This window comes from Hesperophylax consimilis, chromosome 15, assembly GCF_061612785.1.
Source record: "Hesperophylax consimilis isolate HC1 chromosome 15, BYU_Hcon_1.0, whole genome shotgun sequence".
Taxonomy (NCBI): Eukaryota; Metazoa; Arthropoda; class Insecta; order Trichoptera; family Limnephilidae; genus Hesperophylax; species Hesperophylax consimilis.
Window position 1 is genome coordinate 4,695,604 of NC_142850.1, and position 72,089 is coordinate 4,767,692.

The following is a 72,089-nucleotide window of genomic DNA, read 5'->3' on the forward strand; positions in this document are numbered from 1 at the left end:
GCTAACAGGACGCGGGTAGTCCCGAAGATTCGGAAATAGGGATTTATAAGTCCCGAAGGATGGCTCCTTGCGTGACACATTTGTTGTTTCGCTGGTAGTATCAGGGTGGGGGATCTTTTAATAACAGTTAGTTACCTCAGCTCAAAATGAATTTTTAAACCTCCAAAGACGTTCTTATTACCTGCGCGGAGATAAACGATGATTTAGTGAGGGTAAGTTCTGACCGAAACACCTTCAAACTAAATATTAATGTGCTCGCAAATATTGACTCGAACGCTTTTCAAGGTTGAAATGAAAAAAAGGTTATTTTTACATGTATTTTTTAAAATAACTAATTTTCGGGTTTATTTAAATTTACCAAAACATTTTTCAAATTTTAAATAATATATTCGTGTTTAATAAAAGTACCTAATCCGTACCTACAAGACTTCTTGGCGGATGCAAATTTTTACTCTTAAACCACATAGGAGTCTTGCATACTGCTCGGAGCCAGTGAAAACACAAGGTAATCGCGAGGGGGTGAATAAAGGGTAAAATCACTTCACAAACGTTAAACGGTGTTTTTGTTGCACATTGTAGAAAGACTATTCAATTTATATTTTGAATTCTGACTAATAAAAATGTTTTTAACTGGCTGCGAGAGAACTGTCAACATTGCATTTTGGCAGACTGGTGCATGCGCCCGATGCGCCATGCGCATGTGTTTCCCCGGAAAATAACAGTTTTGTTTTGTGATGCGTTATTCAAATCATGTTTTTTTCCTTCATTGTCATTCTATTGACGAATTCATCATTAAATAAAATATTTTTTTATGTAATTCAATATATTTACTTTTAGTTTTCATCCGTTTAAATCCATTATTAATGTCATTGTGTGAATTTAGTTTAACGTTATCGGAAAAAGCAACGTTATTTCGAAAATATTATAATAATTAAAAAATTTCATGAAAGTGGGTTTTTTCAGTTCCAAGAAATCAACGATTTTATTTTTTGTCTTTGAATTAAAAATGTCAGTTTTTTTTGGTTATGCTCTGGGAATACTATTACTAACCTAATTTTTAATCATTTTTAATGATTTTTAATTGTACGAATGAGACATAGAGTGAAGACACAATTTTATAAAGTATTTAAAAAAATAATAATATTAATTTAATTTTTAATTATCTGAAAATTTTCAAAAGCTGATTAGCCTTATTTTCAATTGTTTTCATGTTAGTAATTAAAATACTGCAATTTTTAAATATTATAGTATATTTAAAACATACAAATTAAAAAATATATCTAATTTTTTAAATTGTATTTGTTTTTACAACATCTTCAAAATAAAGAAATATAAAAAAAACATTTAAAAGCATTGGAAAAATTACTAAATTCGATGACAAATAATTATTATTTCAAGTTTATACAAGAGATAAACAACCCTCTTTGGCCTGATAAGCAATGTATACATGAACATTTTATGTCAATTTCAAAGGCAATTCATAACATTATGTTTTTGTAAATATTTAACTTACACCTTTGACAAAAAACACATTAAAAATGATCCAATTACGATAAATTATTGTTATTTATTCACTTGCACTCATAACGCCGATATAACAGTAGTTCTTTATGGTCGCTAAGCAGGTAAATCTTTGATAAAATTTAAACGTGCTAATTTGGCCGCTTAATCCTTGCTAACTGCAAACGAACAGTTCTAGTAGTAACATCTGTCAAATTTGTTATTTAACTCAATTATTTACTCTGTAGCATTTAATAAGATAAAGACAAGTAATAAAATGTATTGCACAGTATGTAGTGTACTGTACATTCATATAAAATAAATGATAACACGTAAATCAAGTCATTTTTTTTACTTTAATAAGACAGACAGTTACTATTATTTGCTTACAATCAGTTGAGAGTTACGATCATTTTCTTTACCATCATTTTACCTACTATCAAATAAAATTACCATGAACAGCCTCTTATTAAAATTATAAAAATGGAAGAAGACTTAATAATGGATGGCAATGCTCGTAAGGGCAGGGGATACATCAAATCACTCCACAAGTGGGCTGGGGGTATTCCAACGAGTCACAATCTTTATATAGTCACAAAGAATGTTACTAGTATTTGTCTGTTAAAAACTATATACGTCTTTCTATTCATCGCTCACGCTGCGGTGAAAGACTTTTTTGGGATGAGAGTTGTAAAGGGTAATGCAATAGAAGGAGAAAACGGTAAAATACTCTTCGAAAATGACCAAATAGGAGAAAGGTGGAAAAGATATCTCCAAATGCTGTACAATGGAAAGGGAAATTGTGACAATAAAACATTGATAGAAAGAGAAAATGAGGTAGACGCAGATGATTTGGGAGATCCAATCACTAGAGAAGAGTTTGACCTCGCACTGAAAAATCTCAAAAACGGGAAAGCACCCGGAATTGATGACGTTCCGGCTGAACTAATTAAGCCAGCAGGAAAATGAACCACAGATGCCCTGTTTAAAATGATACAAACCATGTATAAGACTGGAGAGATACCAGAGGATTTTGAGAAATGCCTACTTGTCGCATTACCAAAGAAGGTAGGCACGACGAAATGTGAACAACACAGAACTCTTAGCCTAATATCCCATGCCTCAAAAATATTGACTAATATCATTCTAAAAAGAATCGAACCAAAAGTAGAGAACATCCTTTCCGAAGACCAGTATGGCTTTAGAAGAGGTGTAGGAATCAGAGAAGCAATATTTTCGCTACAAATACTACTAGAAAAAAGAATAAAAAGAAACCAAAACACATTCATCGCACTCATAGACCTGGAGAAGGCTTTTGACAAAGTAGAACGGAAAAAACTTCGAGATTCTGAAGAGAATTGATATAAAATATAGAGAAAGACGAATAATCCAGGCGCTATACAAGAATGAGGCCGCTATAATTAGATGTGACAATGAAACAAAAGAAGCCATTATAAGACAAGGAGTGAGACAGGGATGCTCTCTGTCATCTGTTCTTTTTAATTCTTATATACAGAGTGCGATTGAGAGAGAGAATGAGTCACAGAAAAGGTGTAAAGAAAAACGGGCAAAAGGTGGATATAATAAGGTTTGCTGACAATATTGCTTTGGTTGCTGAAAGCGAAGAAGAAATGCAAGAGGCCTTAACAACCATGCAAAGCATTCTTCAAAACAACTACAATATGAAGATAAATAAAGACAAAACAAAGCTGCTGACTGTAGGCCGAACGCAACATCAGATGAGAGTAGAGATGGCAGGAGTTCCACTAAAGAACACCAAGGAGTTTGTCTACCTCAGGAGCAAAATAACATGGGACGGTCGGTCTAAGAGCGAGTTTGACAGCCGTATACATCAGGCTAGGCTTGTATTCAATAAAAAGTCAAAAATAATAGAATCGAATAATATAGACCTAAAACTGAGAATACTCCTCATCAAGACCTATGTATGGAGTATCTTGATGTACGGCTGTGAAACATCGTGCCTATCCGAAAGAGATAAACAGAGACTAGAGGCTTTTGAGATGTGGTCCTATAGAAGACTGTGAGGAATTTCCTTTAGAGACCATATTACAAATGAGGAGGTTCTCCAAAGAATCGAAGGAGGAAGGCACCTGCTAAGGACCTTGTCCGAAAGGCGTGCAAGATGGATCGGCCATGTTATACGACAAGAAGGCCTTTTGCATGTCATAATGGAGGGTATGACCGAGGGGACCAACTCTAGGGGACGCCCACGCCGAGAGTACCTGGAGGACCTGCATGGTGGACGTGCGCTGCTCATCATATGCAGAAGTCAAAAGAGCCGCACAAGACAGGGAAGAATGGAAGAGGAGATTAGATGAAATTGCTGCAAACCAATCCCAGGATTGAAACCAGAGAGAGATTCATCGTATTCACAGATATCAACTAGGTAGCTTCGTTTGTACAGTATAATATAAGCTGACCTAATGACGTAGACAATTCCAACATTCGACAAAAAATATTTCAACATTCCCATCGGCGGCATTTATTTTTACTGGGAATATATATTCAATTTATATGGATATTTGGTTATCTGGTGAGGAAGCACAAAATGAAAGATTTTGTGAAGGTCACAAATTTTTATTTGAGTTAGGTTGCCGTATATGAGATGACTTGAGGACCGATGATGTAAACTCCGGATGCAGGCGATGAAATACTGGTCAAGCGCGGGTCAGTGAGTCGACGCCGCTGCTGGTGACCGGACTCATTGTCGTATCAGGTACTGGTGAAGAGCGTGGGTCTTCCGGGTGCTCCAGTACTGACAGAGAAGGCGAAGGTGCGATGGACTTAGTCGGCGGTTGTGCGGGAGGTGCATAGACCGGCGATGATGCCGCGGGGTCTAGGTGCGTGGATGTAGCGCTGGTCAGATGTGCTGGAACCATGTGATCTGGTGTAGCGCTGGTCAGGAACGATGCCCGGGGCCAGGGCGTTGTGATTATATCGATGGAGTCCATGAATGAACCGTGTGGAGCCGGTATACTGTCCTGCGCACAGCGGGGTTGTCACTCGTGAAGTATTATAAATTGTTGAACGACTGATGACTGACTGACTGCTTGCTGCGTCGGGCCTATTTATATAGCCCGGCCGATGGCATCAGTAGCTGCGCGAGATCGCTGGTAAACTACGGGTCATTCGCTTCAGTGAGATTCGTCTGGTAGTTTTGATGGCACTGGAGTTATGCCTAGGCAATAGGCTAGAACGTTTTAGCGAATGCGCGTAATGTGCTAGACCAACTCACAACGTATTGTGATAGGTAGCCCTAGACGTTGGTAGCCCGTAGACAGGTAGATACGTATTGTTTACCTTTAGCGAGACATCCTAGATAAATCTCGTCGATCGCTACAGATATTTCAAGCGAATAATTATTGCTTATTATATTTTTTTATCCTTTGTGCTATGCATACAAAACCTTGTCTTATAAACATTATTAAAAAAAAGTAGTAAAATAAATTCATATTTACAGGGTGTCTGAGGGTAAAGCGATTTAAAGATGTTTTAAATTTTATTTACTATATATTTGTATTAAAAAAGTCACCAAAAATTTAATTAACATTTTTACTCCAAATACCAAACACCCTGTATTCTATTCATATCTAATAATGTATTCTATTTTTGTAAGTAATTCTCTTCTTCTTCGGTGGAACATTGAACCCGAGGGTAGAAAACTTTCCCAGCGCTCACAAAGAAAATCTTCAAGTATTCAAATAAAATAATAATATCCCTTATCACGAAGCTCCTCTCAGAAGTATAGGCGTGCAAACAAAAGCTCTCCTTTCAACATGAAACAGTAGTAGATGGCTTTCTAAGTGGGTTTTTGATATTTTCTTAATTAATACCTAGCTCGCCAAGTTCCCAGCAGGACTGAGTCTAATTTCTCGAACATTCGACCCCTGAACTCCCTGTGCGCTCCCAGCCCCGGATGTTTAATAATCTCTTCCCGGGGTGTACAAAACCAGAGCTTAACATGGAAACATTGTGGGGACGTCCTTGAAACAATTACCAAAGCCATTAACTCTCGGAGCTTTTTATTTATATAAGTTTGAAGGGGAAATTATGCGAATCGGAAAGGAAGAAATCAAGCGTTTGTGATTTATATTATAACTAGCTGACGTATACCCGGAGTTGCTCGACTTTTCTATTCTTTCTATAACAGACAGATGTGGATATCGACTTTATTAAAGTATATAGAGACTAGCTGACGTGTACCCGGCGTTACTCAACTTTTCTATTCTTTCTATAACAGACAGATGTGGATATCGACTTTATTAAAGTATATAGAGACTAGCTGACGTGTACCCGGCGTTACTCAACTTTTCTATTCTTTCTATAACAGACAGATGTGGATATCGACTTTATTTTAGTATATAGAGACTAGCTGACGTGTACCCGGCGTTACTCAACTTTTCTATTCTTTCTATAACAGACAGATGTGGATATCGACTTTGAAAAACCACAAATATTGCCATTTTAGAGAAAAAATTGAAAGCAGAAACTTGGTGTACGATACTACAATCTAACGATGTCGAACAATGCTCAAATATGTTTGAAAAACAAATTATGGATCATATTGAAACCTCCACAACAGAGGTCTCATTATACACGAATTCAAAATTCAGACGTATAAAACCTTGGATCACTTGTGGCCTTATAAAATCTATCAGAGAAAAAGAAAGGCTATATAAAAATACAATTAAAAATCCACACGATGAAAATGCTAAGATAGTTCTCAAAAAATATAGAAATAAATTAACAGCTTTAATTAAAAAAAGTAAAGACGACTACTTAAAAAAAATAATCACTACTTCAGAAAACAATCTAAAAGTTATTTGGAAAACGGTAAATTATGCAATTGAAAATAAGAAAAAAAGTAATTCTATAAAATATTTAAAACATGAAAATAATATCATAGATGTATCCAAAGACCCAAAACTAACAGCAAACATTTTTAATTCTTACTTCTCTAAAGTAGGAAACAATCTCGCTGATAAAATCACTAAATCTGTACACACACCAAAAACTATAACAACTAATACCCAAAAACAAAATACACTATCCACTTTTAAAAAAACTACCGAAACTGAAATACAACTTGTAATAGAAAGCATGAAAGACGGATCCTCTCCAGGTTTTGACCACATTTCTGTGAAAATTCTTAAAGAAATGAAAATGTATCTACTGAAACCACTAAACCACCTTATCAATCTCAGTCTGACTAAAGGCATATTCCCAACAAATTATAAAAAATCTATAATATCCCCTATCTTTAAAACCGGCGACCCGCAAAATGTTTCAAATTATCGACCGATATCACTAATATCGAATATAGCAAAAATATTTGAAAAGATTGTGAAAAAAAGGGTTGTTGATTTTCTAGAAAACAATAAAATATTACATTCCAATCAATTCGGATTCTTAAAAACAAAAAGCACACAAGATGCAATAGCAAATGTAACATCATTTATATACTCTGCACTTGATGAAGGAAATAAATGCGCAGGAATATTCATAGACCTAAGAAAAGCATTCGATAGTATCTCACACGCAAAGCTTATCAAAAAACTGAAATTAAATAACATCAATGATAAAGCCGTCCAATGGATAGAAAGTTATTTGAACAATCGTCCACAATTTGTTAAAATAAATAACCAAACTAGCGACCAAGAAACATCAAATTTTGGTATCCCACAGGGCACCGTGCTTGGACCAATATTGTTCATTTTGTATGTAAACGACATATTTATTCAACCATTGCATGGCCAAATTATCTCTTACGCTGATGATACAGTCCTTATAATAAAAGAAAAAACTTGGGAAAAAATTAATCTAAAAGCTACAGAAGACATAAATAATCTAAAAATATGGTTTGACAATAACCTCTTGTCGTTAAATAGTGATAAAACATATGTCATTCCTTTCGAAATTAACACTAACATTGTACCTCCAAATCTTCAAATATTCTTACATAATCATTCTCTCGCACAACACGATACTAATCACTGCCAACAAAAATGTTCACTTCTGAAAATAGCGGATAAAATTACATATCTTGGAATAATCATAGATAAAAACCTAAAATGGAAAGATCACATCGACCATACAATAAAAAGAGTTAGGAAGTTAATTCATATATTCTTACGGATACGAAACTTTTTATCAACGAAAAACCTATACTCAATATACTACGCATTAGTACAGTCTATTCTTCAGTATGCCATTATCAGTTGGGGAGCAGCTTACAAAACTAATTTGACCCCCCATAGAAATTGTTCAAAAACTAATAATAAAAATTATACTAAAAAAACCTCCAGACTTCCCAACTGACAGCATATTCGAAGAATTCAAAGTTCCAACATTTAAAAACTTATTTATAAAAAATTCAATTATACAAATTATAAAAGAAAAAGATAAATACGCATTCATAACTGAAAATCGTACAAGACTTAAACATGTATTTGTGTGCCCCAAATTAAACACTTCTTTTGCACAACACCATTATACTCACCAAGGAAAATTCTTTTTCAATAACCTACCAATAGAAATCAGAAGCATTAGGAACAAAATTCAATTGTTGAACTCCATCAAAAAGTATTTTAGAGAATGTCACACTAAAAATCTTACTTGTTTTTCTTCTTACTGAATACATATATGTTTACATATTTTAGTTAACGGGTCTGATTGCCATGTGTCTATATTACCTACACATACATATATATTGAAATACATGATTATAGTAAATAGTAATTGTAATTATATAAAATGTATTAACTGTATCAACTGCATTGTATTAACTGTACACGTGACTTTATTTGTACATAATATGTGAAATGTTAACTCTTCTTCCATCCACAAGCTAAGGCTTTTAATGGAAGACCAGTAAAATTATAATAATAATCTGTTTACTGCCATTAAAAAAAATAAAAAAAAATAAAAAATATATATATAGAGACTAGCTGACGTGTACCCGGCGTTACTCAACTTTTCTATTCTTTCTATAACAGACAGATGTGGATATCGACTTTATTTTAGTATATAGAGACTAGCTGACGTGTACCCGGCGTTACTCAATTTTTCTATTCTTTCTATAACAGACAGATGTGGATATCGACTTTATTAAAGTATAATAGAAACTAGCTGTAAAATCCAATAAGTAGTTTAGAAAACTAAGCGCTCAAACAGACAGACGCCTATAGCTACATCATTTTAGTATAATAGAGAACTTATTTTAAAATAGTAGCTTATTATAACAATAAACGTTGTAATCTTAATATCATTATTTTAATATTATTGGAGTATATTTTTTAATGTGAATACCGTGTAAGAGTCCCAACTGCTTCCAACCGTCTGTAGCCAGTGAGACTATGGCATCCTTAATTGGAGTATGCTGTGAGGCTGAAGGTAGTGGGAAGGAAAATAAGATGGTAAAGAGCAAGGTGTGGGAGTACCTGGCAAAGTACCTGAGTAAGTGGCCTATTTTGTGAGGCTGAAGGTCGTGAGGTGGGGAATGATATTGAGAAGAAGAAGGTAGAAAGGTACCTGGCTATTAAGAGCTGGTAACTAAACACGGCTAAAGCTATTTCAAACAAATTTTCTAATCTGAATAGTGGTCTTACAACAGAGCGATGCTGTAAATATCTTCCTCTCCGGAAGTAGCCGCACAATGTATAGTATACAGGGAGTCAGGGGGTAAAGTTCAAAAACATCGGGAGGTGATTCTATATCATAGTTAAAGTCGTATTTATCGTACCCAGTAAAAGTACCGGGTATTTTCATGCGATACTTTTTACTTGTGACAGATCTCCAAAATACTCACAAGTATTTAATACTGGCATTAAATATTTTTAACCCTCCGTCAGGCGCACCTATGGGCGAACCGAAATCGGGCGCACCCGGCCTGAGAGGCCACCCATATAATTTTAGCCCCCATCTTCCACTATATTAATTCAAATACAAAATACTTGTCGGGTAGTCTTTACTAGGATCTATGGAATGGAATTAAACCAAATATAACACACAATAACCAGTTTATTAAACATTACCAACCATAAACTAAAATAATCAAACTAAACAATTTTTCGAAAACACTGTTCGAAATAATTGGTCAAACCGAGCTCCATAAAAGTAATAAAAGTTTTAAAGTAATAAAAATTTAAAGGTAAGGTAGGTGGTAGTCTCTATTGACTACAGCCGTAGCCAGATACGGACGATGAGGTTCCCATATCAGCAGCCGAAAAACAAGTTTGGCACAGCGCGTTTTCGTGGACTAAACAGATCAGTTGATGACAGCCTAAACATTCGTAAACCGTCATCCTCCTAAATCCTGATTCTAACACGCTTATTCCACACTTTCGCCTTGTAAGAGGTGTTGTAGGGGATGTGGGGTTTTTTTTCTCGTGAGGAAAAAACCTTTTCAAGCGAATTTTCAACTGAATCGGCATTCCACTTGTATTCAGACTTCGCCGAGCTAGTTTTCCGATGTCGCTCTCATCTCCTAAATCTTCAACCAAAGCTGGATCTTCAGAAGCATCATCATCGAGAAGAAACTTTACCATATTATCAACATCATTGCGTTGAGAGAGATCATATTTTCTAGCCATTTCGGCAGAAACATATGTATATAAAATGCCTACAACTGAAATAATAATTCAATCGGGCGCACTCTGCCTGAAAGGCCAGGGTCCAATACAGCACTTATTTCTCAAGATACTGATAAACTTCATACAGAGCAGGCATAATTGAGTATAATGAACAACTGCAAATAAAAATATCCTGAAAAAAATAACCTTCAAAATTGTGATGCAATCGGGCGCAGGCGGCCTGTGAAGCCAGGGAAGGTGTAAGTGAGCTGCGTAAAGACCGACGACTGACTGAAGACGGGCGCCGTGTGAGGTTCCTAAAGTTAGGCGAGTAAAATGAGGGAAAGGGCGGGGGGCCGCCTTTGAGAATTGAAGAGGGAAAAAATGTCTTTTGATGGCCTCTGAGGCCGGCTGCGCCCGACGGAGGGTTAATAGGTACTTTTACCAGGTATTTTTGATGGATATTTTTGACGGGTACCTATTCCTGATGGGTATTTTTGATGGGAAAAATGTGGGGAATTTTTCGAAAGGGAATTCCGTAGTTACCCCCACCTCCCCCATGGATTGTGAATAAATATTGTGGGGAATCACATATGAATTGTTGTTTGCGGGGAAAATTTTTTCACATAAATTTTCTAACAACCTTCCCCCCATAGATTTGAAATATTTTGTAGGGAATTGAAATTCCCTAACAACCCCTCCCCCCATGGATTTCAAATAATTAATGGGAGAATCAAGCTTACGTAGAAAATTTGTGAGAAATATGTGGGTAGAATTTATGTGAGTGCAGTTTAGATATTACTTATTCTGAATCAATCCTCAGGTCGGTATTAAATACTTTTGAGTATTTTGTCACCGGTATTTTTACCAGGTATTTCTTTTTACCTGTACTCATTGTACCCAGTACCGATAAATAACTTTTTTGAAATACCTAGTTTTCAGGTACAAAAGTTGGGTTGTTTGTACGGAGATAATAGTACTCTTCAATAGAGGTGAGGCGTATTTATCGTACCCAGTAAAAGTACCGGGTATTTCCATGCGATACTTTGTACTTGTGACAGATCTCTAAAATACCTGGTTCCAAAATACTCATGAGTATTTTATACCTAAATATTTTTAATAGGTACTTTTACCAGGTATTTTTGGTAGGTATTTTTGACAAGTATTTTAAATAGGTATTTTTGATGGGTATTTTTAGTAGTTATTTTTGATGGGTATTTTCAATAGGAATTTTTGATAGGTATTTTCGATGGGTATTTTTGATGGGTATTTTGAGTAGGTATTTTTGATGGGTATTTTTAGTAGGTATTTTTGATAGGTATTTTTGATGAGTATTTTTGTTGTGTATTTTTAGTAGTTATTTTCTGCATCAAATACCAAGTCACAAATACGGGTAGTATTTGTGACTGGTATTTGATCTGATATTTAGTGACGGGAAAAATGTGGGGAATTCTTTCGAAATGGAATTCCGTAGCTACCCCCCCCCATGGATTTTGAATGGATTGCAAATATTTCGTGGGTAGTATTCATTATAAATTTTTTTTTGTGGGATAAATTCTGTAACAACCCCCCCCCCCCCCCATGGGGAATCAAGCTCCCGTAGAATATTTGTGGGCTAACTACTTACTTTTAAATAGTAATTATGTTTGTTTTTTGTCTAGTGAGGCAGATCGCTTCACCCAAGCCACTCGCAAAAGTAGGCGAGCAACTCAAGGGACGACCTGTACCTCTTCAAAAATACGAACGCTTATAGAAGCATAGCCAAGCGTCACCAAGGCTTAATATTTTCCTTACTCATTAGTTTAAGGCACACCGTTTGCACTGCGACCAGAGTATTTATATTTCGCCACGCTTCGCTTTGCGTGTCAACTGAGTATAGCGGTGGCGCCATCTTTGTTTAAGAATCAAAAGGAGCGCTGGAAACTGATTAAATCATTTAACGTTTTTTATGTAAATCATTAGTTATAAAGATCAGCTTATACGTGTCGAAATACGACAAAATAAGGTACTATATAAAGAATAAATTTAAAGATTGGAAAATACAGATTGATAACCAAGGATTGGAAATTAAAGATTTATAAATAAATAATGAAAATTAACGATCAGACTTGAATAAAAATTTAAAGATAAGACTAAAAAAAAATTATTGCAAAGTAGAGACATAAAAATAATAATTGAATATTAAATTGAATGTAAAAATTAAAACAGTTCTCTTTCAACTTCTCTGAAACCATCGCATTCATATTGCAATCCCTAATCGTTGAAACGTTCACGCACACAATGTGTCCCAGTTTTCGACAGGGGTCGGGGACAGGGGGTTGAATCCTATTATTGGGGAGGTCCCTTGGACAGTTACGTCACTTTAAATTTAAATTTGTATGTCAATACTAAAGAGCAAATGCTTCGACGCTATTGGATGCCCAGTATAATACATGAAGTTAACCCGAGTTGGGCTCATGATTAAGAAAATAAGAAAATAAGAAAGAGAAAGAGAAAGAGAAAGAGAAAGAGAAAGAGAAAGAGAAAGAGAAAGAGAAAGAGAAAGAGAAAGAGAAAGAGAAAGAGAAAGAGAAAGAGAAAGAGAAAGAGAAAGAGAAAGAGAAAGAGAAAGAGAAAGAGAAAGAGAAAGAGAAAGAGAAAGAGAAAGAAAAGATCAAGAAAAAGAATAAATAATAAAAATTTACATACGCCATCATATTTAACCCATGTTTTGTGAAAGGAGTTGCAATGAGGGGAAGTCGACTACAAATTTTGTTTTTACTTGATCGACAATTTAAATCGTGTATTATTAGAGTTAGTATCAGATAATAGGAATATAATTTGTTCAAAAGCCAAGAAAAAGAAACAGATAATAAAAATTTACAAACGCCATAATGTTTAACAAATATATTTTGATATGATAAATATTTTGTGCAACGCGGGGAATTTGAAAACTTATTTAGTATTTACTTGATAGAACATTTAAATCGTGTATTATTAGAGTTAGTATCAGATAATAGAATATGCTTTATTCAAAGCCATCAGCATTCATATTATTTTTGCAATTAAAAGTGTTTTTGTATTCTCTTTCAACTGAGAAATAAATGCTCATTCTCTTTGTCGACAAACTAAGCCCTGAAAACTTTTCTGAATCCCGAATTAAATCGGTTATTACGTCTGCTTTTATGAATGTTAGGGTCAAAACTTTGGCCTTGTTTTTACATTCCGGATAGGATTATAAATGTTGAACTTGTTAATTCGTGTAAGTCTAAAGCAATGACTGCTGCATGATATTTCAACGGAAAAACGTTTAGCTTATTTTAAAAAATGTCAAACAAATCATATTTTATGGCAAAGGAAGAATGGGGATTGTGGGGCAAAAGTAATGGCATAATGTGAATGTACCATATTTTTTTCAAAGAGAGCCAAAAGTCATTGTGCTTTGACATTTTATGTACATGTAGTAGACAGATTGAGAGTTAGTTGAAAACAAACAATCGAGTGATTCTCACCTGAAGAAAGCGGAATTATCGTTACTGTTTATTTGACCAATTTCCGGTTCATTGTTTTAACGCAGCGTGAATTTTGTCTTCGTTTTCCTTGTCATCCTACACCATATGCGCAAACATGGAAGCGTTTGACTGAGCGTCTCGTGTAAACCTTAAAAAATTAATTAATCTTATGACATTATTCTTACCTCACAATCCCCATTCTTATATATGTGCATTTCTATATACTTAATCATGACCATGAAAAAATCTAGCTTTAAGCACAATATAAAATATCATCGAAACTATTTTTTCTAACTTCTTTAGTAAATAGGATTATTATTTATAAAGATGTAAGTTTTCTAATATTAAAAGCAACTTTTTTACCCACCTAATACTTTAGAATTTTAACTGGTTAAGTATAATAAGTATAAGTTTAATATTAATCCTTGAAAACATGATAAAGGAAACAGCTAAAATCAGAAGAAGAGATTTAAGATAGCTAGTTAAAGACAAGGTTATGTCAAAACCGGTATCAAAGTAAACAAAATTTAAGTAACAAACGTACAAAAATGTTGACTTACTTTACATTGTTATCCATATGGTAATTTACACTCTATATCGGTGAAAATTTTTTCAGTTCTAAAATTCAGGCTGAAAAAAAAAACGCATTTTTTTTCTATTGCCTTGCAATCAATCATCAATTATCATTTATCCGCTGAAAAAAATGTGGTATTTAAAAAAAATTCTAAATTTAATATTCTTCAAATACCAACTATTTGAACTAAGTATGTTTTTTAAACTAATAGCTGAGTGGTTAGAAGCATTGTCACAGTAAGACTAAGATCTTAGGTTCGATTCCCAGTTTAGACCAAAAACCTTCTTATTTTTCTATAGTTTGTTCTTTATCATTTTTCTCCTCGATGATATTTTTAAACGTTAATATTTCTTCTGAAGCTCAATAGCTCATAATCCAAATGATAATTTAATTAAATATACATATCTTCTAGAATTATGTGGCTATTTGTGCAATATCTACGGCTTTATGGCTCTATTAGGGAGAGGCCGAATTGGACCGAGCTTACAGCGGCTTCAAAAGATTTGACCGAATGTCGCATTTATTGGAAACAACTCGACAAGTCCATCGCATACTAATGCACCCCAAACTGCATTGGTGCAATTTGTTTATCAAATCGAATCACCACATTTTATGTAGTGAGCAGTGGCTGCTCGTGACTTTTTGGTGTACTAGAATGCTAATATTACGAAAATGGTATAATTGATGTTGTTGTAGCTGAAAACGATGTTTAATTTTTTTTTTCGAAAATTCAAATTTTTTTGTGAAGATTTTAGGGAAATTTCAGATTGGCCGCGCGCCGTACAGTTTCCTGAAAATCTTCATACAAAAATATTTGAACTCTAGTACACCCAAAAGTTACGAGCCGCCACTGGTAGTGAGTCGTGATTTTGTACCAAACGTTGTTCGATTGAAACCACTTTTGTATGCTGAATTCGTTGTCCAAAGGATTTGGTTTCAATCTCATCCCGGTTTTACACGGTCATCTTCTCTACTTTTTTTTCATTAATATCAACTTACATGGTGTAAGTAGGTACCCTCAAATCAAATTTAAATTTAAAAACCCTCAAAGAAATTCGGACAATATATCAAATATTTAGGTGTAACTATAGACTGCCAACTCAAATGGACTTACCATATAGAAAAGACGGTCAATAAACTGAGATACCTAAGTTACATATTCAAACGAATGAGCAACATTGTCAATGTAAGAACCATGAAACTTGTTTATGACGCGTTAGTGCTTTCATCTATTTCCTATGGAATAATTGCCTGGGGAGGAACTTACAATAACCACGTAAAACCCTTAGAAATCGCTCAGAAGTCCATCATTAAAATAATGTACCAAAGGACCAAGACATATCCCACCAACCAGTTATTTCAAGAAACAGAAATCATGGAACTAAGACGGATCTATTGTATTCAATGTCTCAAATTTATATTTACACGTCCTATCAATTTCACCAAAAAAACAAATCGCTCGAGCCAGAGACATACCACGTTCACAGTCCCTCACTGCAAAACTAGGCTGGGCCAAAGGCACATCAACTATATTGCCCCAAAATTGTTCAATTCTTTACCCAATTCCATCAACATGTGTCAAAACCTGAACTTATATAAGAAAAATGTTAAAAGTTGGATGAGAAATAATTTCGAAGCGAGTAACTTTTTTCTATAATTTAAGCTATCTGTTTCTTAATAACTAAAATACCACATGTCTTTCTGTAAATTAAAGATTAATTTCTGTAAGTCAAAGAAATATACATGCATCTATGTTTTATGTGTGAGGGTGTGTGTGTGTGTGTGAGGGTGTGTGTGTGTGTGTGAGGGTGAGGGTGTGTGTGTGTGTGTGTGTGTGTATGTGTTTCTGTAAAAAAATCACATTGATCTCTATAGATACTTTTTACAAGTTAAAAAAAATATATATTTTAAACACCACTGTTTTATCCTTACACTATAATACCCACGCTCAGGCTTCGCCTTTGTGGGATTTTTTTGTTACTCTTTTATTTTATATTACTATGTATTTACCTGAATTGTATATGTATCAAAAATTTTGTTAGTAAAAAAAAAAAAAACGATACACGAATTAACGTAGTTCAATTCAAATTCTCGATGAACGTTTTTTGTAACCATTTTAATGAAAATAATCATCGACCTGAAACTCGACAGATAGATTCGTTGTCGATGACAATGAATTCTTTCAACTATTGGTGGCAATCACGTAGACACAAGCGGACATGAACGCATTTCTCAGTAATCGGATGACATTACATCAGTTAATATACGAAATAAATGTCGGTACTACCCGATCGGAATTTGACGAGGTTGGTAAAGTTGTTGACTCCAGTTCCTTTAAAGGAAGGTTCAATGGTCAGTCAAACCCATTATTAAATTTATTTTTAGTACTTGAATTTCACTTTTGTTTTCGCGAATCGAAAGTAGAAAATAACCCACTTTTCGATAGAACTGAAACTCGACAGATTGACTCGTTGTCGATGATAATACATTGGTGGTAATTACGCACACACATGTGGAAAAACAGACATTTTTCTGAAATTCTTACAAATTAAAGCACTTTTAGAAATACTCGTAAATATCGATCTTACCAACTGAAGATTTGGCCAGGTTCTTGGCACTTTTGATTTCGATCTAAGGGTAAGAATGTTCAAACCTTAGTCAAGCCAAAAAATATGTATTTAATATTTATAAAATATATTTTTGTCTTATAGTAAAAAAAATTGAAGTCTGATGAATTCAACTGAAGTTTTTTCATTTTTTACAGTAAGCTAACGATTTTATTCGTTAAATAGAGATTCCTGTTTATTTATTTATTTCTATTTCTATTCTTACATTACAGTGTCTACCAAATATTTACATTTGTATATAATACATAAATTTAGAACTGTTGTTAATATGGTGTTTGTTTTATGCTGGGTGTGAGGTAGGTTTGAGTAGGTGACACTGTGGTGGGTAATGTTATATGTTTCGTGAACACCTCACTGGGACAACCTGTGCTGAGGTGTTTACGTGGTTATGATTAAATGGTACATGTATTTATGTGTATTGGTTAAATTTTCTTATATAAGTGTAAGTTGAGATTTTAAATTATTATTTTTTTTAAATGGTTATTGTACATTGTTATTTAAAGAAAAAAGGGAAAAAATATGTATACGCACATATATATATACACCCATGTATACATACATATATATATATCCATGCATACACACATATAAGTAAACACATGCATACATACATACATACACATTCATCAATGATTAGTTTGTTTGGTTTGGTGTTATAATGTTTTGTATAAAATGGATATCTTGTTTTTTGATCCAGGCTGTGATCAGTTTTTTGTGAATGTTTGTGTATGTATTTCCCATTAGTAGTAGTTTCAGAGTGGTGGGCATACAATTAAAAAGTTTTGTAGCGTAATACTGGAAGTGTCTTTGTCCATGTGTGGTGTATGTTATCGGTATGTTCAGGGTATTGTTTGTTGTCGACCTTGTTTTTATTGTTGTTTGAGGTGGCATTGGAATGTGTAGTTTCTGTTGGAGGAAATTTAGTAGTGCAGATTTGGCATAAAGTTGTCTTATTGACATGACGTCTAATGTTTTGAAAATTTCGCTTGAATTTGTGTAGAATGGTACTTGTAAGATGATTTTAATTATTGCCTTTCGAATTTTTTGTATTGGGTCGATTGCAGTGTTTGTAGCGCTTCCCCAAGCCAGTATGCCATAGTGCGAAATATATAGATCTAAGTATTGAATGTGGGAAAATGTTTTTGATTGACTTTATTAGGTGCATGACTCTTTTTAGTTTATTAGTAATGAAAGTTATGTGGTCAGTCCAGCGTAAGTGTGAATCAATAATGACCCCTAGGTATTTTGTTTGGTTTACCCTTTCTATACGCTCGCACTGGCAATTGGGTGAAGTTTGTTCACAGTCATGTAGAAACAGGTCTATGTTAGGTGGAGGTTGACCTCTTTGTGTAATACTATGTGTGATGTATTTTGTTTTTATTGTATTAACGGTAAGAGTATTCCAGTTTAGCCATAAAAGAGATAAATTCATAATTTTTTTTCCACGATGGTTTTCAAATCTTTCCTGCGTATTTTAATATTATTTCATACTTAATGCAAATGTTACTTTCCGCAATTCCAGTCTCTCACACTCAGCTGAGGTAGGTACCATCATTTATCTGTTAATATTGTGCTTTGAGGTAAAGCTGTAAATTTATTTTTCTTATCTAATTGGAGCACATTGCAAAGCGCTAATTATTTACGATTCCCATTGCCAACGAAGGCAGCCATCTTACCCTTTAAACAAAAACAATTAACAGAAAGTCAAAAATTTCAGATTCGCCATTGTTGCCGGAGGCGGGAACCGCCGGCATTATCCGTATTTCCGGAAAAGCGGGATTTAAAAAAAAGCGCTTCGGAAATTCCATTTAAACTAGTGCCTACAGACCGACAATTTCGGAGAAAAGGTGCCTTGGAGGAATTTAAAACAAAAGTACCCAACTTGGCAGATTTGGAAATAATGTTTTAATTTGCATTTTTATACTGAATTGCCGGGACAATAAGGCTCGTTTGTTGCGCGTGGGGTTGTTCCGAATTACAACTTAGCGAAACTACAATAATTTATTCGAAATTATTATTTAAAACGCAAAAGATTTTCAGGCAAAAGGTGGAACTATGGCACCCTCATTTGTAAATGGTTGGGAATCTGAAGAAACTGATTTCGAGAATGGTTGCGAAGTAGGTTTAACTGAATACTGATTACTAATCTAACTGAACATTGAAACAGTAACTAAATATAACATGAACCAGTTAGAACTCCTTGCAAACTTGATAACGAATCGTTATCCCTCAACATGTGTACGAGGTGTAAATGGTTTTTGAAAGTTATAAAGATTTTTCGTAATTTATCTCTGGCACCGGTGCGCAATCGAGAGACACTTTAAACTCGTTAACGTTTCTTGGGGAAAGAACATTTTGACAAATTGTTTTTATATCTGCTCAACAGCTCAACAACCTTTCGACTTTTGTTTCCTATCTCCTTCCACACTTTCCTCGCCTTCCAAATACCATTCCCACTAAGACAAATCAGGATGCGAGATGTGAGGTGTGTCATCAAGATTTGAAAATCAGGATGACAAATGTGAAATCAATGATGACTGCAACACAACGATATACGTTGAATAGACTGAACAATCATCATAGCTTTTCAAATAATTCAATCATATGGAAAAAATTATGCACAGTATATATATAAATTTCCACAACTGATAAACAATCATTAATGTATGGTCAATGGTTATTTATCAGTTGTCTATAATTAAAAGCACGTTTATTAGTAAGAGAATGTTTTTACAAAGTGTACAAATGTATTATACCTTTACTAAACCAGAATCGTTTTTCGTAAAAAGTAATGCTGGCGAACTATTGTTACCTTTATTTTCCCCGAGAGAAAAGTTAACTGACAGTTATAACTGGAAATGCCTTTAGCCCCAGAGTAAGTAGCAAGCGGCAAGTACTGGCACTAACTGGTGTACGGTGTACGTAGAATCGTTGTACTGATAATCGCGGGTTAACTCCTCATTGAAAGCCCGGATGAAATGGTTTTATGCCTTTTATACTCTTACAATGGGTTAATGTTATACAGAAGTGACCCAACCCTGGTTTTATAGAGATGTTAATCTGTTTTATATTATATTATATTAGAATACGTAGAATGAAGTCGTTAACAGTAATGGTGTCGGAAAGATACTAGGAGGGCTCGTAAAAAGTTGCTACGCACCGTACAAAACTTTTGTTAGTTGATAATATCTTATATTCATTTCTCCGCCGAGAAGAGGATTGAACACAATATAGAACTCTGAATAATTCACGGACGCTTTGCTTTTTAAAATAGCAAAACGATAAATTTTATCTTGTAAACTTTAAATAACGGGTTTTCCAATAAGAGGTGTTATTTTGATATTCAATCGTAAAGGATCAATGGTTTCGTTGCTTCTGTATACTTCTCACTATCTCTCGATAGTGCAATCCATTCACCGTAACTGTTGCTCCAGCCTCATTTTCGAAAAAGTATGGTCCAATGACTCCGCCGGACCATAAATCGCACCAAACAGTCACACGTTGGATGAGGATATAGGGGCTTTTCAACAAAAACTCTTGTGTTTTCCGAGCCCCAGATGCGACAATTTTGCTTGTTGACGAAGCCACCGAGGTGGAAATGGGCCTTATCACTCAAGATGATTTGCATTTGATTCACTCAAGTGAATTTTGATAATTTTAATGCATTGTTGAAGCATATATCATTCATTTTTTATTAATGATGTAGTTTCTACTTATCAAATGTCAAAAAATAACAGCTTCAAAAGTAACATCTACCAAAATAGCGGACTATTCAAAATAACACCTCTTATTGGAAAACCCTGTATTATCATTTAATAAGCAGGCAACATTTGCTGAGGCGCTTCTGATTTTGCAACAACTTTAACAGTTATTGAGTTGTTTTAAATTTAAAATAAGTTAGTCCTTTCTTTTCCCCAAATAAGAATCCCATCAAACTTAATATCGGTTTATATTATTAGGATAGATGACATGTTGTGGAAGTTTATTCCATATATTGTAATATTTCCGCCTTTTCTCTATTTTCTTTTACTTTGTTTAAAACAATATAAAATTTTCTTCTCTCTTGGCTATGACCGATATTTAATTTTTTTTTCTAAGGCTTTGCATATGTGTTCGCAGGGTTGGAAAATTCCTCCCCTACAACACATAAGCCTCCATGAAAATTGGACCCTTTTCTTTGATATCTACAGAAAGCTACTTAAAGCTCTCTTGTACTATATATCTTTATAGACATATGTACTTAACTAATTAATACGTTATTTACGAACTTGAACGCAAATATTTCCGTATTTATATTTTAATTAAATTCCATCAAACGTTGTGTAATTTTTTTGATTTATGATATAGGATTTTAATTACCTTCATTTTTGTGGTAACCCCGTTGGTTCTGATCGAGGTGTCGAGTTTCACAATTTAATTGGTCTTTCCATTGCAAACCTAGACTTAAATGAATTCCCTGAATGAGCTAACTTTCCTATTGTAATTATTCTGATTCCCTGCACCCTAACAAAGTCGTAGTTAAACGCTGATAAAAGATATTATACATGTTTATTTGGACAAGTAATTAAATATAACTCAAATGGTTAATTGTTAGTAAATTTGATTTTGGTAAACTCTTGTGTCTGTTTGGCGCCACTCCTTTATGATTCTGCTGCTATAAGGTACATGTAAAGATTGATTTAGTAGGTTAATGTAATTAGTTAATTGCATATTTGACGAACTCGGAATAGCCCATTTGCTGGCATAATTTGGCTCCAAATCCTCCTGCAAGTAAACGAGATGATCGTGAGTCAACAAGAAATTCGCACAATCCTTTGACACGGCTCTTTGATTGATACCTAAGTTATCGCGTCCCAAAAAGCCTTCCACGTCATCATGTACTGCCTTCAAGTTTCCCCTCGAGTCCCGATACCCCCAAATTCCGACCCCTCCTTGGACTACAATTTACTTAGGGCGAACCGGTTTCGTCCTATATACAATCATATACTCACGGTTGGTGTGGACTTACGGGTCGTGAATCCTCATTCCACGTTTAAAAGAAGATGCGAGAGTGGTCCAGAAGACCTAAAATTCAAGCTGTATGCAGGTCCGTATCCTCCAGTAAACAGTACATACGAATAAATATATGTATACATACAGTTTGGGAAAGGTTTATAACTCGCAATACGAGGCTATCTACCTCGCATTATAAGCTCGGATCTCGCACGAAGAGTTCTGCGAAACTCTAGGATTGGTAACCGAATATATACGTAAGAATAAGGTTATACTAATAAATACTAGTAAAATAAGATATTATTTGATAGTTTGTTTTGGAGAGCTATCGAACTCCAGGCTTTTTGTTTGGTTTTGACGTTTTTATTTAAGAGAATCGCCATCTCTATTTGATTTGGTTAATGGTCTTGTTATAGGAGCGACCACTGCCTCCTATTGATGAACTGTATTTGTTTTAAATTTTACCTCCAGGGTTCAACATTAATTTTTGTTCATCCTATCCCGTGATTTTCCAATTGTTTCAAGTAGTTGATTGCCACATTAGAGAGTACTCGACTCTCAAATGTCTCAGGCAACTGATGGGGTTCTGTATGAGCACCCAATCAATAATATTCAAATGTTTCGTATAATTATTCGATATAAATCTTACTAACCCGTGATTTTTCAATTGTCGATTGTGATTGATAGGTATTTGAGAGCACGCCTCTTCCAGCTGTTTCGGGTAATTAATAAAATCCTATGTGACTAACTAATTATGGCCAAGGTCGTTTCCAAACTATGCGGTTGACCCAATTCTCCAGTGATCCCTTGTTTTATCAACAAATTGGACAATGTAAACATCTCATCTGACCCACTAACCCAGATGTGAGATTGTTTATTTTAAAAATTATCTCGCGCTCTCCTTGTGATTCAGTTTTGCTACCGTTTATTGTGCATAGTTAATTTAAATATTTTTTAATTCCTTTATTGAAGTTAAACTATTTTTCATTTTCCGAATTTAGTAAATTTACTAGGTTAAATGAAGAATAAATATAAATATATAAGTACACATATCTCGATTGTCAAAATATGTTAAAAAAAGAGTACATATATTAATAAATAAATATAAAGTATATGATTCTACATAGTCTGGAATATTAATAAATACATATTTTCTTTTTCAATAATATAGATATGTCCTCGGGTAGGTATTAAAAATCGCTACCATTTCGATGCTTCGATTAATAGATAAAATACATATATATAATTACATTACTCATATATATATTCTTTATATACAATATATTATTTTATATTTATATATATATACACAAATACTCAATATACATATTTTAATGTGTAATTCTTTGTTTTGTTGTTTTAATAATTTAAATGATATACCATTGATCAGCTGTGCCTCCTCACTCCTTGGGCCTGAAAATCATTTATAAAAGGAAAACTCACCCTCTACAAGATTTTTCCGGTTGGGTGCCACACAACAAATCTTGCCGAAGAAAATCCTACCTAATATACTGAATTTTCCAACTAATTTCAAAATAAATCTTTTCGACTATTTATTCCTATATAATATTTTATTCTCGCTTGAATCATATAAATTAGCTGATATTTAATTTTTCTTCCGAACGAAATCCTAATCCAGAAAACCCGTTGATTTAATAACACCTTTCTAGTTTAGGCTTTTGAATGATAGCTGTTTCAAATACTTTTTTCGAAATGGTAGATTGATGTTTAGAATTCCGGTTAAAACGACAAACACTTTTAACACTGTCGCTATACGCACGATGGATTTTAATTGATCAATTTTTTTGATTCTAAATTTCTTTTTATTTATTTTTATAAGAAAATTTTTTCCGAATTGCGCAGACTTTTAATTATCTCGATTCTTAATAAATTAGTTTCTTTTCCAAACTATTACTTTTAGAACAAAGGTTTGAGCATTTGTTGTTATTTCTTTTCGAACTGTCTAGATTGTGTTTATTTTAAACTAAGACGTAAATATTTATTACTATTATTTTTATTTTTTAACCAAATTGATGTTAAATTATAATCTATTTTTAAATTTCAATTCACGAGCACATCCACTCTAGATGAACGACAAAACTCTCAATCGAATTTTAATTTTCACTTTGAATGAAATAATTATTTTTAAATTTCGATTTAATTTTTTAATTCCATAATCACTTTTTGCACTTAACTTAACACTTTTTAAGCACTGAGTTTAAATTATATTTATTTTTCACTGTTTAACCAAATTAAACTGACTCAACAAAACTTCACTGATGGGATTTTCAAAGGAATTTAACCTGAATTTAAAATTTCTAACTTTTCACAAAATTTCCTAACTCCAGGGACTTGTTCAGAATTTAAACTTAGACTTTTTCAAAATTTTACACTTAGATTATTTCACTAGAATTTTACCAATAGACGTAGTACTGCGACGTAAACTCCGTTTTTAAAATCTCGACTGACTCCCTGAAAACTGGTCTGCACCGTCATTTTATACCCTTCTCAGATTCCAAAAGACGTATCTGAATTTCCTCTGATGATCGATTCCATCTTTTACCAACTCGCAAATCCGAACATCCCTGCCATCAATATCGATTATGCTTCCATAAGATGTTCTGCTTTCCGGCTCTGGGCGGTGGTCAATTTCCATCTCACAACTCTAAATCGATAGGGTCCGAATCGGGTAAGTCTGTGTTAATCGCCCAAGCTCCCTTTGTCCTCTGTTCATACAAAATGTAGTTAAAATCTCATGATTTTGCGTTCCTTTTTTTTTCTCAATTCGCGATAGGTCCGTCCTCAATAACATATATATAGATCCCAATTTTATGCATCTCGTGCGAAAATTGTTTAAATCCATGTCGAAGTCTTTACTACGCATTTTTGAATTTCGATTTGTCTAAATTCTACTTAATTTTATTGTCACTTATATGAGCTTTTCCATTTCCACCCGTACTTTCTCTTCTTTATGTCGCAGATTCGAATTTTCCCTTTTTCTTCGAATTTTATATTATTCGCGACGTTTTCTTCCACAAATTTCTTCTTTATTCTTATGTTATTCCTCATAACTCTACAGCTACTTATTCTCCAAGTCGTATTTATTTATTTCACGGATAAATTAGAATTGTATCGCTTTTCTCCACTTGGATCATTCCTTATCACCGTTCTTTACCCTTCCTTTTATCTTTTTCTCACTTTTCCCGATGTGTGTGGTCTCCAGGAAAATTTCATACTTCATTTATTATTAATTAATATATAATTTTCCGCACTTCTATGGGAGATATACTTATTTGACTCTGGAATATCTGTCACTTTTATTGTCTGACCCAATCTCCGACCATTCTCCATCCCTCACTTACAAGATTTCACATAAATTATACGTCTGGACATATGTTTACGTCTCAGATTTTGTGTACTATGGTCGTAAATTTTATTTAATTTCAAACCTATTAATTTTAATATCTTTTGCCTAATCTAAATACCTCATCTGCTCCACGTTAAAGTTAATCGTTTTTCTAATCGTTTATCACCTTAACGTAAATAAAAATCATGTTCAAATTTCGATTGTTTACCTCCTATAATACACATGAGACTGTCAACCTTTTATCTTGTTTCGATCCCTCTGTAATCTTGCGTAACTCTAATATCTATCTACCATGATAATTATGTAAAATGTCTACTTTTCCTGAATCTAATCTATCGCTATATGTTTAGTTTTACTGTCTTCTTCTGATACTCAATTTTCATGTCCCTAGGACCTTTGTAGCAGCTAAAATCTCTGTATTATCCTTCCATTCGGTCGCCGCACTTTTCTAAAATGTCTATTTTTTTTTGCGAGATTTTCATTCAAAATTGATTTACCAATATGTCCGCTTCATCTTAAATTGATAACGATTTATTTCCATTGTTTCCAAAACTCACTCCTCTCTTTAGTACGATTTTTTCGAACTCGACACCCTACTTCTATCATAAATAATTACTCTACAGTTGAAAATTCTGCCACTAACTTTCCTTCGCTTTTCCCGTCCTTTTTTATACTATCACGTTTTTAATTTTTTCATTGCATTTTTGTGTGTGCGCTTTACAACTTGTAAAACTTCCAAAGCCCTCGATTTCAATGGTTCGATACCCCATAAATGTCTCAGTCATTGTAAACATTCCCAGGAGTTTGTCACCTTGAAAGTCGACGCTTACCATAAAGTGCGTTCACCTCTAATTTCTGTGGGAATCGAAATGTCGTTAATTATCTATTTTAATGTCGGGTCCATAGTTCATTCCTTTGTCTTTCGTAGACACACGCCCCTCTTTTCACTGATTAGTTACTCAAAATTTTATAGCTTTTTGTTCAGATCTATTGGTTGACAAAATTCAATATTTATTTTTAGGCCTAGAAAGGGGGTTTTCTTTCTCGTGCTAGACGATTTTACGACCTCTCTGCTTTCGTCCCGGAACCTTGATTTAATTCCAATTATTACAGGTGTCTACTGCAAGCAAGCTGAATCAATTCTTTCTCCGCCAGATGTCGTTAGCATGTCCGTTTTTATAAGTAATTTGTATATTTTTTTGCAGCTAAGGTTTATCTGTTTTTTCACTGTGATTTAAAGCCTTTCATCACAATATCCACTTCTCTAGTTGCAAGTAAGTGTTTACTAGGATAGAATGCAAAAAGTATTTTATAAAAAAAAATTGCGTGTCCACGGAGATTAAAATTTTTGTTGGAGTTGAAAATTTATCGGATGCCAGGGCAAATAAAGGGTGGTTCATCGGATGCGCCGGATTTAATTTTGAAATGAAATTTGTTATGTATTTTAACAATAACAATACCCTGTTCTTTTGTATAGCGACTGATTTTTTTACTAAACATTATAGTTGCCAACTTAACTATAAAAAATGGAGGGAAATTTAAATCCGGCGTACCCGATGAACCACCCTTTAAAAGGCCAAGATAAAATTTTAAAAGTCTCAATCTAGTCAAGCAAGTTAATTTGTGTTGTTTCACAATATTTATTTCATAACGGCCTCCGTGGTCGAGGGGTTATGCTATCGACTGTGATCTAGAAGTCACGATTTCAAATCCCAGCCTGCACAATATTTATTTTTTATTTATTTAATATTTACAATAAATATACATGTAAAGTAAAATCATAATAGCTTTTCCTCACCATAAAGAAACAAGTTTGCCTTGTTATCCTTTTCACCCAATAGAGGTCAAATAAAAAGTAATAAAAGAATACAAATTATTATTAAAAAAAAATAGAAAAACGCTAGTTTTTTCAAAAAAGAAAAAGAAGAATTTAAAAAAATAATAACTATAAGCATTAACTATGTATTTGATTAAGTTATGTCACTTTATATACACGTTCCAGAATAGAAGATACTGAAAATGATCGTGATTATTAATTCGAAATTTACTAAACTGTTGGCTGTTGTGATAGATTATTATTTATAAAAAACAAGTGCAAGCATGAAAAAATAATATAAATTGAATACTAGGTACCTACTTGCAAGTATTTTTTTTGTTCTTGGAAGGTTATCAATGTATTATATAAGTACTTACACATTACACATACATATACCATTGTGTGTGAAATAGTTTCTCTTAAGATTTTTTATTTTTTACAAAAGACGAAAATAATGTAACCTTACTAAAGTACCCCGTTCTAACATTTGGACATGGTTTTGTATGTGAATTGCAAATTAGTAGAAGTTTTTTTGGTTTAGTATGTTAAAATATTAGAAGAGGAATATTATAAAGCAAAATCTTGAAGAAAAACATAATCCGAGAATTAATCTATTTTATGTTGCAACATTGTTTTTATATCCTTCCTTCCCGTGTCCATAATACGTGTCTTTAATTTAATATTAATATAGGCTATTTTTTTATGCAAATTAAATAATTTTATGAAGAAATATTGAATACTTCTTTGTCCATGTATATCTACATAAACAACTGTTGGTCACTCAGCAACTCTCAAAAATCACACCAAGATTAACTTATTTTCTGTCATGCTTTACAAATATAATAATCAAAAAAAAATCTTGGAAATGTACAGAAGAAAAATATTTTTTTAATCGTAGTATCGCCATGTTAAAAATAACAATTTGCATGTGATCTTGATATATTAATTATTGAAGTAAAAATCCTAATTCTTATTATTATGTTCAAATACAACATTAAATATTATCAAATTAATCAAAATCTATCGCAGCTGGTTAAGTAATAAATATTTACCCAAATGGTAAAATAAACGTTGCGCAAACAGTTGTTCGAAACATAAAAATAAAACAATAAATCGAATTAAATAAAAAAATTAAACTTTTTTCGACCGTGACAGGACTCGAACCTGCAATCTTCGGATTCGAAGTCCGACGCCTTATCCATTAGGCCACACGGTCTTATGAACATGTTTTCATAATAGCTTAACATATTTTACAGGGTATTAAATATTGACTGCTATTTCGCCTTCTACCACGAGTACTCGGTCAATTACCGGATTTCAGAAAACCACCCTCATTTTTCCGGTTACTGAATTATATAATTATGTTTATCGAATGCCTGTAGCAGACATTAGTACATAATATGTTATATTTTGACATCTACTTTCCGACTTAGGTTAGGTTGTATTATTTGTATTATAGGAGCCAGTGAGACTATGGCATCCCCAATTGCAGTACGTTGTGAGGATGAAGGTAGGACAGATGGGAAGGATATGGGGAAGAGAAATGTGGGGAAGTACCTGGCAGTTCAGATTTGGTCACCAAACACGGCAAAAGCCATTTCAAGCAACGTTTCAGTTTTACACTATAGCGATACTGAGAGTATCTTCCTATGTTTATGATTTTAAATTTATAATTTGAGTAATAATACAAATTAATCAAATAAAATCTACATGCGCACGCCGGGATTTGATCCCGCGACCTTCGGAATGCTAGTTGAGAGCATTACCCCTCTACCACGGAAACCGTAAATAATTAATAATGAGATTACTAATGTTTTTTTTATTCTGTAATAAATATTTATTAAGGTTAGTGCAGTCCCACACATTTCATAGTATAGAGTAAGTATGCCTAAATGGATTAAAATAAAATATGAAAATAAATTGATTCAATTTAAAATCGCTACTAAATAATGGATATTTAATGACGCTTCCTGCAATAACCAGTTAACTCATTAAAGTATAGTGAATTTCGTATAAAATGATTATAGGATGGACTTTGAGTAATGTTGTACAAATGAATTAATTTTGCTCAAAATTCTGACTCATATAATTGTCTCTTTATTATCAGGACTGTGACGGCCGGCATAGTCCAGTGGTAACGCATTGGACTGCCATTCCGAAGGTCGCGGGTTCGAACCCGGCGTGCGCAAATAAATTTTATTTGATTAATTTGTGTTATTTCACAATCAATTAATTAAAATTAAAATTAAAATAATATATAGTATATTTGCGGCACGTTCCAGAGTGGAAGATACTACCAGTATCGCCCTGGTGTAAGACCACCATTCAGAATTGAAACGTTGCTCCAAATGGCTTTTAGCCGTGTTTAGTGAATAGATCTGAATAGCCAGGTACTTCCCCACCTTCCTCTTTCCTTTCCCCACTTACCTCCAGCCTCACAACATCCCCCAATTGGGGATGCCATAGTCTCACTGGCTCCAGACGGGAGCAGTTGGGACTCTTGTGAGGTATTCACTATAAAAAAAATAAAATAAAAAAAACTGCACATTTTGTATTACTGTTCTTATACAGGGCGTAGCAAAACAGCGAGTGCCGTTTTAAAGGACCATTACATGCTGAGTGGTGGTGGTAGGTACCTGAAGGTTATTTTGGGAGGGTCGTGCCGTTTTCAGTCGTTACCATGGTTTAGTCCGGAAAACCCCGGAGCTTCGGCGGTCGCACATTTCTTGAAAATTGCCGTTCTTTCGTCACCACCCAGCGGGCCTTTCGGCTGCAATTCGCAACTTCATATTTGGAGCTACCTGAAAGAAAATGTTTTTAAGCATCAGCATCATTCATTGAAGGAACTCAGGGATTGAATTCAAGAGTAAATCGCCGCTATACCCGTCGAGTTGTACCAAAATGCGGCTGAAAATTTTAGAAATCAGCCTCATAAATATATTGCTGCGGGGGGCATCATCTTTCTAATGTCATATTCATAGCCGTTCAAAACTTTACTGTCTGTTTTGCTGCACTCTGTATGTCTAATGTTACCTTGAAAAGTATGTATGTTTATATTTCTGTTACGTTTTTGATGGTTCCATGATAACTCAACACAGTGACAATTCAACACACTTTTAAAAAGTGATATAAAGTCATTAGAAACGATGAAAAAAAAAATTAACCTAACCTAACCTAACCCAACCTAACCTACATAACCCATTTAATAAAGTTTTTGTTTCATCACTTTCTATGACTTTACATAACTTTTTAAAGATGTGATGAATTATCATTGTGATGATTAATCCTGTTACCGTTTGTACCGGACAGGAGGTCGATTACCTAAATAATTATTAAAATAATTAAGGAAATTAATATTTACTGTTATCACGCATTTAACGACGCCGAATCCCCTTTGAAGCTTATCACCGGACACGTATCATGTTTCAAATGGGATTTGAATGTAGTAATTAAAATTTAGTTATTTTTTTTGGTTCCTTAATGCTCTCATGCATCCTGTTTAGAGATAAAAATAATTGCTGTACATTAACACGTGTTGAATTCGAACTCAATAAATATGCAAACAACTGGCACAATCAGTCAGTTGTCCGACGACATTCGCAAGTTGTGTTTCTTTTTAAACCCTTACCCAAGGTACCCCCCAGAGGAAACCGGCATTTACAGTCGATGTCACTGGCGTAGGTGTCCAGTACACCGTTTTTTGATAGTAAATACGATACGAAATAAAGGCTCTAGGTAAAGGGCTTCCATGATGAGGATATTCGAGAAGCTGTTTATCCTTTCCCTCACTTCTGCCACCCTTGATCAAAAGGTTTTAAAATCTGATATACTAGTAATAGGTGAGACACAGGTTGAGGAAGATCTATTTAACTCTCCTGCATGACTCTCTCGAGCCGTGCGTCGCCTTGCAGCGCAGCGTGAGGGATAAATTCAATCGTCTGTAACTCCTGAACATTCTAACCCCCAGATTCCCTCCCACCCCTCATGCCTTTTTCCAACCCTTAGATCTTCCTCTTCTTTATTTTCTTGAAAACACCCTTCATACAGCATTTCCAAAGAATACATAGGGTACGAGGGAAATAATTTTTCTCCTGTGTGGGATTAATGTAAAAAAATCAAGATCATATTTTGATTTTTCAATCAATAAATCTAGATCAAAATATGATCTCGATTTTTGAATCTGCTGTATTTTATACATTATTGTTTGTCAGGGGTGGATAACATTGAGTTTACGTACACTTTAGTAGATATGTGATTGTAGTCATGCACAGTGAACCGAAATTACGTCTCAAGCGATGAGGTTATCTCAAGTTAGCAATCAGTGCACAAACATTAATGGTTGATTGGGTGGTTATATTTCCGGGTGACCCATTTCCCGGGTAAGTACCGCATAAGAAGGTGCTGCAGCGTGCTGAAACTTCAGCATTTAAAGTGACTATAAAATAACGTTCCCATGCCTCGGAGATCCATTAAAATCCTGAAACTTTATGGGGTGTTCGATTATTTTCATTTTCCCAATCTTAGTTAAAATCTACTCAGGTTGACCGTTGACCGTTTGAACATATCAACTTTGAGAATAACTGATTTCTTATTTTACGAGCCTTATCATTTCAGAGCATAATCTTCTTCGTCTAGTGATTGTGGGTTTGAAAACCAGCGTCAAATTAATTATTTTTATGAAATGTGCACGGAGAAAAATGAATATTGCTAATTTATTAAAAATATCTTCAAACTATTAGTAATCCAATTCCTGATATTTTTTAAAGTAAATTCCTAATACATAGGAACACTTGTTCATGCACCTACGTTAAATGTGAATATATTAGAATTTTTATAAACACGTATTACGAGTCGCGATAGTACTCGTACATTCGTATTTTACTATCCGGAAACCTATTTTTGCATTTGTTAATGGCCTTCAATCCCGTTTGTAAACGGATTACCAATATTTGATTCTAATTAATTTAATTGTTAATAAATTAGCAATACTAATTTTTCTTTTCTGTTTTGTATGCTAAACAGTGGCTTGTGGTCCACGAAGTCTTAGGGTCTGTCTACACGCAGCGACTCAGCGACTCGCATGTGCAGTTTGTGAAAATTTTTGTGCAAATACACCGTATTCTGTGCGGCGTCCATACGAAAGCGACTTGCATGCGCAAACAGTTTCTTGTGTATGCAAGCCATTATTTACGCACTAAACGTTTTGCCGTCCAAACATATTTGCTTACTTGTGCAAATTAGAGTTGCACAAGAGATAGAGCGGGTAAATGGTTCTTTGAAAGTTAAAAAAACAACGACAATTCTGAGAAAAAGTAGAATATTTTTTATATACACCATTTTCATCATATTCGAAGAAAATCACTGTTAATCCCAAACTAATTCACTAATTTCATCAAATTGCATATAGTTAATAAAATGCAGAATCTTAAATAATTATAAAAAAATAGATAACCTACAAATAGGCTACTGTATGCTCATTTGTATTAAGTTGGCCACAACATCGAAAGAGAAAGACGATAATAAAAAGGCAAATTTCATATTAATATTCAACATAAGAATAAATGAATAGTAACAACAATAACATCTTTATTTATAAACATGTAAATAGATTGAATAAATAACAATAAGATAAAGTTGAGGATTCTCATAACCTGCCTCACTAAGCTATCGGCTAGCCTGTGTTGAGGCCAAAGATATTAGAAGAACAATATCTTTGGTTGAGGCAGTCATACTTCTGAGTATACCTACACTTATATTATAATATAAGCACTCAGTATTTTTATTGCATCAATAGTTTCGAATTTGGGGTAGAGCGCTGGTAAAGACTATTATTACTTTTTATCAAAATTATAATGTTCTTTTTGAAATTTGTTTGAATATTACATTTTTTATGATATTTAGAAGAGTATTGTACAATCTTGTTGAAATGTACCTAAAATTTCTTTGTCCGAAAGTAGTTTGAATTGCAGGAATTTGGAGTATATCTTTAGTATTGTTTCGAGTGTAGTATTTATGTATGTTTGTACAAAGATACGTTAGGATTGTTTTTGCGTAGGTATATCTGCAAAACGTCAACAATTAATAATATTAAAGATTAAGTTCGAGTCCGTAGTTAAAGGCAGCCAAAGGATTATTTTGATTATGGTTTTCTGGGCTTATATGAATTGCCACTTAAACAACTAAATTGGGCGTCTAAGAAATATTTGATTGATTAACTTTGCATATTAGCTTTATTATTTTGTGAAAACATAAAGCATTTATGGAATCATTCAAATGTGCTAATTCGTGAAACAATAATTCACCAAATTTCAAATATTCAAATTTATTAAATTTGGAACATCTGACCTATAATGAAATAATAACATAACTGGAATATTTACTTTGAAATAAGATGAATTATTCAAGTTCTGTGTTACAACAGACCCTCCGTGAATCATTATGTTACAGATCGTACCTAAAGATAACAAGGAATGGGAATATAAACTTTTTGCCACCAATATAGCTTTATAGTATAGTAATAATAAAATTATTTTCCTTTTTTGTAACAAATAGAGTGACAGTTGTTGTAACAAATATGCTTACTGGAATCTCCTGTGCGGGTGATTTCATTTAAATATTATTAAAATTTAGTAGTATGGATAATATAAAGTAATTTAAAAGATATTTGGCGTTTTTTCTGAAATAATTATTAATATATTACAAGGTGTTTTTCACCGTAAGGTTTCGGTTTCAGACTGTTTTTGGCGTCAGTGTATTTTAAATTTCTAATCTCGATTTGTTATGTATCCAGCTTTTTATTAGAGATTTATGTTATAATATTGTCTTGAGTACCAAAGTGTAGGAAGCTTTTTTCCTCAATTGTTGTTGTAGTTTGCATTTACATTACATTTGTAGTTGTTTTTTGGACACGTTTTTTACCCTGAGAATTAGTGTTTCTAATATACGTGTTAGTTGTTATATATTGTGCTTTGTACACATGCACAAAAACATGTGTTGTTTTTGAATAAATTCCTGAGTGAAAAAATAAATCCATCGTTTGGAATCTTGCACACCACTGCTTTAGACACAAACAGTACCTTTGAGTTACGGGTATATTGTACCTATTGTTATGATAAAAGAAACTTGAGAATGCAATCACCCTAAAAGGTTTAAGCAATGCGCTTGTAACGATTATCAACAGCGTTTTGATCTACACGTTTGATGATGCACTTGAAACACACGCTTAGTTTATTCACACTGTCAGTCGATGCCATAAATTAATCACTAGATCGATATCTTCGTGTTTTTGGTATGAAACAAATTATTCCTCTATTGAACCATATAGTTTCCAATATTTAGACTTTATTTGCGTGCGAGAATACTACGTCACATACCATCGACGAGGATAGGGGAAACTCAAAAAAAAGGAGCGACCATAGACAGTATATTTCTCATCCGGAGCAAACTTATTAGCATAAAAATGTTTGAAATGCCAAAATATTACCTCACGGCAGGAAAATAAAAAATAACTCAGTTTCATGCTAAGCATTTTTAATTCAGCAAGACAATAAATTATAGATAAAGGTTAAATCATTAAAATATAAGGTAGAACGATGGAATTCTAACTGGTATGTTATAATCACGATCCAGTACGGCCTCACAATACGCAGTATCCTGGCAGGAACACGGATACTGTCTGAAAAAGAAAATAGATTAATTTCTGCGGTGAAGTTAAATTAAGACCAATTAGCAAATTAGGAACAAAACAAAGAGAGATTCTCACATCTTTGGTTACAAACGCGTGTTCTATTTTGTGTTCGAAATGTCAAGATTAAGCGTTGGCAACAAGTAATTTTATAACAAACCCGGCCTTTTGCTTCCGTTTGAGAAAGAAGAGCCACAAACTGACGGATTTCTCGCGAATATTGGATAAACGATATATTAAAATTTGCCAAAACTTTACGACAACGACGTAGTTCGAAAACCAAATATCAAACAACCATAGATGTACCATTTAGCCAGTACTAAGTTCGGAGTTTTTCATAGGTGGATATAGTTTTGCAACAATATGACGTCACAAGCCATGGAGATTACCGTGACTTTTCTACGGTTCCAATTTTCTATCGGATTAATACCCCCTTGGTTAGTGTTAAAATGTGTATGTGTACGCTCGGTAAGTTCTTATAATATATATTGGTATCTGTTATTACAAAGTAGGCCATAGAAAACATAGAGAAATAGAAAATTTTACTGTAATAATACGGCAATTTCAAATGAACCAACACGTAGGATTCGGGCGTTTATAAAATTAACGGTTTTTTTTATGAATCCTAAAAATATGGAATAGTCGGTCGAATGAAACTGAATTTATTGTCTTTATTGCACAATCTGTTTATATGTTTCATTAATATAATTTTTTTAATGAGGGCGGAAACTTACCAAATCGAACGCTTGGAAATCCCGGTGGCTCAATTGAACTCGAGTTTCAATTACTGACGCGGGTAGATTTAGAGAAAATTGATAAATCATTATGTTAGTAGTAAAACCTAACTTATCTGTATTGTAGATGCAATCAGAAATACTACTTCGCCATCCCGATGGGTGACATTATGAAGCGGGTTAAGGATAAGGCTGCAGGTATGGATTTTTTAAAGCTGTGGATGTTACTTTTTGTTCTGTCTTGCCCGTCATTATAACGGGATCGGGAGACTCAATTAAAATGTGAATATTTTGAACAAGTTCAGATTTTACCTGGTTATTCATTTTTTTTTACATTGTGGAAAATAATTTCCCTCGGGGCCTATGTCATCGTGAATGCTGCGTAAGTGTCTTGAAGAGAGCTATGTTGTAGGCGGGAGGAAACATAGATACTGGCTGATCATTTCACTTGCGAGTTGTTGAACTAAAGAACGAGTCTTAGAAATGACTTGTTCTCATGTGACAAATTTCAACCGAGCAGAAATGTTGGAAGTGTTTTGGCATATTTCCTAACTATGCACCGGTGCCGAAAGGATCAATGACAGCCTATTTATTATCTGGTACGAATCTACATTGAAATCCTCCTTCTTCGAACTTAAGTGATAGAATTATGTGAATGCGATCACCGCATTATTTTTCACAAGGATTTCGAAGGAAGACCGCAAGAGATCTTCGCGGGTGGAGACGTTTCACTGATGCAGCCAAGACTATTTAAGGGTATCAGATGGTGATGATATACGAATAAATGAATAAGGAAGGATATTAATATAACCTATTGATTGTCTCAGTAATCGTATAAAAAGCGCCAGGGCAGCATCATACATAGATGTCTTGGCAAATATGATGCCTCAGTAACCTGCCTTCTGAAGCGACCGGTTCCAATTGCGTCTTCACAATACAACATAGAGTCACAACTGCTACCAATTGTCTGAAGCCAGTGGAAGTATAGCATCTCCAATGATTGTGTGTTGTGAGTTGTGAGGCTGAAAGTAGTGGAGAGGGAATGAGATGGGAAAGATGAAAAAAATGTGTAAGTACATCTGGTCTGGTCTGGTCATCAAATACAGCTAAAGCCTTTCCAAGTAACGAAACAATTCCGAATGATCCTTGGCAGTTTTTCACCAGGGCGATACTGAGAGTATCTTCCAATCTGGACGTCTTCGTCTGCATAGATAGGTTTTCTGATCTGTATTCGCTTTCATCAAAATACAACAAGAATATACAGGGTGTCCAGGGTTGAAGTGCGCTAACTTTAGGGGGTGATTCTATTGATTTTATAAGTAAAAAGATACTGTTTTTCGAAATTCCAACGTTTTAAGAATTTTTTTAGGTTATGAAGTTAAATTAATTTTATGAGAAAATAAATATTTTTCTATGGAAAAATATTTTTATGTGGAAAAATAAACATTGTAACACCTCCCGCAGTTAGTTCAAGCTTTTATTTAGATAATACAGGGTTTTCCAATAAGAAGTGTTATTTTGATATTCAATCGTAAAAGATCAATGGTTTCTTTGCTTGTGTGGCACATAGTGCCGTTTTGTTGAAAGTAAACGTTGTCCAGATCAATACCATCCAATTTCGGCCATAAAAAAATCATTAATCATCTCTCGATAGCGCAATCCATTCACCGTAACTGTTGCTCCAACCTCATTTTCTAAAAAGTAATGTCCAATGACTCCGCCAGGCCATAAACAGCACCAAACAGTCACACGTTGAGGATAAAGAGGCTTTTCAACAATAATTCTTGGGTTTTCCGAGCCCTAGATGCGACAATTTTGCTTGTTGACGAAGCCACCGAGGTGGAAATGGGCCTCATCACTCAAGATGATTTGTATTTGATTCACTCAAGTGAATTTTTATAATTTCAATGCGTTGTTGAAGCGTGTATTGTTCCATTTTTATTAATGACGTAGTTTTTACTTGTCAAATGTTAAAAAATAACAGCTTCAAAAGTAACATCTACCGAAATAGTGGGCTATTCAAAATAACACCTCTTATTGGAAAACCCGTTACATTAAAATTACATTCTTTGCGGGTCGTTTTGAATTACTGTAGACGGTTTAAGTCCACGCTCTGCAAACAGGCAAAACAAAAATTTTAATTAAAATCTAGTAAATATCCTTAATCGTATTTGAATGGGGTCACCGTATTGACGTTATTTACTGCTAACCTTTTTGCAATTAAAAATAAGTTTATTCAAATAACCCCGAAATCGTTGGAATTATAAAAACGGCAAAGAATAAGTAATGAGAGAGCAGTAAAAAAACGTTAAAATGTTTAGGGCATGCTAATCCTTGGAAATATGCAAATGTTGTACATTTTGAGTTGGCCGCGGGGCCTGAAAATGCCCCGCAGGAGATGACTACGTAATTAATATTATTCATCATTATTTATACTAGAAAAAAAGTGCCCTGCATGTTAAATAGTATTTTAGATCCTTTTAGAAAATGGACCGAAAGTTTTTATTTAAGTGGAAGAAAATTGCATTTTTGATTTCTTGGCAGCGGAAGCGCGCCGTTTAAAGAAACCGATTATTGTAATAATTTGATAAAAATGGCGTAATATTAAGAAGTAAAATTTACTAGAACGTACTAGAAGAATGAAGTACTTATTTTATTTTTTAAATTTAAATTATAATAATGTTACAATACCTAATATTTAATGATGACACAAGAACAACTTGTGATATGTAGTATTAACTTTTAAGTATTTCTACACCAATGAAGAAAACTTGCTCTTGAGTTTGATATAAGTTTAAAAAGTAATATCATTATCAACATTAAAACGATATTTGGTTTGAAATTATATTACCAAATCTGATTTTGATACTCCTTCGGGAAAACTCTATCTGTAATATTATCTGATAGTATTATTGTCCTAGCGTCTGGACTATGTAGGCCCTCTGATTGGTCAAATTAAAATTGTCTGTTTCGGGTAAATTCAGCTAACTTGAAAATTAAGACACGATTTCATACGAAAATAGGATCGCCTCATAATAATACGAGATTTCTTCAAAAGCATCGTTTCTGCTCATATAATTTTTGGATAATATCGAAGAAAATATGTTTTAGAAAGTTCATAATCCATTGGATTAATTACATTACAGTGAAAATTATCCACAGTTACGTGATTATGTTTGACGTTTATAAAAAAATCACGCGTTCCTTCAATGGCCGATACGCACAGCTATAGATTAGATGGCTGACAGAGCGCACCTCTGGCGGTATAAAAACGAACCAAATGAATGGCGCGAATATTTAAATATGCAGCTCACAATATTTGACTACTTACGATTAACAAGGGTTTAATATGAAGATTTCTTCTGGAAGCTTATCACTTTGTAATGGCATTTTTCAAATAGTTATTATTTATATTTTTTTGTTTATTAATTATATCTGATTTCATATTGACATATTTTCTAATTTCTAAAATTTCAAAATTATTTATTTGCGATGCTTTATATCCTGAGTGAAGTATTTTAAGACCTGATTTTTTTTATCGAAAGTGTGATCATTATTCAAAAAATGATTGGCAAACTCAGATTCACTATTTCCATTTAGAGCCCTGTGATATTCTTTAGTTCTGGCTTCAAAATTTCTATTGGTTCTACCTTTGTAAAAGAAATTACAATCATCCCAGTTGAGTTTTTAAACTCCTGATTTTTTTGTTTGAATTTTGCTATCTTTATTATTAAGAATATATTTCTTCATTGTTATTAGTGTAAAACGCCAGTTGCATAGTACCCGGATTGTTTTTATATATAATTTTAGAAGTATCGCTATCCACAAACAGAATTCTACGCCATTGTTTATTTCTATCTTTAGAAAGACCGTTTGAAGAGAATATTTTTTTATTTTTTTATTTAGTATTTTAACTATCAATTTGTTATTTATTTATTATTTATTACTTCACTATAAATAATTTAGAAATTTTAGAATTTAGGAAACATGTTAATATAAAAGCAGAGATAATAAACAAGATTTTTTTTATAAACTCTCTTTTAAAATATTTTCCCACTCAACTGGTCTTGAACATGTTTTGGGAATTTTTCTATTGTCAGAAATTCTGTAGCAACAAAAGGAAGCAATCTGCTTTTCCCGTCACTTTTCACAGTGTCAAAATAAAAAATCTCACATGTATTCATCTAAAATCACCCGTTTCAATAAATAACGAATGCATCTTAATATTTTTTTAAAGGAAAACAGTTAAAAAAGATTACAGCACGGAACGAAAATTACATTGTGCTCTAAACAAAGTTTTGATGAATAAAGTTCTAAAAAAGTTCATATCGCTAGTTTGTTCCATTTTTAGTGTGAAGCACAAAAACACATATCCGAAGTGTATTAAAAATAATATTATCTTAGTTTTATACTAAAAATATATTGCCACTACATGTTCTCCACGGAAGTTCGGCCACATGGAGAGCGCTCTCAAATGTGTACAACGTACTCAAACTCAAAAGAGCGAGGTAAACTTCTTATCTTAATCTAATCGTCCTGAGCTTCAAAGTACAAGAAAAGCTTTTGACACAATGTTTAAACAAGTTAGTACCGTCTATAAATCCGTTTCGCTACCCGACACAAGGTTATACAATAATAATATGTGCACTGTGTAGGAGAGTTTGCGCTGTTGTGAGTATCAGAAGTGGGATAGAACCCATTCCGGGAGACAGAACGAGCGCTAAGGGAACCACTGTCCCACCGCGCCAATATAGGATATTATTTTTCATTAACTCCAGAGAGCCTTCTCTGGTTCGTGTTCCTCTCCCTGGGTTGTGAGAGAGATAACTTTGGAACAGAGCCGAGTTTGGTATTATAAAGGCCCTGTTATTTACTAAAAATTTATCCAGATTGACTGGAAAATTAATTAAAACGGAAAATTAATTAATAATTAGGGAAGGATCTTCTTAATCATCTTTTAAACACTTTAGCCCAATTCTTTCGCAGAAATTCACGTGTGACTAAGTCGTCAAATGGAAATTCAGCACCATTTTAGTTTTTTTGGACCGTTGAAATGTTCCCGTTAAATGTCCGTTTCAGCTTTTGAATAAATTGTAATCAGCAGAAAAGAACAACTATCATATTGTTAAGCTTGTCAGCTTTATACAATTTGATAGGAAGTTGAAATTCTCCAAGAATCGGTTTATCTGGGACTTTTCAAATGTCGAAAAAACAAAGATTTTGATGAAAATACGACAGTTAAATTTTTTCGAAATAACTAAGCATTAAAATTATCTCTGTTAATCAAAAATCTCACAAAATAACCTATTCACGTTCTTCCACCTACTACTTGAAGGCAGTGGGATTATTTATTTATTGTTTTTGTGTTTAATTCGTAGAACTCCATTTTTTTATAAATTTAATTTAGACTAAATTTGATAATATTATTATTAATTTCTGCAAGTGTTTTAGTTTTTATTATTGTGACAGCTGTTTCGGCTTACAAGGCCATTTTCAAACTGTGGTTAGTCCACATTGAGACGACGTATTTATACAATTTCAAATGTAAATTTTGAAGGTGCATACATTGATTTATTACTGGTTAAACCGATGACATGATCTATTGTTGGTTAAACCAATCTATGTTTTCCCCTCAGTAAATGGTAATGAGTTCTTAATTATTTACTAATGACTTTATACAGCTGTCACAATAGTAAAAAACTAAAACACTTGCAGTGGGATTATTGTTCAATCATTTATCATTAATTTGCGATTTATTTAACTTTCATTGGTTTTACATCTTAATGAGTAGGTGTTCTAATACGCAATCTTATACATTATTCATCAAGTTATTAAACTATAAAAAACATTCTTCTTAGACTTAGGACGGGTTGTTTCGGAGAATTTGAACAATTCATCGAATTTCAACGTTCATTTTCAAGTTCTGTGAAAGATTTTTTCAAGTTCTGTTTTTATTTCAGTTTTGTCAAGCAATTAGCCTATAATGATATAATAACAGAACTTGAACAAGTCTTTCACAGAACCCGAAAATGAACGTTGAAATTTGATGAATTGTTCAAATTCTCCGAAACAACCCGTCCTTAGACTTGAAAAATGGATAAAATTTTCCCTTAACATTATCTAGATTGCATCTAGTTGGGTTAGAATCTTGCAATAACATAAAGATAGCAGCAAAAAATAGGCATTACGAAAATAAAAATAATGTTGGTAAAATGACGTAACATAATATAACGCACCCGGCAAGGAAGAGGCTCTGGGTTCAATTGTCAGAACAGAAATTTTCTAGTGAGGCGGGTTACTTTCATGTTTGTAATTATGAATAAGTTACTGCAATAAACGCCCGGGTTGCCGGCAAATAAAAAAAAATTCAAAAATCCTATTTGCGACTGAATCTTTTTCCGTATTTTCTGTTTCACATCTTTTGTCGAGTCGTTAATATTGTCTTCTGTTGAATCGTTAATATTATTAATTTGTATCAATCCAATTATTTCTCCTGTATATTTCTTATAATTTTTCTCTTACTTTTTGTTTAAGAGGAAGCTACAAGCCAAAAATGTGTATTCTTGGTATACCTTATATAGTAAGTAATAGGCATTCTAACGGAGTCTACAAACGCTCGATTTCAAGCACAAAACTGGTTTTTATTTATTTTGTAAATAATTTTATAAGAAAGCAGAAAAGTTAATCAAGTTAAACTATCACAGATAATCTTCGTTACAATACTGTATTTTTTAAAGTTGTTTTCATTCTGCGTTCATACATTTCTATTGAAAAAAAATATTTTTTAGTAGTTTTCGTTTATATTTTTTACTGACTAATTTATTATTTTATTTGTATTTTACTCAAGCGAAACGATAGGAAAACCTTCATTTTTTCTAAAGCATATTTTTTGGTATTTAAAATTTTGATATGTCGTCTATCCAAACATTATTCATTTGCTTGTTGACGATATTTTTCATGTAAAAACATAACATATTTTTTCTAGTTTTCGAAGGTTCTCATATTTTATTACTACCCGCTTACCAGCTTTAACAACCTTTTTGCCTTTCGGAGAATTTCAAAGCCACAGGCAGGAGATATATTAGGGAAAAGTAGATTTATATGGGTTCTTAAACATTCTCTCAAACTCGTTCCAGTGAGGAAGATATTCATACTATCGCTTGACTGCGAATTCCGTTGAGATTATCACCATTCAAGTCGCTTGAAATGGCTTTAGCTATGCTGAGTAACCAAATTTGAATAGCTACATATAACATACTAACCTTCTTAACCCCTCATTGCCCATAATGTAGCCTTAACGGGATTGTAAAAGTCCTATAGCTCTTACATGATAAAGAACAAACAAAATTAATTATAATTTTATTATTTTTGGGTTGATTCAATAATGAAATGGTTCTTATTTTCTGAAAAATAATTCGCAGGGTCTCTCATCTTTGGAGTTGCTGTGTGGGGTTTTTTTTTAGGGAAAAGAACGAGTGGAAGTTCTGGGTAGAAAAAGGTATGAGAGGTGGGTTGTTATATTGTGATCAATGTGATCAGGAATTACGGAGGTATGAATCCATATCTCCATTTCGGTGCAAAAATAAAATATTTGTTATGCAATAAATAAATTAGTTTGTTAAAACATTACAATATGATACATCTGTGAATTCTTACAAAACAAACATAGGTACGTACTTAGTTGACTTGTACAAACAATAAAATAGGTTATTTAATGTGCCTCTTAATAATCCGGCGCTGCGCGTGCGAGTGTTTTCATGCATTATCTATTACCCGAACAAAGAGAAGGGCTAAAATGCCATAAATTACACGAGTAAAACAAAATAATTTACGCGTTGCGTTTAGCATTTAGGTAATTTGCTAAAATATTGTAATGTTCTATGTGGCCAAACAAAACTGGAATTCTGACCTGCAGTTTACTTTGATTTCCTTGTGAAGAGGAAATTTTTTTTCAATATGTTATATACGTCATATGATTTACTGAAGTTAGCCTAGATCTCAGCATGTTTTTAAAGAAATTTTAATATACAATTATGGAACAAACTTACCGTAGTATTGTTATAATTTTTAATGGATTTTCAAGGCTCTGTATAGAAAAATTGTGTTGAGATTCTAAAAAAGTTGCTTTGTTCGACTAAAGGTAGTAGACAGAATAATCACTGTAAATTATAAAATCAAAACTCCAAAGCTCACTGTTGAAATAAATTGCATCATATATTTAAAGTTTGATTATAAGTGTTTTTTCGATGCTTGTTTCATTAGGATATACTTGTTTCGAGACAGACGTAGAAGGTAAATAAATAGTACAAATGTACGTAAATAAATAATACATAAATGGTAAGATTAAATTCATTTTATAATTTTTTTGAGGTTGATTGAATAATTTTGCAATATAAACAAAAAATAATAGTATCTAATAGGTTAATTCTATAAAGACAATAATTTAAAAATGTTAAAAAAAAAGATGAATTACAAAAAAATTGTGATAATAATTATGGAAGCTTTATTGTTAGGAAGATGGTTTCTGCTAGTCTGATTGTTGTGAATTAGAATAGATTAACATTGTACGCAATGGGGTAATTTCACAAACTAGAAATACCATTAAAAATGTGTAAAAGATTTAAAGCTCATTTTTCTGATTCTGTTCATTGTAATAAAAAAATTAAATATTTTTATTTTCATTCACAATTATTAATTATAAAAATCGCACGTTCCAACAGGCTACAGCGTCATGATAACATAGAAGCCGTCACTAGCTGGTAAGACGGCTGTCACCAACGCTGCCCGTCATGACGTCAACGCCGCCGAATTCATGAACACGTGGTTTTGACAGCAAATCGAAAATGGCACTTTTTAAATCGCTGTAAAAAATTTATTCGTAATAAATAAAATAAAAATACATTCAAAATCGTATTTTTTTTCGAATATAAAAAAAAAACTGTGAATATACCCTATTGTTGGGATAAATATTGTTGAATGATAATGTTCTTAAAGATCGATAAAAATAGACTTCTAGATTAATCATAAAGACTAGAAGTTTAAAATTTCTTTAGAATATTAATTTAGCAAACATGATTTTTTTACTGAACAAAAAAGAAGTGTATGTGGTCTATTGTGACGCCAATTAACAAAAGTCCTTTTGACTCCCAGACCCCATACAAGTGAAATTGGTTGAACTGTTTGTGAAGAATTTATACTTTCAATATATTTAAACGCGCACAGACGTGTACATACACGCACAGACACGAACATACATGAAAACAACAACACTCGATCATTTTATTAATTTACTGTTATTTTCTCAATATTCCTCCTTAATTTTTATATTCATTTTACTCATTTTTCTCAAACAAATTACTAACATTATGATTACAACTAGATTACTACTTTACTAGATTCAGATATAGCAAAGCGGCCTTACGCCTGGTGTAATTTCGTTTTAACCGTACAAACGCCGTGGTAACAAGTCAAGTTTTTAACTGTTCCGAACATAGCACCGCGTTGTATTTACACCGCGTTTGTAAGTAAGGGGGATAGTCTATAATAGTTTATACTAGCGCAGACCTGATTATTTGAAAAATCAGTTACAATTTTTCAAATGGAGAATAAAATAACTTTCTGTTAAAAATATTGTATTTTAGATATCTAGTTATGTTATGGCTTGTCTGAATTCTTCAAACAAAAAACTTACACTTTTTAAAATGACACTTTAATTCAACGCGAAAATTCTATAGGTCATTGAACCGGACTTACAGACAGTGTTAGCCGAAATTAGTATTTTTATTATTTAAAAGGGTATTACTTTTAAAATACATGTTATTTTTTTAATGTAGCGTTGATTAAAAACATTTCAATGATTTCTTTTCTAGTTCGTTCCTGCATCTCTGGCATTCTGAAGACAATTTTCTTGGATAGAAATTTACCAAGATCGTCTGTAACACGATATCAGAGCTTTAATATCGTGGAGGAATATGGCCGCTGCCGTCCATCTGCGAGAGTTGCACGAAGACAAAACTAAATGAAAATTCACAATAATAATTGCTTGCAGAGAAATTGAACTTTCCAAATGAGAAGAGCTTTATTTTGTACTGGGTTGAATTAAGTTTCTGATCACGGCTTGACAATTCATTGTTAAGAGAGAGTTTTTTGGTTTTATCTCGACTATTTAGTATATGATGTGTTCCTAAATTTATTTGTTATGTTCCAGTCTGAAGATGGTGACTTTTTTCATGATTAAGTATAGATTCTGTTTTCAAATGTGAAATCGTCGTGTTTTTTTATTAGTAGGTAGGTATTTAACCCTTTAGTACTTTTAATCCTTTTTAATTAGTAGGTAGGTATTTAACCTTCTAGTACTTTTAATCCTTTTAGTTAGTAGGTAGGTATTTAAGCCTTTAGTACTTTTATTCCTTTTTAATTAGTAGGTAGGTATTTAACCCTTAAGTACTTTTAATACTTTTGTTCAGTTTGCAATGTTTTCTGTGTATTTCAAATGCGCTATATACACCTTAAATTTTCAAATACTGTTTTAGAAACTAGATAAAATTATCTTTCCGGTCTACGCATTTATAATAAACATTACTGTTTCTATATAATAAAATTTTAATATCAAAAGTGAAAATGTTGTAAAAAACGCTAACCACATTTTTTACTTCATTTTGTACTGCAATCGTAAAACAATTGAAAGAACTCGATATTTCGAAAACCCAATCGTTTCGTTTGGGAAATTTGTAAGAAAACTAAAACTTCACTTTTATATCCATCATATAATAAAAAAAAACTTTTAAAGTTAAATCGATTGTCACGACAGCGACGCAAAAAATGATTTTTCATTTTGAAAATTTTTAGGATTTTATTAATTTCAGATAAATTGTAAAGAATTTTTATTTCTCTTTCTAACGTCATAAAAATTACTTATTTCCACGTGATAATAAATACTTTCATAAAATATGACCCTTAAACGATAGAAGTTTGATTAAGAACGTACACACAAATCTTATGATTTCAGAGGAAAGTTTATAATTTAAGACTTATTTAGATTTAAGATAAGAGAAAATTAGCAACATGCCTTTTGGACGCGAGATCAAATATTCATAGAACAACTACTTATTTAATCATAACAATTTAGTGCAGACTCTTATTATCGTATCAGACATTTCAAATTGTTATTCTACGAAAACAAGATTGTTTAAACACGTGTAAAACTTTGTGCCTTATATACGATTATTGTTTCGTGACGCTGAATTTTTTTAACGCTTTTTCCGCTTCAACCAATAAGGAGGCTAGGATTCAAATTTTACTGGTTTGAATCTGCGCAGTTTTGCTTTGAGTTGAATCGAGCCGCCCGCGCCGGTGCCAAAGCAACGGCATCTAATGACAGTTGACAAATTCGATTTTTAGCCGGAGTTATAATTAGTTCAATCTTATACGAGTGCCTGAATTCCTCCACCATACGAGCGCTACCAAAAGAACCATATCATCGAACATCATAACCAACTCTTCCGTAAGTCACATTTGCGAATACCTATATTTTTGGTTCAGCGAACGGAGCGTTAATTTACATAGGCACATACCTGCCTAGATTATAACCCTTATAATTTAACCCATGTGTCGATAGTCTACGCCAGTGGTCGGCAAAGTGCGGCTCCGGAGCCGCATGCGGCTCTTTGGCTCCTCGATTGCGGCTCTGGCACAAATGCTAAGGTCGCTCTGCTGTTTTTAAACTCCTGAAATAATTCCTCTATTGACAAACACCATTTCAAAACACCAATTTTAAATATGAGGGAAGCATTTCTTAGCCGGTTTCAGAAGTTTAAAAACCGCAGAGCGGCCTTAACATTCAAACTGGTAACTTTGAAATACAATTGCAGGATTTAAAAAACAAGGAAATATGGAGCTCTAAATTTCAACGTCTTTGTATTGATTTGGAAATATTGGAGAGGAACAAATGTGATCTTAGTTCACAACACAAGTTGTCTGTTTTGAAAGACCTGGAGAAGGAAGATATGATCATTTTCAACGTCTGAAATAGTATTCCTGACTCTTACGATCAGCTGAAAAAACTCGCGTTTGCTGTTTTTTCCCTTTTTATTCTATATATTCATGGGAACAATCTTTTCAAGCATTCACTTTATCAAGAGTAAACTGAGAAGTCGTCATATTGATGAGAACCTGGAATCATGCTTAAAATTAAAAACAACAACATATAAACCTGACTTATTGATATTTTCCAAGAAGATGCAAGCACATTGTTCGCATTAAGTGTTTGTTAGTCATTGACATGATTTAAGTTTATGGATAGGTACCTTACTTTCATATTTATTATCTATCAACGAATAAATTTTTATTATGTGTGAAATCACGTTTTATTCAGTGTACCCGTAATTTAATGAAGGTCTAAAATTGTAACAAAGGAGTACTAAATTTAAAAAAAACAGATTTGGCTCTCAGAATTTTTTTGAATCGTTGTAATGTACATATTTGGCTCTTTGGCCAATAAGTTTGCCGACCACTGGTCTACGCTATTATCGCATAAGTATGTCGTACGATTAATCTGGAATGTTCATTTTAATTCTTGACAGTTTAAGTTGTTTTCTCGATTTTAAAGGTTAATGATTTAAAAATATACAGTTGGCAACGGCATTTTTTATAAAGTTCATGTTTTGTTTTCTTTTATTTCCGAGTGCATTAACTTTAAGTATCAGCTTAATACCATCCATTCAAGTTATTTAACCCCAAATAATAAAAAAATACACAAAGGCCGAGTGAATAACACAGCAGATCAGGATAAGAACGGATTAGATTAAAGAAACAATCCCTACCCGCTAAAATGTGAATAAAAAGTTATAAACAAAGGAACGCGTTCATTTTCTAACCGGTTTATTTTTCACGAGTCTCTTATATCTATGGCTGTCTCTCAGCCCTTATTCTGAACTTCCCTCAAACGGATAAAGTTGGGTTTCAAATTAAAATACCAACAACAAAATCAGTTAAATTCTCGCTGTTTTATTATTAATTTTTTGAATATTGGACAATCTTAAAATTTGTATTGCTGAATTATAATGAATTTAGAAATGAGCTTTCATATTTTCGTATTTTTTTCCAACACTTGGTGGAAACATATAAATAAAATAAACTATATGATACAGATATTTAAAAAAAATATTAAGAGTTTTTACATTTAAAAAAAAATAAATTGTATTTTTTCTTATATATTAAAAAAAAAATAATTTCATAAATATACGTCAAGGAACGTTAGATGGTTTTGTTTATGTACAATATTTAAAATTAAATTACACTGCAACATATGTCCGATGATATATATATACTTATATTACCCTAAAACTTATGGAATCGGACTAATAATGTTTTCCTTGGCACATAATAAATAGGGCAATGCAAATTAGTTCGTAATATTTGCTCACCAATTTGCCCTGTTTTAAAATATTGTAATTTTTACTCTAAACTGGGTCAGCTGTGTAGAACCAGAAAACTATATTGCCGCCCAGTTGGATGACATTATGAGGCGCGAAAAGGCACGGACTGTAGTAAGGGATTTTATTTAAGATACCTTGCATATATGATTGAGAAAAGACGAGTAACTCGTTCCGCAAACATCCTGTTTTACCCTCAAGGCACCCATACCGCATACCGCATTTTTATGATACTTATTCCATCGCTCGTGTTTTACCACCAGTTTGTATGTTTGTCAGGTATCGTCTTCAGAATAGTATTGCTACGGAATAGTATTGTGGAAAGGGAAAAGGACCGAGACATTCCGGACCGCTGTCAAGAGGAATCTCTTCCATCACAGTCTCCTGTTTGTTCTATTGTCGAGTGGCTGACACCCAAACGAGGGTATCGCATTGTGTCCGCTGCCGGTACTCTACCGTAAACTAGTACAGCGGTACAGGCGGAGAGGTCCATCTTCAAGTCGAGGGACTGCCTCTTTATGCTATACAGGATGCTCCGATAAGCTACAAGTAGGTACATATGCTTTGGTCTTTAACGTTTATATAAATTTAACAATAATATTTATTTTACAAGCAATAATTATTCGCCTGAAACACTCATCCACATTGAAAAATTTCCTGATAAAAGATACATGACGCCAACGGGACTCGAACCCGTGTCCCTTCGATTTCCGGTCGACAGCTCTGACCACTGAGCAATGGCGGCTTATCTCTTATCCGCGAAATAATTCAATATATACTAGTGTTTCATTCAACAATTACTGCTTGTTTCATTTTTTCACCTGAAAACAACCAACTTTATTTTATATGAGAAAGGCATTGTAAGTGCTAACTCTCTCACTAGATGGCGTCGAGACAAATTGTCTACATTTTTAGGTGAAATAATAGAACTTGTCAAATATTAATTATTATTTTTTTGGTAAACTAATGTTTAAGACAAGATTTTTTTATTCATAGCACAAAGGGTAACAATTATTTTTATAAGCAATAATTATTCGCCTGAAACACTCATCCACATTGAAAAATCTCCTGATAAAAGATACATGACGCCAACGGGACTTGAACCCGTGTCCCTTCGCTTTACGGTCGACAGCTCTGACCACTGAGCTATGGCGGCTTAATTATTGCTTGTAAAATAATTGTTACCCTTTGTGCTATGCATAAAAAAATCTTGTCTTAAACATTACTTTACCAAAAAAATAATAATTAATGATATTTAGTTTATTTTTTTATGTGGGCAGCACACACGAATCCCTACTCTCTGGAACTAGTGAGACTATAGCAGTCCCAATCGGGATATGTTATAAGGTTGAAGATAATGAGGAGGGGGAGGATATAGGGAAGAGGAACGTGAGAAAGTCTTGGCTATTCAAATCTGGTCACCAAACACGACTAAAGTCACTAAAGCAACGTTTCAGTTATTCATGGTGGTCTTCCACTAGGGCGATACGTTTTGTTCAAAATTATGGTGGTTTTATGTACCTACACAAGTTTTAAAATACGTCGTTTATTATAAAGTCAAAAGTTAAGCTGCCGTCTTAAGTTTAGCCCTAAATACACTAATGTTTTCATTTCATTTTACATTACATCTATGATATATGGATATATTTATATTTAATAATTCCATTAAAAAAGCTTATAATATAAAGTCTTACATTTACTTTAAATAGTTATGAAAAATATGGAAAAGAAGTTTTATTTACCACGTCACATAAGGGTTAAACAGGCTATCTGTGAGACTGATTAATGGTTGTTATGTTACAAAAAAACGTAACAATAGTAGAATGTTAAGACTCGAATCTCGTTCATTATCATTTTGAGTGATGCAATTAATCATTTTTAATGTGCCAACGAAATGATGTATTACATACATTACATACTCATTTGTTTTCTATGCAAAAGGGGGATTCCAGAATATGCTTATTTTATTTATATTTTAATCATTGGTGACAATATTTGCGATTCTCTAAGAAAAATTTGAAACAGAAAAATCATAAAAAATTATGTCGCCTCTAGGATTTGAACCCAGTACCTCAGCGTTTTCGGGGCTTTACTCTACCACTGAGCTAATGCGACCTTATTCGCTAATTATATGTCTAGGACGAGTGACATTTTGCAGCAAACCACAAGTAACGGTCGATTTTGATGGGATTTTGTAAATAATATATCAATGCCATCGTTTTTTGGACCTTTCGTTTTCCGGAAGTCCACTCAAACCTCTGAGTTATCTCGTGAACCATCACACGACATTTTTTTTAATGTTAAATTGTACAAAAGTCCCAACTTTTCCCAACCGTCTTTAGCCAGTGGGGCTACGGCATCCTCAATAACTGTAGGTATTTTTTGTGAAGCTGAAGGTGTGCAAGTAACTGTAAAATTTTATGACTAGTTCGTGAATCTTCATTTATTTAGTATGATTCGTATTGTCGTAATTGAATGCCATTATTTTTATTGTTGTTCAACTGGTTTCTTAATTTTTTATTGTTCTAAAACTTAACCCAACAAAAATTTAACAACCAAAATTTAGAACATGGTATGAAGCATGGGTTCGGAAAAAATACTTCTCCTTTTAAAATTTTTTTTTTTTCAAATTATCAATATACCTAATTTTTTCAAGAAAAAAGTTTCAAAATCTTACTTTTTAACAGAACATACACACAAATTAATTGATAGAAATATATAAAATATTGAAATATCCAAATTAATAATACACCCCGTATGTATCAAAACCATTGTCTGTCCCTCTCTCGTTCCGGAATAAAAACGTCATCGGTGAAAGCAATACGAGGTTCCTGTCCCAGAGAAATTTGAAATAAATTATTCAGTAGAACAGACAAGATGGATCGGTTTATGCAACTGGATTAACCAGTTATTTTAAATGTCCTTTAGACAGGCAACACCAAGCGACGATTTCCGGTGCATTTAAACCCTGACAGTTTAAAAGAGATACATAACCTCACTCAAGGACGCAAGGAGTTTGTGAAATCATCAATCATTTGTGTCGTTCAAAGTTGTTGTCTGCCCGCAAACTATTCTGAAAGGCTTTTTATTTTCTTAGCTTCATCAAGTTTTGTTGGGAAAAATTGACACAGTTGATTTATTTTATATTTTGTAAAAGTGCTTTATTTTCGTGTTGGATTTTGGATTTCAGTACCCAACTGAATAATTCAATATTATTTTTATAGATGTGATTGTATGTTTTTATTGTGAAAAAATAAATACGGTCACTGTGGTAGGGGGTAAGGTTCTCGACTGTGCCTCTCGAATCCCGGTTTGCGCAAGTAAATTTTATTTCATGTATTTGTTTTATTTCACAATTTATTCATTTTCAAAAATAATATATAGTAAACTTACGGCACGTGCCAGAGTGGAATATATTCTATTTGTCCCTGGTGGTAGAGCATCATTCAGAATTGAAACGTTGCTTGAAGTGGCTTTTGCCATGTTTGGTGACCAGATCTGAATAGCCAGATACTCCCCCACCTAAATCTTCCCCATCTCTTACCACTCCCCACTACCTTCAGCCTCACAACATACCCCAATAGGGGATGCCATAGTCTCACTGGCTCTAGTCGGTTGTTAGCAGTTGTCTGGTATAAGCATTAAAAAAAACCTTGCGACTAATGGCCGTTTAATATCTAAGACATTATTTTTGTGTTTTTGTATTAATTAATGCTCCACGAAGAGAATGCGTGATATATGTAGCGCACTGTTTTGTTTCGTTATTTTATTTGTAAAAACATGCACTTAGGCACAATCATAAGACGAGAAATAGGCACTTAAATATAAAAATATACCTTTCAAAAAAGTCACAAAGTAAACTCCTTGACGTACGAATCTATAAAAATTTTCGTCAAATTACCAAAAGATATTAAATTAGAAGATAAAATATAAAATTAAAATTCATACGAGAAAATAGAAAGATGTCAATTTATAATAATTTAGTATCAGCACATAACTAATAATAATGTTTGAAATATATAATTATTTTTTTATTCCAGATATGAGATCCTGGGAAAAAAATCTCCTTGACTGCCCATGTCATTCTTGGAGATGCTGTATGGTGAAGTGGGTTCCCAGAAGTTCTGGGAAGGAAGATGTATAAGGCGAGGGTAGGAATCTATTCCTCCCACTGCGGTGAAGAGAGTCCGACAGGAGATGAGGTTCTCTCTCCACTGGTGTATTCCGATCCGGCCTGCCACCCAGTTACTGGGCAAACGTATTCATTGTCAAGACATGAACAAACCTAGGCCTATGAACCTACGACAGGTGTTGGTTATCCATTTATCCAATAAACCCGATTTGAACAATAAATATTTAGGAAACTGCATTCAAAAACCAACTCATTCAAATCGGTATACAATTCCATTCAAGTCATGCAAATAGTTTAAAGTACCATATATTGCGTCCACTCCAGAACAGATTCAATTGAAATATGTGAAGTCACTTCAAAACAGTCCATTCATTCATCTGTTAACTTTCAGGCTTTGGGAACACTTAGGGGATGAGAAGATTACTAACATAAATTAGTAAAGCCAGTTCAAGAGGAGCCCCATCTTAAGGCTGGTCCTCAGCGAGATGATGACTCGGAAGTTCTGGGGAATGTTGTTACTCACAAACTAATTACTAACAATATTCGATACAGCAGATCGAAATTGCTCCGCGGGGGAGTGTGTACTACTATCAATTATTACTAACATCAACATAATCCTTATTTGTGTTGTGGTGCCATGAAGTTGAGTCGTATTTGAGGGTGCAATGTGGTATCCTGCAGTGGTAGCACGCGCACTTTTTCGATGATGGAGACCGAAACTTTTTAGGTGTGCTCAAATCTCCCCAACCGAAGAATAAATAAAATTATTTTGGCAGGATAACTTTAAGTAATGCACCCAAATGTTTGAAGGGACACATCGGAATATCCTCATGGGTGCGCTAGGTCTTGTGCACTAAGAAAAATGCTCAAAAGAACTCTGACTGTCGAATCAAAAATGAATTTCTTTTTTTGTTTATAGAATTCATTCATTTTGGTGAAGACAAAGCATCGACAATTAATTTTCTTTTATAAGTTTTCAAAGATATCAGGTGAGGTTCATCCCCACTATCCCTTTACGAAGAACCATCACTCGTATTCTGAACTTTGAAATAAAAGCAGAGGTTGCTTTATGTATATGAGTTTGACTGACAAAATTAAGAGTTGTTTGCTTCATATGGGTGATACTCTTGTATAGTAAGCAAATAGACAAATGTTAACCGTGTAACATCGACAAGTATCTACGACGTTAGTTATTCGGAGCCTCTTCCTTTAAAATACGGTGAATACAACGTATGCCTCTACGGTATGTTGCCGAGTTCCTACGAGGGCTATACAGAAGACAATCCAATATTATTACATCAGCTGAACTCTTGTCCAATGGGACAATACAACCTTTATATTCAGATGCGGAACGCTGCAAAAATTGCGGGCAAGTTCGCGAAAAATATTAGGTCTTTAATATCAAGATGTATTGTATTGTTTCATTTGCGTGACATTTTTAGGCCGGAATACAAGATCTGAGCGTCGGGCGCGCACAAGGTATCGATTCATACATTGGTCGTACATTAGTACATACATTGGTCGACGTTCTTATTCGTGAGTTTCGTCGAAGGTACTTACTTACATAAGCCAAACATCAAAAATCATTCCACTCGAACAACGAGTGGGTCGAACCATTCGTCGAGAATTGAGGCCTAGAAGCGAGATACGTACGCATGGAGATACTGCCTATTAATTGTCCTACTGTCTTTTCCAAGCGAGTTTACACGCGGTCAATGCGACCAGGCGTAGTGGTGGGGTTAACACGCTGTCTTGCGGAGATGGCCTGCCCGTCTATTTCTAGAACTCCGAGATATCTTAGTTAATTGTCATGTCCCCCAAATTTCTGTTCAAAATAGGACAATGGTTCCGTAGCTTACAATAAATATAATAAGCTTTTTGGTTGTCTGAAACCTTTCGTTGATCTCTCATCATTGCTACAAAATGTGTCCCAGATTTATGAATTATATTGATGATCGAAGTATGCATGAATAATGAGTTAATGAGTTAATGATGAATGTAAGTAAGTCTAAAGTAATGGTGTTAGAAAGAAAGAGTACGAAAACAGTGTGAAATATAGTTGTGAATGAGGAATAGTCGGAGCAGGTGGATGAGTTTGTGTATTTAGGAAGTATGTTTACGAGAGATGGGAAGGCTGACAAAGAAGGGTAAATGCAGATAACTCCATTAATGAAGGACTGAACGCAGTTTGCGCTAACCTAAAATTGTCCGAAGAAGCGAAGCTAGCAGTCCACAATGGAGTGCTAGTACCTACCCTGATGTATGGAAGTGAGGCATGGAACTGACAAAGAAAGGATGAAAGTAGATTGAATGCTGTTGAAATGAAATCCCTGAGGCGTATGTGGTGAAACCATGTATGATCGTGTGAGGAATGTGGAGATCCGCAAATAGAGCAAGGCTGATTTAAGCGTAATGAGTAAGATTAAGAAAGGGACGCTTAGATGGTTTGGGCATATAGAGTGAATGAGTGAAGAAAGTGGTGTAAGGAGGATATATGATACAAATGCAAATGGTAGCAGAAGTCAGGGACGCCCGAGGAAGACATGGCACGATCAAGTGAATAAGATACTCAAGTCGGGCCATGGCAATAGTCAAAATAATAGAATAGTATGTATGAGACGATGTAAGAATGTGAATGAGGCAAGGTTTGTGTGCAAGACCGAGTTGTTTGTCGGTCCGTCCTCTCTGCCTACCCCTGCGGGCAAACGGTGTGATGGTTAGTTAGTTTATATTGATGACATTCAAATCACCGGTTACCTCGTGGTTGTATTTTAATTTATTTTTTTTTGAAACGATTTATCTCAATTTGTTTTTTCATAAGCCTGATATTTTATGAAAACAAAGAACTGATACTATGATATCAACAGTTAAATGATAATATTATATTTATGTTTGTTGGTATTTATCCACTCTTCACAAATGGAAATTTATTTCATTCCCTTGTGACCAGATGTTTGTACATACAGAATAGTAGATATCGATAATGGCTTTGATATGTAAATACAGAAATAAACTATATAGACAGTCCATTTCCAAATGTTCCTTAAATTTCTTGATATCTTTTAACCTTTTACAAGCTAATATTTCTACTGTAATGAAAACAAGTTTTCTGTATTATTATTATCATTGTTTATTGAGGGAGAGATGGGAATTTAAAAGGACGAGGAATTAAAAAGGGGTTTTTACCTCATTGGAGAATGCTTTTTTATGTCTTGACAAATACATTCTTGGTGCACAACGTACCAAAGAGAATTTTTTATGTTTTGAAATTATATCAGATTATGGGTAGGGAAGGGATGGAACTGGGAAATAGGGGGGAAAAAGTGTATGGCTATTCAGTTCTGATCACCAAACATGGCTATTTCATATCAAGCAAAGTTTATATTCTGAATAGTTTTCCTTCGCTGCAGCGTATTTACAACTATGGTGGTATTTTCATACAATAAATTAATTAACAATATCACGCCATTTAGACAGTAGACAAATTCAGTGGAGAAAAATCCGCTAAGAAAATCTCGGAGAACGTCTTGGCAAACTCTTTGCTTCAATCACATTCATGCATCACAGCATACATGATATTCTATTATTATCTGATAGTATTATTACGCTAGCGTCTGGACGATCTAGGCCCTCTGATTGGTCAATTCAAATCGCATGTTTCGGGTAAATCCCGAAAAGGGGTCTGCAGGCAAAATTCGACCACTCTGTCCCTCTGGCGGTATAAGAACAAAGCAAATGACTGGCGCCAATATTTATATATGCAGCTAACAATACGCATAGTAACGCAAAATTACATGACCATTAAGAAGCGTTCAGTTAAAAGATTTATTCTGGAAGCTTATCACTTTGTGATGGCATTATTTATTTTATTAAAACATAAATAACTTTGTTTACATCACTTAATTATGAACGAAGTTCACCTCATCAGGAGTAAGTATACATTGAAGTCAAAAATTAAATATAGATTACAATTGGAAAGAAGAAGTGGAAGGAGAGGGGAGGGGTAAGAGTGGGTGGAGTTTATCAGAATTATGAATTACAATATTGTTAGACGGGAAAGACCAGTCGAGTTGGATAATATTTATAAGAGGGTTTATAATTTTTTTTGCTTATTAATTATGTCTGATTTTATATTGACACGTTTAATTATTTCTAAAAGTTTAAAATTATTTAATTGCGATGCTTTATATCCTGTGTGAAGTATTTTAAGACCTGAATTTTTAACAAAAGTGTAATCATTATTCAAAAGATGATCAAACTCAGATTCACTATTTCGATTTCGAGCTCCGACATGTTCTTTAGTTCTGATTTCAAAGATTCTATTGGTTCTACCTTTGTAAAAGAAATACGATCATCCCAATTGAGTTTATAAACTCCCGATTTTTTTATTTGATTATCGCTATCTTTATTATTAAGAATATATTTCTTCATTTCGTTATTAGTGTAAAACGCCGGTTGAATAGTACCAAGAATGTTTTTATTTATAATTTTGGAAGTATCGTTATCCACAAATAGAATTCTACGCCACTGTTTATTTCTATCTTTAGAAATAGGGTAAATATACCATTTGAAGAGATTATGTTTAATTTTTTTATTTAGTATTTCAACTATCAATTTATTAGAATAGCCGTTATTAAATGCTCTTTGTTTGATGAATATATTGTTTTATGGTTATATGCTATTTGTTTTTCAGGTCTTAAAATACTTCACACAGGATATAAAGCATCGCAAATAAATAATGTATATCTTTGGAAATTAGAAAACATGTTAATATAAAAGCAGATATAATTAACAAGATTTTTTTAAATAAACTCTCTTTTAAATATTTTCCCACTCAACTGGTTTTTTCTGTCTAACGATATTTTAATTCCTAATTCTGATAAACCCCGCTCACTCTTACCCCTCCCCCTCCTTCCACTTCTTCTTTCCAATTGTAATCTATATTTCTTACTCCTGATGAGGTGAACTTCGTTCATGAAACATGTAGTGGTTATATATAATAAAGTGATGTAAACAAAGTTATTTGTGTTTTAATGAAATAAATTTTAATAAGATTGCATTATTTTATCCATTTCCGTTGTATATCAATTCATATGTACGCAATAAAAAGTAAAAATTATATTTATTTATTTATTGGACAATTTCTATAGCGCCGCTTTTGTGAGATATCATCTCAGGTGCGCTATATTGTAATAATCTATTTACAATATAAACTCACCCTCTCTCTGTGAATGACCTAATATCTACCTATTAAATGTAACTATTGTTACTATCACTTAAACTGGGCGAAGTCCAAACAAGTGCCGCCCGCAGGGCCTAGGAGTTGAAAACCCGCTGAGCGGGTTTTCAACTGCTAGTTATTATTAATATGGCCCCACTCAAGTAATTGATTCACTTGATCGTGCCACGTCTTCCTCGGGCGTCGCTGACTTCTTCCATTCTCTTTCGCGAAAAGTGAATGATATTCGAATATAATAATCACTATTTTTTAATGATAAACTAATGTTTGTAGGACAAGGTTTTTATGCATAGCACAAAGGATAACAAATAATTATACGCAATAATTAGTCGCTTGCTTATAATTATGTTTTATCCTTTATGCTATGCATAAAACCGTGTCTTATAAACATTAGTTCATCATTAAAAAATAATAATATTTGACAAGTCAAAAATATTTCACCAATAAATGAAGATATTATATGTATCGACGCCATCTAGTGAGAAATTTAGCACTAACAAAGTCTTTCCTACAAAAAAAAAAAAATTTTACTAGGGAGATATTTTCAATTTGTATTGATATTTCAGGCAACTAATTACTGCTTATAATTATTTATAATAATTACAGTATACTGTTTTTGTTTTATTATTTCTCCGTGCGTATTTACGTTTATTAATTATTGTAATGTAACTTGAATATCATTAGATTCCCCTTGAAGAACCCTTTGTATTCTAGGAGATGACACTTGACAATTTCAGGAGATGAGTAGGGTTTCCAAAAACAAAATAATAATTGCCAGTTTGGGAACTCCACTTTGTCCCTTCCAGCAGAATCCGAAGTTCATAATAGAAGTTTGAATACCAAGTATCAGAATTAATAATTAAGTACAGAGTTATAGAATATAAATTATCTCGATAAAACAAGTTATTGGTATCATTTTTTGTAATTATTTTTGTATTATTTGGAGAAGTTATTAATGCAAATTAAGATATTTAAAAAAAAAACCCAGCGACTACCCAACAAAGCGCTTATTCGAAGAATTTCAAGTACCTTCACTTAAAGATCTGAACTGAACTGAACATTAAAAATTCAATAATTCAAATCCTCAAAGAAAAAGCAAAAAAGTACCACTTTAAAAATGAAAACCGTACTCGACTAATATATTTTTCCATGCCGGAAATTAAACACTTCATCTACCCATATAATTATACTTACCAAAGAAAAGCTGTCTTCAATCGATTACCAGAAGAAACTAGACGAATTAATGACACAATCCAAACATTGAACACTCTGAAAAACTATATGAAAGAAAAAATATATATTTCCACATGAATTAACTCTTCAAAATAACCCAAATCACCCACATTCTGCATAAAGTTTATAACTTATCTGATTTGAGTACTTACACGTATATCACATCTACCAAACATATAATGTAACTATTTTTTACTTTATCACTGTAATGTACTTATTACATATACGTTATACCTATCATATTATGAATTACTTATAAATAACTACAATAATGTAGAACTCTTCCAAATACAAGTAAACGCTTCTAAGGATCAGTAGTATTAAAATCTATTAAGGCGATGCCATACGTAGTAATGCAAAATCATGTGTTTTTGGTTTGAAAATTTGGTCGCCTAGAAATGTTTCAGATTCTTTAATTAAATACTGCAAGTAAAATACATCTTGACCTTTGAAATAATCGAGTATTTTTTAGATAAGTATTTTATAAGCCCAGAAAAAAATTATGTAAAGGCCTATGAAAACTGCTTTAAAGTTCAAAATCTCCTATTTACGAACCCATTTTCGGTTTTGATTTTATTGTATAGTGTGACAAATTAAGTTATGTATAATATGATCGAAAAAAAATTAAATATTTATGCCTGAACATCCACAAAATAAAAAAAGTCACTTTTTTGCCATGTTTTTTTCTTGCATAAAGCAAAACAGGCGGATGGTATTAAGCGGGAATTTAAACCTTATCGCCATCTACGAAGGGGTTGTTATTGATAGCGGTTCAATTTAAAATACTACACGACGTAGTGCATCGCATTTACAATAAAGATAGCGTAATTCCAACTTTAAAAATTCTGAAGTTTTTATACTCAATTTTTATTGAAAACTTTTCGATTAAAATAAATCAGCCATACTTCTTTTTCTACGTGCAGGTGGTGGTGCTCGCACTCTTGGGCCCCGAATGATTCCGACTGCACCCGAGAGTAGCCGATTATATGTAGGTAGCTCATTTGTATTTCTATGCTACAACTCATAGACTCAAACAGAACGGAGGTATGTCCATTATGACTTATTGTAATTATCTACGATAGTAAACTTCTGGTAATCTTGAACGAACCAAGCAATTATTAAAGACTCCAGTACTCAATACATTTATTACCGAGTGAAAATACTTACACTAGAAATACCAGTTATTTTTGGAAATGACGCTTTTAATATATATTTTTTATTTATCCAAATCACTGCATAACTTTTTTACATTAACCCCAAACAGGAGACAGTGAGGAAAATAATTTCCCTTAGGGCCTATGTCATCTTTTAGGATACTGTGTGGAGGGTATTTTTTAAGGATAAGAAGAAGAGGAAATTCTGGGAAGGTAAGATGTATGAGGGTTGGGTAGGAATCTAGTTTACAGTGTGTCCAGAAGTGATATATGTATATATCCCTCAAGGCGATAAGCTGAGAGACAAGTTGAAGAGGCCTAAGGGTCTCCCCAAACCAACCTTTTCCGATGTTGCATGCAGATGGAGGGCAGGTGCATCTTGAACACATCTCAACTGATGAACCTGGGCACCCCTGCTAAATCAACAAAAGTAGCGAAACACTTGGCATTACTTATGAATTTAATACTATGATTTCCCGGCTTGAATTCTGTGATTTATGTTATAAGAGTATATATGTTATGTTTACTTTACATTTTATTGAATATGGCAGTAAAATATAAGTCTGTAGTAATAAAACGATAATTTATACGTAAGAAAATTGAAATAACTTAACTTTATTAACTGAACAGTTAAGTGAATATTTCGAAGCGCAATAGATCTTGATGGAATTGACATTTCAAGCTTGAAGACAGTTTCGCTGATTCAATAATTTCAAATAGAGAAAGCTGTGCAAATTTTAGAGAAAAGCTGAGGTCACCCACCAAGCATTTTTGTCGTGTCAGCGCAAACATTTTCCGCTCTATACAGGTCGAGCTACATACGACCCAATAGTTCTGTGAACAGTGGATCTCTTCTTCATAAAAGTATGTTTTTAATTTTCTTTTATTTAATAAATCATAACCATTTTTTTTCTGAAATCATAAGATTTGTAAGTGGGTACATTATTTTCTACCTGCTTAATTATTAAATGTATAAAATAAATTATGTAAGAAATTATACAATTCTTCCAAAGAAACGTTGATATCACAATGACAATTATTTTTCCAAACTTTCTTTAGGCAGGCCAACTATATATTGACTGTAACACTTTAAAAAAATGATAAATTATAAAATCTGTACATAGAAATACTGTCATCTCAATAACAAATCTTTTTCAAACTTTCCTCAGACACGAACACGGTGTTACGAAATAATATTAGTTATTTAGAAAATATCTGAACACGTGTTCACGCCGGTGGCCTTGTTCGAATAAATGTAAGGACCAGATGCGAAAACATTATAATTTTTTTTATCATTATAGTTTGTCATGAAATTTTTCAATTGATTCGTTGTAGGTCTCCAGTCCCGATTTTAACAAGAGAACGAAAGTTTTTACCAATTTTTAAATAAATTAACAATATATCATATCAGTAAGTTTTCTCCGTGTACGTTCCATATAATTCAAAAGTCCGGATAAACACGTAGATTATTATATTTGATAAAAGAATTATTTACTGAACAGTTGCAAAGGCCACCATCTTGAAACGGAAACGTTTCAAGATGGTGGCCTTCAAATCCACAGAAAGATGATTGTAAAACGGTTTTATTTCGCCTCGTAACGTAGTTATTATTTTATGTTCGTTCTACTTTTCAGTAGGTAACGATAAAGTAGACACCTTACTACTTGCTTTGTAATACCCTATTTGTAATTAATAATGGAAACTCTAAACCTACTACATCCCCTCACAGTCTGTCTCAATTCGGTGTATTTACGCCATCATAAAGATATTATGCAAATGGTCCAAACATTAATTATATTTACGGAATACACGGCACAGAGTACCTACGGGGTTACGCAGAGTGGTAGAATGGTACCTTCCCATCTGCGTTTTATCCTCCGGGGGCCAGAGAATGTAGAGATAAGACCACGGGTGGAATTTATCCAACGTTTGAATTGTTGTAGCGAATAGCGCGGCAACCACAAGAGAGATTATTTAATTTAATTTATATCATAGAAACAAAACAATACATGGATGTGATGGAACAATAATTAACACATTTCAAATATTTCATAGTGAGTATCTACGTTACATTACCTTTTTCAAATTGTCTTATTTGCTGTAGGTTCATTGAGTTATTACAGGGTGACGTGTGTAATGGAAAAAAATGTAGTGTTTAAAATTATTTTTTTACGATTTTTTCTCCGACTGTAAAATTTTGAATTACTCATCCATCACCATAAATTCATTCCTTTTTATTATTTGATTCCAAGATATGCGGTTCACATTAATTCCATGTCTTGTGATATGGTAACTCCTAACGTCACTGCTTTTAGATGTATTCCATTATGTTTGTATGCAAGCCTAGGGTTAGTTTTTCCAATATGCATTTTTCAATGCAAGTTTTAGAAGCTGATCCTTTGTCTATTGATTCATTGAATGTACGAAAATTGTGTTTAATATTCTGAACAGCAATATTAATTTCCCGGAGTTGCTAAATAAGATTCAGTTAAATATACCAGCGCGTTCCACACGCTCTTCTATCATATTCAAAGTGGATCAACTTATGACAAACCGTAAGCAAAATAATTGTTTGTGTGTGTTGTCACAGTTTCCCATAATAAAAATTGCAAAAAGAAATCTAAAAGCCACTCATAATTAAAAAAAATACTACGCTATGTTAATCTATTAAGGCGATGCACTACGTAGTAATGCAAAATCATGTGTTTTTGGTTTGAAAATTTGGTCGCCTTGAAATTTTTCAGATGCCTTAATTAAATACTTCGAGTAGAATACATCTTGGCCTTTGAAATAATTGAGTATTTTTAAGATAAATCTTTTATAAGCTCAGAAAAAAATAATGTAAAAGGCCTATGAAAACTGCTTTAAAGTTCATAATCTCCTACTTCTCTAATTTACTCCTACCCATTTTCGGTTATGATTTTATTGTATAATGTGGAAAATTAAGTTATTTATTAAATGATCGGAAAAAAAAAATTTATGCCTGAACATCCACAAAATAAAATAAAAGGCACTTTTTGGCCATGTTTTTTTCTTGCATAAATCAAAACAGGCGGATGGTGTTAAGCGGGAATTTAAACCTTATGGTCATCTGCGTAAGGGGTGTTATTGATAACGGATCGATTTAAAATATTACACGACGTAGTGCATCGCCATAAACCATTTGTGTGTATTATATATTTAGTTTATTGACTTAACACTTTTGCACGATTATATTAAATTTAAGCTTCGTTTTTTTTTCAAAATAATATACGGTGTCGTTGGCTGAAGCGCTCGATTCGACCGGTGGGTTTTTCATCTTCCGTTCGCATACTAAATATTAAATTTTAATTTAAAACTTTTCAGAAGAATTTTGTTTACAGCGTTATCCTCAGCACACATTCATTTCATATTTATAATGGAGTCCCAACGAGCGGAGAGCGTAGTATAGGGCAGGGGTACCGCACAACAAAGCGGTAAGTCGAGGTCGAAGTTTGCGGTCAGGACCAAAAAGGAGATTTCAAGGGATTTGTTCAAAAGAAAATGAACGAATGCGGGATTTATGTGGACCTCGATGCCTTTTCAAACCATAAAACTGCGATAAACACAGGGTTTTTTTTCGATACCAACTTAGCTTGGTTATGATTTTTATGTGCTTAAGAACTAAGCGCTTTTCAAAATAATGTGAAGCGTTGGATCAAATAGGTTCTTTATCGAATCTGTCGATACAAAGAAAAACGGTTTTCAATAAAGTTTTATATTATTGTTATTTTTTTTAAATTATGTAATGGAGGTTTAAAAAAGGTAAAAGCTGGTGAGAGGTTTGAGTACCGCCGCCTCGGGAACCTTTTATCGGAAACCAACACCTCTGCCATAGGTCACCCCAAGTTGTTCGCTATGTTTGGTGATTTAGCAGGGGAGCTCGGGTTCATCGGGAGAGGGTGGTTTGGCGAGACCCTTTGACCTCTCCAACTGGCCTCTCGACCCATCACCTTGGACCGCAGTGGAAGGGATATAATTCATATCTCTGTCCTGAGGGAAATTATATTGTGTGTGTTTTAATTTTTATTAATTAATAAGATTAATGCTATTATCGAATTATCTTTATTAACTGCTATGTGCAACATGATTCTCGACTTAACCTTTTTGACGGGCGATGATATAATACGTTTTTTTGTATTTTTTTTATTATTTCATCACGCATAAGAGTCCTAACTGCTCCCAACCGTATGGAGCCATTGAAGCTATGGCATTCCCAATTGGGGTGTGTTACGTGGCTGAAAATATTTTATATTTGTAAGTTGTGAAATTACACGAATCAACCGAATAAAAAATAATTGCGTGCGTTGGGATTTGAACCCGCAACCTCTGACTTAGTCGAGAACTTAACGCCTCCACCACTGAGGCCGTAAATATTACGGAACTGTGACTCGTGAGGTTAATGGTATGCATTTTTAGTACACGTTACTATTTATTAACTGTACGGAATATAGTTACAAGAAGGCTAGTATAACATACCTCAATTAAAATAATAATTCAGGTAAGTATTAAACTGTTTTTCTGCATGGGTTCTATATAATTTTAATAGCAAATTTTAGTTTTTGATTACTGTTCCACTAAATTATTATGTACATCACACGTTTGTGTTATGGTATAAATAAATAAATAAAAAATTACCAGTTCACTTAGAGAGCTAAATTTCAGACGTTATTATCTCTAAAATTGCTCTCAATGAGCTATAATTATTTTTTAACACAATTTTAACAATATTTTGACACAATACTAACAATATTATTTGTGTAATATGAAAATTTTTAGTGGAAAAATTTTAAATGGCACCTTTTATAAGCCGAATCCATTACAACACAGTTTTATCTACGTTTTGCTTACAATAACCCGACGCTTCAAGTTTAATGTGAATGTTGTCCTGCTTATCTTATGGCTGCAGCATGGTCGCCCTGACGTTGTCTAATGGGGCGCATTCATTAGGGCGACCACTATCCGGTGACGCTAACCGGGACTGTGGCTAGATAAAGGAATTTACACCCCTTAATAAGATAGGGTGACTGCAACTAATTGACGTCACTACTTCTGCAAACGTATCGGTAATTTGGCAGAGTGAAACATTCACGAGCCAGATTAAATAACATTTTTTAACGGTTTTTAATTTTTTTTTCAACTAAATTGTATATTATTACCATTACTGTATAATGTTAAAACGCAAGTTTAAGAAAAATTTCAATGGGAACAAAACAATAGAAAAGGAAGTTTTCTCACCAGGTAAAATACAAAATAATATTTCCTACGTTGAAATCATTCAATTTTTATCAGTAAGATAAAAAAATTTAGTCATTTGGATAATTATTTCTATCGCATTCTTGCATGAAAACAGTAGTGGTTTTACAAATCAAAAGTGGAATTTCAAAGAAAAAAATAAACTCCTTCAAAATGCAAAAAAAATAATGCTGTCAATAAGTATTGATAATTTTCCAAAAAGATGACATTTTCAGAAAATTTACACATATTGTTCACAGGTACATAAATAATTACATTAGGTAAATAGGAATAACAAAAACAATTAGAAATTTTAATTAATAAAGTGTTTTTTTTTTTAACCTTTAAAATGCAAAAATTTTCAATTTGATAAATCAACTCACGTAATCTTTTTTGCCAACCATTTAATTTGGGCGGCGTGTAAGGATACCGTCGTCCCGGGTTCGTTAAGTTCACAGGTGAGTTTTTTCTGCCGACTTACTGCGTGGTGGGCCGGAATGGAAAATAATGTTTGAGGGAGACCATTTGACCTCCCCAGCAGAACCCTCTTTACCCATCGCCTTGCGCCGCAGTGGGAGGGATGAATTAATACGTCTGTCACTCCTGCACACTCTTACCCCCAGATTTCTACCCACCTCTCATACCTTTTTCCTTCCCTGAACTTTATGTCATTAATTTATTTAAAGAACCACCACACAGTATCCCCAAATATGACATAGGCCCTTGGAAATATAATTTTTATAGCTACTGTAAAAAAATATATTAATAATAGTTTTTTCAAAGTCTCCTCGATACAGGGTTAATACTAGTGAGGTTGTTTTTGTTGTTTTCCCACAAACAGTTCTCCAACTCGTCGTGGAAAGAGATTTTAAAATCAGGGATTTATTAATACTTCGCGTATTACAATAATGACTCGATAGTCGACCTAACTAGGAGCTGTCTAAATGAGATCTGAAAACACCAAGTTTATCTGGGTGCATTCTAACTGGTCCTGGCGATACTGGCCACTAGCTGCCATCTTACGGACTTCCAAGCAAGCTCTTTGCACTGCCCTCTATGAGTGCTGTCGCGCGTCGGACCTGGGGGGCCCTGACTTTCCCTCGGCCAGCTCAGAGCGGGGCATGAGACGTCTCTCTCATAGTCAGGGTTCGGGGTCAGCGCGAGGCTCAAGAATCCATATCCCACCGTCTACACAAAACACTCCCATACGACTGCTATTCCCAAATGAAAGAGGTTAGGTTTTTTATGAATCAACATTGTATTTGAGCGGCAAAATGGACATTACATGGGTGAATAACAATAGAATACAGGTTGTTACATCCTAACTGGAATTATCATCAAAGGGTTCCCTAATCTCTAATTGTGGTTTCAGGAACAAGATGGAACAAGTGTGTAGCGAGTAGTAGTCGAGGGGCCTTTGTAACCACAGCGCAGGCTGCTAGGAGGTGAGGCTCAGCTTGGCTGCTGGAGATGGCATCCGCCTGGGCTTCTTTTTAAATCCGGGGGGAATTATTATTAAAGCAAATTTCTTGAAGTTTACCTGCCTAGGGACCAATGAAGAAAAGTTTGGAGAGAAACAAAATGTGTCCAGAAAAATAAACAAACGAGGTTTAGCTGCCGGTCCGGAGAGTGACGAAGAGTGTGAGAGAGGTTGAGAGAGGTTCCTAACTAGTTTTGATTACATAAACATTATCCTTTGTTAGGATGACTTGGCGTTTGCCGAATGACAAACTGTCTTGGTTGAAAAAACAACCGGCCTTCTTTGGCCTATGTTAACATACAGGTGGTAACATTTTCGTAGGATTTCAAAGAACAAGACAAAAAAATTCGTGAACGAGTCACGGCAACAGCAGGGAAACTAATTCATGAATAAAGGTTGTCAGAAAAGACAGACGATACGCCAAGTGCGTATCATACATATTCAAAATTCATGAATGTGTTTCGTTGAGGAGAGAAAAAAAATGACAACATACGTGAAAGGTGAGGTAGGAAGCCTGTTGGTGACCGGAACAATTACCGATTCGAACTCGAAGTGAGGGCGAAATATGGTCGACAACAGATTTTCCACTTCATACATATGCCTGAGGGCATGGGGGTAGGGAGGGGGAGGAAAAAGGACGGGAATAAGGAAGTTGAGTCCATTTTTTTTATTTTTTTTTATCAATGTTCGCATTCAAACTTAAATACTGGTATTTTTTTTTTTTTTTTTTAAGTTTGTTTTCATAGTTAAATTAATTCTCAAAGTTTAAATTTTATTAAGCCCGCCAAAACGAGCGGAATCCGAGCGGTAACAGGCGGGGTGTAGTGTGACGTCATTAGAACTGTGAAAACCACGTCGCTTAAGCATTATGTATGGAAAAAAATTTAATTCTTCAACAAGGAATTCCAGTAATTTTTTTACCAATGTTAACCGTCTATTATAATTGATGTTATTAAAAAAAAAAGAAAATTGATTAAGATTTCATAGTTAAATTAATATTTTAAGTTAGAATATTTGCTTTTCACGCCCGATACGGTACTTGTACGGTATCGCCGTCGCTACTTGTTGACGTTCCCCGCGCGAATTCAGGACCACCGCGCAGAAAAGTAAAGACCAAAAGTAAAATAACGGTTTACAGCCCAGTTCACTGTGAGACTTTTCTGAGCGGCCGGCGGCCTGAAGTGTATCACATGCTTTGTGACATGTATAATAATAAAAACATCTAAGTTATGCAATAAACAACATATTATTATAAAGCACTATACGAATATGTATCTTTAGAAATCCATTTCATATAATAATAATAACAAATACGTACATATATTTGACAAACCCAAATAAACCTTTGGCCTATACACCTCTCTCATCTAAATCGACCATCTCTCATGTAATAGAAAGAGATGCACCATAGGTGTTCCGTTGTACGTACAAGTCACGACACATGTGACGACAGAATTCTTTCGACCAATCGTGGAGCGTATACAGTATATTGCTATTGAATGCTTTTTCAAGAACGTTTAACTAATTGTAAGAATAATAATATAGAAATATATTTATATATTTAGAATCGATATTTTTTGATCTACATGAACATATTTTTTATAAGTCAAAATATTTTTCACTCAACTTCCTTATTGAGTTACGAAATTTGCTAGAGACTGGACTGATTTCCAATTCAACCTCTATGTGAGAGTGAAACATATTCAACCAGCAGATTTCCTGACTCTTTACATTTTAATAAAGTGGATTTAATTTTAAACAGCATTTGAATACACATTGTACTAAAGAGGCTAATCTTTTGCGTGTATTTGGCAAAAGATTAGGGGTCGTTTTAAACTTCTACATGATTGTGAGAAAAGACAGACCCTAGTTCCAATTTCACAAACCTGGGATTCTTTTTATTCGTTTCCCAGATGACGAGTTTAGTGGTTTTGTGCCCATCGATTAACTCCTGCGGCACTATGCCCCATAATTGACAGTGAAGCTGAAAACTAGTCCTTTTGGGATAGTAGATATTCCTGGGCTTCTTTTCTTTTTGGAAAGCAGCAAAAACAGGAAGTCCACGGGCATTGGCGTTGAACAAAGGGGTTTCTGTGAAATACTTACGTAGTTCACATATAAAGGTTTGATATTATTTCGTTCGCACGATTCATGGTGAGTATTGTAACGTCTTCACGTATAGTGTACAAGTATGCAGTATATGCAAGGTACAACTCAATTATAGACAGGAGTCAAAGAGTGTAAAAACAGTTCCTTAAAGGAGATGACGATGTTGATATTATGTCGTTCACACGAATCACGGTAAGTATTATTATTACGTCTCCACGTCTCGTGTACAGGGTTGTACACAATTATACACAAAAGCGGTTCTCATGACATGTTAATGACACACGACCAAATTATACACAAGGGCGGTACTCATGGCAAATTAATGTCACACGACCAAATTATACACAAGGGCGGTACTCATGGCAAATTAATGTCACACGACCAAATTATACACAAGGGCGGTACTCATGGCAAATTAATGTCACACAACCAAATTATACACAAAGGCGGTACTCATGGCAAATTAATGTCACACGACCAAATTATAACACATGGTTATAAGTATTAAGTAATTGTAACGAACTTCTCGTGTAGTGGTGGATTTTGTAAGGATCTCTCCTATCGCGTGACAAATTTTACATTTAAATATAATTCAACAAAAGCTAGCAGTATCATTTGATACTGTTTGCAAAGATTTGTTAGATTGACTAACTCCGTAGCCTGGAGAGGCGTACGATGGAACAATAGAGAAGATAAACAATTTCAATGTTACTTCATTTGTTACAAGGTGCAAGATGATGGTAGGAGGTATTTCTACTTACATCGTGCGATGGGTGAGAACAGGCCCATAATGGCTTTACATACTGTTCATTGTAGCGTGCAATTGGGTTGCAAACACTTGGTTAAATGGTGAGACAAAGGTTGGGTGTTTATATTATGCAACGATGATCGAACAAAGTCCTGTTGATTTACGTTGTGATATAATTATTTGCGTTCGAAGATCAGGATAACCGTAAGGTTTTACTAACCTGTCCCGTAGGGTTGAAACGTGAGGTACGAGACATACGTGACGTAACAGTAGAGAAAAGAAATCGGGATCTCGTCATACAATAAAAGACCTTAATGGGTTTTACATACTTTTAGTTGAAGCGAGTCCAGTTATGGTATGTGGTTTTATAGGACCGACATTTGGTTTTCTTTTATAAATATAATTTCCCAAAATGGATGTGTCAAAATCCGATTTTTGGTAAATGTGAGCTTGGGTAGGACGCCATCAATTTTTGAAAGGAAAAAATTGAAAAAAATGAAAAAAATTATATACATACAAAGAAGACAATTATGTGATTAATTGCTACTTGGTTCTTGCCTTTGAGACCACTATAGGGTTTTACATACTCAAGGTAACGTTGAATTGGACAAGAAAGAATTAATGGCTGTACTTGACAGGTTTTCTTTTTTTTTTAAAAAAAGGGGGTCGGTATTTAACACTTTGGAATTTACAAAATCCGAACTCTTTTGGATGGCACTCTTGTGAGTGATTACCAATCGTTATTTTACAAGGAACAAAAACAAAAGTGGGGTGGTTCTTTCTAACACGACGAAGGGAACAAAAATGAAACGAAAATGGGGTGACATGACATAAACATTGCATAGTGTAGAAGTTGAGAAGCAAAAGCGGGTTCGCGACTTCCCGGCGATTGTAACTCGAAAACGTGTCTCTATTCTAAAATGATCAGTTTCAGAACAGGTGGGAAAATAAAACGTAAAAAGGGAGAAAACGATTGTCGTGAGGGAAAGAACGTTATTACAGGAATAATACTTCATGGTCATAATATGTTAATATGCATTTATTTACAAAGGTAGGTTAAACTCGTTTTGACGAATAGGTTGACATGTAGTTGACACTTTACACGCCTAATTATGGTAAGACTTCATAAGCTTACAATAGTTTGTGATAATACACAATGGGTTAGTTTAAAGTTGCTGGGGTGGTGGGGCAGTTTCAACTGTCTCCTCACTTCCAGACTTTACAATGTCCTTAATATGGTAATTACCAGTATGTTTGCCAGAGGAGTCGGACAGGTAGTAAACTAAGTCCGATATTTTTCTTACAACCTTGGCCTTGACAAAACGGGGTGCCAGCTTGGCAGAGAAGTACAGGGCTCCTTGAGAGAGGGTGTTATTCCTTCTCCAGACAACATCGCCTACATTAAAAGTGATGTGTTTCCTACGTAGGTTATATCTGTCCGCACTTTTTTGGTGGGCCAGCAATAGGGCATCAGTAACTTGACGTGGGGAAATTCGTGTTCCAGTGCAATGAACCATGTACCACCTGTTCCATACCGTGTTTTAAAAAGAAGGGGGTGTAACCAGTGGTTAGGTTAACAGTGTTATTCATGGCAGCTTGAATTTTATCTAAATTCTTGCACCAATTACGTTGGTCTTTGTCAACCAAAATGGCCAGAGCTGTGTTAATAGTCTGGTTATACCTTTCGACAGTGTTATTTTGGGGAGTGTACAAGGTATTATAATAAATATCTTTAATCCCGTATTTAGCAAGGAAATCATTAAATTCTTGTGCTATAAACTGTTTTCCGTTGTCAACTATTACGGTTTTGGGTGTTCCGTAGGGTATGAAAATGTGTTTTTCCACAAGTTTGACAATGGCGGCGGCGTTGGCTCTTTTTAAGGGGAAGATCCAACAAAATTTGGTAAAGATATCCACAATGCTGAGTATATG

The 72,089-nt window shown here is 33.8% G+C and overlaps 2 non-coding genes across 2 annotated transcripts; both read right to left on the reverse strand.

Annotated features, from left to right (window-relative positions):
• Window positions 1–11,753: 11,753 nt before the first annotated feature.
• On the reverse strand, window positions 11,754–11,902 carry LOC149417202 (U12 minor spliceosomal RNA). Its single transcript, XR_016303329.1, has one exon. It is a non-coding gene; the product is annotated as a U12 minor spliceosomal RNA (small nuclear RNA).
• A 16,199-nt stretch (window positions 11,903–28,101) lies between these two features.
• TRNAR-UCG (transfer RNA arginine (anticodon UCG)) lies at window positions 28,102–28,174 on the reverse strand. The gene has a single exon. It is a non-coding gene; the product is annotated as a tRNA-Arg (tRNA).
• Window positions 28,175–72,089: the final 43,915 nt, after the last annotated feature.